The 64,347-nt window shown below is 35.8% G+C and overlaps 1 protein-coding gene across 1 annotated transcript; it reads right to left on the bottom strand.

Annotated features, from left to right (window-relative positions):
• Positions 1-7,503: 7,503 nt before the first annotated feature.
• On the bottom strand, positions 7,504-47,552 carry LOC149785666 (uncharacterized). The gene is made up of 13 exons (XM_089979493.1): positions 47,401-47,552; positions 41,708-41,789; positions 39,634-39,716; positions 32,658-32,786; positions 28,083-28,191; positions 26,460-26,568; positions 25,302-25,379; positions 23,959-24,035; positions 22,869-22,912; positions 21,238-21,283; positions 20,159-20,260; positions 11,128-11,267; positions 7,504-8,845 (listed from the first exon to the last, which is right to left on the bottom strand). The coding sequence occupies exons 2-13, from the start codon at positions 41,787-41,789 to the stop codon at positions 8,714-8,716; spliced, it is 1,131 nt and encodes a 376-aa protein (XP_089835619.1). The 5' UTR covers positions 47,401-47,552; the 3' UTR covers positions 7,504-8,713.
• Between the last annotated feature and the right edge of the window lie 16,795 nt (positions 47,553-64,347).

The raw sequence follows: 64,347 nt of genomic DNA, 5'->3' as shown, positions 1-64,347 counted from the left end.
TGATGCCAGCACCAGTGAAGAAGAGAACAGATTATATGCAGCCATCATCCATGCACACTTTTTGCCAAGCAAACCATGCATCCATCCAAGTGCAACACATTCAGCCAGCGGACCCAACCATCCCAATGTTCAAGGCATATCCTCAAAACAGAGAGCCCATGAACTAGTCAGAGATGAAGGGATATCTCTGCCACCTTGAATGGTCTATCCAGACATGTGGACTGACCTATACCAAGACTTGCAATACAGTGATTACTACTCAAAACCAACCAAACTCTGATTTTACCATGGTTAAGTTTTATTGGGTGTTGCTGTCATCAGAATGCTCCCCATCAACCTACTGTGTGTAAGGTTAAGGCACCGGCAGACTTTGATGATGAGGAAGGAACACCACTTCCTCAATATATTGAATTAGATAAAGCGGATTTATGACCATCTGTCTGGTCAAATTTGTGATCTGGGTAATGTTCAAGGCTTTCATTACAGAAAGCCAAGTTCCTGTGTCATTTTCAAACTGCTGGTACAGGACACATTCAGACACCTTCCGTAAAAATATCCCAGTGTTAGATTAAAAACAGGCAGCACTACAAATGTCCCAGTTACTGCTCTATAAAGTAAACAAAGCAAACAAAAGGTGTTTACTGCCTCTTTCAAACTAGTTAGGAAGGTGTTTGCCACTTGCTCTAGGCTTGACTTGGCATCATTGGCCATTTTTTGACCCGCAGAAAATATAGGTAATGACCATGTGGGGTTGGCAACAATCCATAATGCTCAGATTTTCAGTAGAAAGGTACATAAATCCATGACTAATACGCTGACCACTTCCACCTACTGGACTTGATCAAACATGATCCATGCTCGCATTCTACGTCTGTTAAGCTACACCATAGTCTTGCTTTAAGGACGACCCTGTTTGAGTCACCTTTGCCCTTTGGAGAGAAGATTGAATAAGTTCAGAGGTAGGCAGTTCAGGAACTGCCCCTCCAGACTGCCATCCAACCCACTCCAGCTTTTTGGAATAATCTGTCACAGCCATAGAAGAGGGATGATGGTCAAAATAGGGGCATGGGATCTTTACAATCAAGTACTCCGCACAGATCTTATCTCAATGACAGATAACATCTGTCTTATCAGACGAGGCAGAATTATTTCAATTTATCACCCACCTCCCGCAGAACAATTTGGTGATCCAGGTCATTTTGAAAGGGATTAATGAAATGCAACCTCCTCCCCTTTGCTCTTCACCCGTTCTTATGCAAGTAGCACCGAACCAGGTGAAGATGCCTTTTTACAGCTACAGGAGATACGGTCACTCATTGCCAAATGGGTGGTGGAGACTGTTCTCCAGGATTTTATTCAAGGTTTTCTTTATCGTCCATAAGGCGAACATGATGTTGAGACCGATTGGCCTAAGTCACCTCAACCAGTATCTTCTACTGGCAGAATTCAAGATGGAGACAGAGATCAATTCGTTTCTTCTTTAGAAAGGATGAGTATGTTTATCAGTCTCAATCTGACAGATGCATATTCTCATGTCCCTATTCAAACAGCATCACAAAAATTCCTTTGTTTGGCTTATGGTGACACAGTTTACCAGTACAAAGTCCTACCCTTTGGCCTCAATATCAGTCCTTGGACTTTTACCAAGATTATGGATTACATCGTCACCATGTTCTGTTCAACTTCATCTACAGTGATGTTATCGTGCTTGGACAAATCCTCTCAAAACATACAAGTTCAATTCTACTCCATAGAAGGAATGATCTTTCACTTTTTTACATTGCCTAGGCTCTCTGTGAACTGGGACAAATCTAATCTTTATCATTCCCATGGTTTAGTCCACCTGGGTGTGGAATTTATCACCAAACTTAATCGACTATGAGTTCCCCATGGTCGTGTACCTTGCATAGTTGAATTTGTTGAGTCCATTCTTAACAAAACTTGGATTTCAGCAATTCTTCAGATTATTCAGTGCAGCAGTGGATGTGTTTTAGCTAGGCCATGGTTTTAAGCGCCCACTACAGATGACATTACTAGCTCAGTGACACCACTTTTCCAGTTGTCTTGATCAACAAGTCGTGACTACGCCAGACATACTAACATTCCTGTGTCAGTGGAGCAACCCAGGGGTTTTGTTTTGGAGGGGAGGAGTCGTCCCTCTGGAGAAGAACCAAGTATGGGAAGGAAAGTATGTACCAATGCCAGTAGATGTGGCTGGGGTGCCCACCTGTTGCTGGACTTTACTGCAGACATTGGCATGCAGGGGCTACAGGATCGGCCTCTCCACATCAACCTTCTAGAAATGAAGGCTGTCATCACTGCTTTCCAATTCTGACATATACCTTGCAGACACTCTATCCAGGAGAGATCAGATCATTTCAACAGAATGGTCTCTCCACCCATCATTCTTTCTTTGGATTTGCACACTTTGGGGGCGTGTAATGATGGACCTTTTTGCGGCAAGGTGGAATCACAAGCTACCTACCATCATCTCCCCAGTTCAGGACCCTTTTGCCAAGGACCTACTGTCAAATCAGCTGGGAAGGGTTCTGGGTCTTGTCCTACTTCCCATGGTCTTGGTACCAAAAATAATCCAGAAATATGGGGTCAGGACTGCAAGATGATCTTGATAGCCTCTCTTGGATGAGACAAATCCTGGGTCACAGATCTACTTGATCTAGCAACAGCTCTACCCAGGAAGATTCTGGCCTGGCCAAATCTTCTCAAGCAGCCACGGTTGCAGGAGTTCCATCCCTGACCGGACTATCTTTTTCTTAATGCATTGTTCTTGTCCAGACATCCATTTGGAATAAACAGCTTAAACCTTTTTATCATGAACACAATCTCGCGAGCAAGAAGGCCCTCCACTCTGAAACTTATGTGGGGATAATGGCACATATTCAGGGAATGGTGCCAAATTGATAACATCATCTTTTTGAGTGCCTAAATTCCCCAACTGGCCAACTTTTTCTCTGGCACTTCAAGGAGAAAAAGCAGGTTCCAATTACTATCAAAGGCTACCGCTCACTGATCTCTGACACATTCAGACATCATGGCAGACACAATATTGGTCATGATAAAGACCTATTAGATTTATTAGCTTAAAACATTTCCGGATATCCTTTGCCGCAGGATGAGTGAATTAAAAACCCTTTCAGTTGACCCAAACTATCTTCAAATCAGATGGCTCAGTGGTCCTCCTGGCACAACCATGCTTTGTAGCCACAAAAAAAACAGGCTACTGTCAGTTGGCAATCAAAGAGTTGTCATATGATCTCTCTTCTCCACAGACAACTTGAAAAACAGGCCATGCAAGACAACTGTTCATGCTGTTAAGCACTACTTGAAACACATGGTGACAAGTCATAGCAGTTGCACAGTGACTCTTCTGGCGAAAGCTGGAAGGAGAACATCACTTTAAATGGTTGAGGTGCAGTCTAATGAGATTTGAGCAATCTCTGCTAGCTTCATGTTCCATTTCAATCGGAGACATTGTAGAAGCAGTTGGCTGGCATGCAGTAAACCTTCTCAAGGTTTTATCTCTCAGATTTTTGTTCACATAGACAATCTCTGGATCTGGTGGGTCATATGATAATGTTGGCGATGACCACTAAACAGTGCAGAGTCAACATAGCCTTTTAGCTTAGTAGGATTTGCCAGTTAAGTTTTGTAGGTAACAATATTTTAACATTCATCTTCTTGACCAGATATAGAAGTCACGATCATGTGATCCTAGGCTGTGTTGCTTATGAGGAGAATGGGTTATCCCTCGTATAGGGAATGTAGCCATATTTCCCAAGAAGGATACCCGAGGTAGAGGTCAGATGCTCAGCATTTCCTCCTCCTATTACCTATTCCCTTAATGTGATCAGGGAGCATATTTGAAGGAGAAAGCAAAGTTTTGCAAGTTTCTCAAGGAATAGTTATTCAATCACATTACTTAAAACACCTCCCAACCACCCCACTATGCAAGGATCTTTGTTGACATATCACTCGGCTTAAAAACGTAATACCTGGTTGTGGCAAAGGGAGGTAATTAGCAAGAATGTTTGCCCCGTCTTTATCAAGTAGACTGGAAATGACAAGTTTTTGTCTTTTTAGTAGGGCAGGATTCAGGAGGTAGTAGACTTATGTTGATGTGGTCAAGTAAGTATTCTAGGAGAAACATAATTTACTTAAAAATTTTGCTTTTCAAGATGAGTCTAGAAAGATTTTTCCCCCAAATGTATCCAGAAGGAAAGTTTTCAAATAAGTGTTGAGAAAGAAGGTATTTCCTAGATATGTTGGTTTTAACAGCACTTTTTGACAGAATATTGGCTAGATCACTTTGAGGAAATGGAAGCAAGTACCTTTCCATAACATAGACATCCAACCCAGGCTGGCATGGGTGTGTATCAAACCTGTGACACTTGGATTGCAAGTCTAATACTCAACCAACTGAACAACCATTTTTCCCCTCAGGCTACAGAGAGAGGCGATCAGAATCCAAAGTATGGACTAAGGCAAGTTCTGTATAGATAGGTTCAACAGTGTCAACATGGTGCTTTAAATAATAAATTTCGTCGGTGTAAGGATTAACCTCAATTCAGTCAGCATGGCTGATTAGTGTTATTTTATAATCAGCTCATTTAAGAATTTATTCTGTACCCACCCCACCCCACCCAAGAGTGAACATAGATTATTTTGTTCTCATTTTATTACATAACACAATAACAAAGAGTGTACAGTTCTAAAACAAGCGTGAACTGTAAAAACATTTTATCCTGTGATGATGAAATCTACAATCTAAAAGAGTTTGACCTGAGTGATTTAATAGTTTTCTGGATAACTGCAAGTATGTAATCAAAATATTGATGATACTGACATACACTTAACATAAAAGAGCAGACAGAAATTGAAGAAAGTGATAAATGAAAGAGATATATCTGTGATAAAGGGATGCATCAAGTCTGATGTTTAGCATTTGAATTAAAATTGTGTGGTGTCTTGTGTATCAAAGATGAAAGAAAAATGAGTCTTGTTTTTTTTTTTTAATGTTTGCAGTGCACTTCTCTTAAATACTGGTGTTCAGGCAGTAAGGTTAAAGTTACTGCTTGGATGCATCTTTAAAAGTATAGGAAAAGATTTCATTGGTTTATACATATGTATTTTGAATACAATAGCTGATGGTGTTATATAAAGCTGTCAGAACTTACATCATGGATTGACATGAAGGTTGCTACAACTAGTTTTGACGATGAATAAAGGAGTATAAACTTTTTGGTATTTGTCGATAGGCTATAGTGATAGAAAAAACAGAATTGAAAAAGGAGTTATGGTCAAGACTGGAAAAGTGTCAAATACAGTGTTTTTATATCAATACAATTTGATAATTCTTTTCCAGTATGTTAATTGAGAAAAAAGTGATTCAGACATGTAACAATGAAGGTAAAACATAATATATATGAATATTTGCTTTAATACAACTCACAGTTCAGATGTATCTCAAAACAAAATCTGTAGTTGACTAAAACTTGTACCTAACTGGAATAAAATAAGAAACCCAGAAAGTCCAGTAAATTTTATCTAGCTTGCAAAAGTCATTAAAAGACACAAAAAACCTAACCAGGTCAGCTACATAGACACTTGTCTTCAAAAGATGATATGCCAAGATTGAGCTGTTTTTGCACTAACTTTGCTGACACTGCTTCAGAAAAATCTCCAGGACAAATGTGAAGAAACCCATAGGTAAAAATGTTCCAAAATCATTCCATCAGAACAAAACTCGAATGAGATAACCTGCATGTGAAAAGAAACATGCGTACAAAATTTCATTCATCTATGTGAGATTTCTGTTTGTATTATGATGCTACAAGAGTTGCAATGAAAATCTTTAAGTTCAAAGTTAAAAAATACTTGTATACAAAACCCAAAAATCAGATGGTGCGTTTTCTACATATGAATAGAAACATACCCACCAAATTTCATTAGTCAAGTTGTTTCTGCATAATCATGCTACAAAGATTTGACTTTAAAAACCCCAAAGTGAGTGGGAGAAAACTCCCACCAAGAAATAAGTAATCCAAAACTCATTATAAATGTACAAATGTACTCAACTAAATACGAATACGAACATACCAATTTTAATTTTCTATGTTGAGCTACTTTCATGAGCAAATAATTGTATTTACATGCTTCTCAGGATGGTGATATGATGATAGAACAAGATCCCATCCCTCTCTAAGCAGTGGAGGCATAACAGAGATGTATTATTAAATTGGGTTTGATACCATGTATACTCACTCGTATGATGGATCCAACTGCAATTTGGTTAGACTCAAACCTGCCATTGCTTAGTGTGCTGGCAAATCTGGGTCTCTACAGTTTAAGAAGAATCGGTAGAACAAAAACAGACCCTTCTCAACCAGTGCATTATGTAATGACAGATCAGAGTCCATGTTGTTTGCAGTTGAACTGGACTTCTATGGGAGTGTATGTGGTAATTTTTATATCCTAAATCAATGGTATATCAAACCAGTAATTTTTTCAAGGCAACAGTCCTTGCAAGTGTTTACGATTCACTTACATATCTGCAATTTTAATTATGTCACAGTTTACGTCTTGGGAGAGTACCTGTACAATTTTGAACAGGAACTTTGTGGGGACACGAGTACTTTAGTACCAATATGATTGACAGGTACTTAAAGCAGTTTCTCAGTGTCAAAAACTAAGTACATAACTAGAAACTGTAATTATGTGAAAAAAGCAGCAGAGATGATGCAAAAAACAAAAATAGATGAAGAGAACTTAAATGGACTAAAGTTTTGCATTTATTGTTTTGGCAAAAGAAATGATTTAAGGAATTCATGGTTTTGAAACTAGATTAATTAATTTATTATTAATATCACTGAACCTTCATTGTTTCTGACCATGTATAGGGATGTATAGTTTTATTGAAATATGCAGTGTAACTGTATGGTTTTCTTATTCTTAACAAACATGTTATCTATCCAGACAGGCTGACTAGATTTCGTAACACTGACACTAGGATTCCCGATGAGTTGCCTAGATTCTATAAAACTGACACTATAATTCTTGATAAGCATACTCACACATGGGCTAAATCCGAGTTGATGACTAGTACAAGAATTCAAACACAAAACATTAACAATGCATGCTTTATCTAGTCTACATGCATAATTCTATACTTTCTCATCAGCACTCTAAGTTTTCCTATTTCTGATCTGACATGTTTTATCCCCCTTTTCTAATATTTAATAACAGTTATAAATAGAACACTAAGCATTTTTCCTGGAAAAGTACTTTTTTCTTACATGTGCTATAAATAGAACAATATGCAATTGTGTTGAGGAAACTACACATACAATATTTGTGCTATAAATAAAAAGCCATTGTGTTATGTAAAGTAATCATAGAAGCGCTACAACAGATTCTTCTTTTCTAGCATTATCTCTCACATGAACGTTGCTTGGAAATAATATGGGTTATAAAAAAAAAGACAGATTTTTAAAAAAATTTCTTTATTTTATTTTTATCAATGTACCTAAAAGCATAATCCATATAAAGGTGAGAATAAGAAGTAATTCAGTAAATTCAGTAAAATCATAAAGATCACGCCAAAGTCATAATGGGTGGCATGTATGGACAGAAAAAAAGATGGGATAGATATCAATAATACTGTATGCCCTACCACGTGTGGTGCGACATTAAAAACAAAGATGTAGAGTGTTAGATAATTGTGGATCCATTTTAAATAAGCAATCATTTACCTAAGCACCGATTTCTTCAAAAATTGACAACAGCTTTAATTAGTTATAAGTTATCAAATATACTGCTGGTTCAGAAACTATTGGAACAGTAGATTTATTTAAAAAAATGCAGATCTCTCTTTCTCAGACACACACACATGAAAGAAAAATAAGAACTTATTATCAAAATAAAGTTTTATATCGATTCTAAGTAGCACTAATTGTAACGGTATCCTGCTTTTTCAGGTATTGACTAAGATATTAGCTTCTTAATTCCTATAACCCTAAGCAGCCATTTTATAGTTGTCCCAGGCTTATTATATCATTAAAAATATTTAATGCTTGAATACTGGATGGTGCTTACAGTACCAAAGTAACACATACATCCGACTGACTCCATTTCATGTGGATTTGCAACCTAACTGATGCAATACATGTGCAGGCAATTGAAAACGTGTTTTTACGCCATAATCAGTAGACTGTGATGTCTTGTTCCAAAGAACACTTCTGTGTTCAGATTGTGTTCTCCTCAAACCTACTCACAAAATAACACATCCTTGTATTGCTGAACATGAGTAAACTGATAAACTAATGTTATAATCGGTAAATGTTACATCACTGATAAAAATGAACACAACCTGAAGAAAATTCACCATGAGCTCTTTATAATTCATTTTAAAAATTCAATTAACCTTGACTATCTTCTTCTTGTGTACGGTATGCAATTACAATCCATAATGGCTATCTTTCTGGTGGAAATTCCTGAATCTTCAGCCTCACTGCGGAACATATTCACACTCAGGAGATATTTTTACATATCTATTTAATCAGACGAATGATAACAGGCAATTTTACAAGAAAAACTTCTTCTTCTGAAGCACAGATCATGACATATCTACTAGATGTATAAACCATCTGTCTTTTATGATGGCACGAAATCAAGAAACTGCCATTCTAGCCATATCTCAGCGGGGAAAGTCGCCAGTGTTAATGCGTGGCCTTGGCCTGTCTCCAAAAATATATCGCCCCTCATCTGTAATACTCTGGGCAAGTGCTTGCATGCTAGCAGCAATCTGTTCTGGGTCAGATGGGAGTGCCTAAAATCAAACGTAACAAATTCAAGTCACCTTAAGTAAAGTATATAATCCATCAAAATATAAAATACTGATCCTAAATTCAATACTTTTTTATCAATTTTATGAGTGAGTACAACAGCTGTAAACAATATGGCATGTAAGGCACTCGTTCAACATATATAGCATGGTTTTATTACTTCACCAACCTGGATATCAGTTTTGATACATTTACTGTTAAGACAATGAGTGAACTGGCACTGGTTGCTTATTATATATCAATTGGGTCACCAGAACAAATGGTATGAAAACACAAAAATTACAGTAAGACATTAATATAAATGAATCTTATCTCATGTGCAAAGCTGCCCCTACCTGTGATCTTATCACCAACATCATTACTGTGGCATACTCAATTAGAACTAAACATTATCTCATATTTTTAAATTCTAGGTATTTATCCCTTAAGCCCTTGTATATTCAGTGTTTAATAAAATCAGAAAACAGCTCTGGATTTTGATTCGAATACAGAATTGGGCCATATTATTGAATCTGTTTCCCCTGAGTTTTGAAATTTTATATTCAATGACTTGAAATTTAAGGATAGTACATTATAAATATAGAGATTTACACCACAGCATTTTATCTTTATCAAGCTTGGACTGCCGAACCCTTGTGCCCCTCTTTAGCTACTACTCTCAATTGCACTGGTAGTTGTTGAGGTCTTTTGAAGATGCAGAGATATTGTGAATTTTTCATTTCTTATGAACATACAAACAAAATTAAATGATTCTTTCTGTTTCATTACACCATATGTATACGTGTTGCAGTAGACATATAGCCATTTAGGTATGTCAAATTATTTTTTGTGTTCAGTGTAGCAAACATTTCAGTTTAGATGTTGTTAATACTTGACCAATGTAGAAAAGCAAGGTACCAATGAATGAGATGCACTTAAATTTGATCATTTTTCACATGGTTCACCAGTGGGAACCAACATGATATTCTAATAAAATGTTATTCATGCAAACTATTATATTCTGTAACAAAATGAATTGGTTGCCGCATGTGGACCACCTTAATTTTTAAAAAATGGCTCCAAATCCTGCCATTATTTATACGAATGTGCAATCATGAGCACGTGCCTTTGACAAATTTTGTTTTTAAATAACGGACTGCAATTTTAAGTTTTTAAAATGCTGATAGATTTTTCCCCCATGGTAAAATCAGATTTACAACATATTTGAATTTTCGACCAAAGAGAGGCCTCCTAGCACCTACCCCTTTATCTATGTTACTGGTTAATTGTAAACCAAATTAAATAGTTAGTAACCATGCACATGAAAAATATTATTCTTGACAAGATCATCCATTTTTAGCTAAAGAGAAATTTCCCAGAAACCAAAACATTTATGTCAATGCAAGCAACAGCGACTAAAATGATGGTAATAAAATGTCCCAAATGCATGTTTGTGACCTTTGTTATAAGTATCATTTTGGCAAAACAAACAATGAATGAATTTAGAAATATGCAACGTAAGACGCAGCTGCTCCTCCCAATATGACACAAATGAAAGGCACAGTTATGTCAAACTGGAGACATGGCACATAAAATTTGCCAGAACACTGTCAAAATCAAACATGACCAAGTTCCCCTTCATGTAAAGCCCCTTACCAAATTTAGATTTAATCCATGAAGTCCTTTAAAAACTACTGAGTGGGAACTGATGGGCTAAGATCAAAGTCAAAAACAGGCAAGAACTCTATACATTTTTTCAGAAAATGGTGAAAATCAACCTGATCCAGATCTTTTTAATATAAAGTCTTGTACCAAATTAGTCAGAAGTTACTGGGTAAAAATGGAAGAGCAAAGTTCTAAATTAAACAGGGGCAATAACTCTGTAGACTTTTGCTAAAAAAACAATGAAAGTCAAACCTGAAGTTGGTTTCTTCTTCAAATATGTTACCCATTCATAAAAAATTAAAGAAGTAGGTTAGAGATGGAGGAGTTACATCCCATTAACCTAGGCAAGGCAAATCTCGGGTTGCCTAATGTATAAGCAGCTTCAATATTCCTACAAGATACTGGCGAGAATCAGCATATAGATATGCCTTGTCAGGAAACTTTCCCCAAAGATGCAACTGGCTGAGTGATTAAGGAATTTGAATTTGTATAATATAGGTGAAGAAGCATAATCATATAACCCTGATCCTGATTCTAGTCCATTTCTGGTATTGAAGGTAACATTGCATCTTTCTCCTCATTTTCATTTAATGACGCTTCTTTATATAAAGCAGCTTCATACCTCCTCCTCCTCTAGTGCTTGTTGCCGAGTTTTCCAAGTGGGGACAGATATCGGTACAGAGGATGAGTAAATTGGATGTTTGTGCACTAGCTTCCTTCTGCCATCAGGATGATCTATTCCAATGCTTCCCGTAAAGGTATCTGAAACAAGAAACTAGGCAAGCTGATAAACAGGGACAGCACAGATACTGAAAATTAACATTTCTATCACTGTGAGGATGAAGTTCATTCATGTTCCATGAAGGCCAAATTCTATATAATACAGACTGGGCCTAGCGAAAATAGGTAAATAATCTAGATGGGTAAAATAATAATAATGAGGGCTTTGTATAGCGCCTAATCTTTAGAAGCTCTAAGCACTCTACAATATTAGACAACACCTATAACATAAAAACCCCATACATAATGATATTATTACCACACAAAAAAACAACAAAAAAACAATAAAATTAAAAAACAAAAACATGCTGAAAATATTTAAGGTAGGGAACATTATTAGGTCTTTAAGTTTGTTCTTGCAGTCGAAGTAAGTGAGTTTTAAGAGCATTCATGGATGGGATCACTGTGGCTTTGTGTCTAAGTTTAGTGGGCAATTCATTCCACATTGCTGGACAATGGTATGCAAAAGAACGTTGTCCATATGACTTTGTTTTCATAGTCGGAATAATGAGTATATGACTGTCTGAAGAGGAACGTAAGTATCTTGCTGGTGTGTACACATGGGTGAGGTCAGATAGGTATGTTGGCCTAGAGTCTGTCAGTTAAACGTAGCACAGAGAACAAATTTTGTGTTTGATTCTGGATCGAATGGATAACCAATGTAGGGTACAGAGCAGCGGGGATGTGTGCTCTGATCGTGGTACTCTAAGTATGAACCAAGCAGCTGTGTTTTGAACTTTTTGAAGATTCTGAAGAAGGCACTGAGATGAACCAGACAGAATTGAGTTACAATAGTCCAGTCTTGAAAGTACTAATGAACATACAAGTGTTTTAGTGGCATCAACTGAAAGATATTTGCGAATGGAGCTGATGTGTCCAAGCTCAAGATAAGCAGCCTTGCATATGTTCATGATAGGTTTTGTACTGATTGTGTGAATTTAATGTTGGTGTTACTCACATTTATTGTTTGAGGTAAAGGATGTGACTGAGAAAGTCTTTGTGTTGTGATCAGAATGGCCTCAGTTTTATCATCATTCATCTGCAGCTTGTTATTATGTCATCCATGCTTTCACATCAGAAATGCACACCTCTACATCTTGGATGGTAGCATCAACTTCAGTTGGGTGGCTAGATTTGTATATTTGGATGTCGTCAGCGTACAATTGGTGAGACACCGAATGATGATCTATGACACTTTAGAGCGGCTGAATGCATAGAATGAAGAGAACAGGTCCAAGAACAGACCCCTGTGGAACACCACACCACAGATTAACTGGGCTGGAGTGTATTCCATTTGCAGACACAATTTGTGTCCTGTTCACCAAGTAAGATTTGAACCACAGTAAGGCTGTATCATGAATGCCAAATACATGCTGGTCTATTGTGTCAAATGCTGCAGACAAATCAAGGAGGGTGAGGACTGTAATCTTTCCACTACCCAAAGCAGACAGAATGTCATTAACTACTTTTAGAAGAGTAGTTTCAGTACTGTGGCAAGGGCAATATGCAGATTGTAGATTGCTAAAAAGACTGTTTGAATTCTTATGAGATACAAGCTGGGATAGAACAACCTTTTCTAAGATTTTTGATATGGTATAATATGGAGATTGTTTAGTCCCACCCTGATGCTCTCCTGGATCACACAAGACTTGACTGACATACTGAATTATCCTCAACAGACAAAGTACAACACAAAAATTGTCATTTTGCTACAAATGAATTTTGGGGCCCCGAGTGGCCGAGTGGTCTAAAGCACTCTCCATTACGGATCACTGCCATCTCACCTCTGTCTGTGCCGGTTCGAGTCTTGGATTCAGTTAATGCGGGTATGTGAAAAAACTTGCCAGTAGCTTCTCGTGGGTTGGTAGTTCTTTCCGGGGTTTTCCCGGGTTCTTCCTCCACCATTAACACTGGCCGCCATGTATAGCCTATCGTGTGCTGAAAAGTGGCGTTAAACCCAACAACAACAACAAATGAATTTATCAGGACTGTACATGCAACCGTGTCTATGAATGTGTCTTATATGTAAATGAAAAAGAGATAAAAAATATTCAATGAAATATGAAAAGTACATACGTCACTTTTGCCTATCAGTACCTTCTGCCTGTAGTGCATTCCATTGTTAAGTACACCCATTACCTTTTTCACAGCTCTAAATACTGTAGTGTCTTTAATTGCTATGACCTATTTTTACTAATAGTTATCAGTACCCTCAAAGGAACATGTACCATTTAGAGGTAACTCAATATACCAGTAGGTGGTCACTTAAAACTGTGTACATGCAATATAATGCAATCTGATGTATCATCACATCTGAGTTTCTTATGTAATTTGATAAAGTAATTACATCTGCTGTATAAAACTAAGAACAACATGTTTGTAAACTCTCATTTTGCTCAAACATCTTCCCTAGTTTTAGGTGTTAAGATCAAATTAAAAATGTTCACAAATCTGCTTTGGCTTCGGAGTGCACCCCTCCCCCTCTTATGCTGTCACATGTATATAATGTCCAATGCATTTGTGAAGGCACTACCATTTTAAATCAATGTTGGACTTCAGAAGGATATCCAAGGAACAGATCAGATCAATTATTTCAAGGAAATTATTGTCATTTGTTTTCTTCAGATTATGCATTTTGCATCAACAATTTGCACATCCTTAACTGCGCATGGGGAGAAAGCAGAAGAGTGTACATAATCAATAATTCCAATTTTTATAAATGAAACGGATTTTCTGCAATATGATTGGCTGTAAACAGTCACATGATACTGATCTGGGATTTTTTACACATCGATAAATTCTGGGACTACATTCGGTTTTTGTACTGTTTGCAATATAAATAAACACTGCATACATGTCACTGTGAAACGATTGTTTCATCTTTCAAATTTTTTATTCAGCAAATAAATATTAATTATACCCTTTTTATACTTTTTCAAATATTCTTTGATTGAAATGCATAGTTTACAATTAGGCATTCTTCTGCTACATAGTTGTGCAAAATAGCCAATTACGGTGATTTTTCAATGCAATTTTCTGCAGAGTTTTTTGAACAATTAGATGACAAGGAGTTAAAAGATATAAATGCAACAAATGAAGCAGATGATGATGGATTTGACAATAATGTGATGGATGTTACAAATGCTGAAAATGAAACAGAACAACAGACTGATAAATTCCCTCACACAGCACCACATGACCTCAGTCACCCTAGCCATATACAACAATAACAATAACAGCGTGGGAACTGGGCCAGTCAATTTTGAGGCTGCAGAGGGATATAAACCAAGATTCAAGAAATTATCTGAGGACTTAAAAGCTATTGAAATAAATCAATACTCAGAGGCTACTAAACGAATCACAAAATGGCGTTTTCAATGGTATGTTTTTTTATTTTTTTTTTAAACGTGTGTGGGTGTTGGTGGCATGGTGAATATGAGCACTTACACAAAAATAAAAACAAATATTTATAAGACTATTATTCAAAGACTGAATCAAGTTTTTAAATGGTAAACCAATCATCTCCACTAATGTGATTTAACACCATTGAAAAATGTATATAATAATCCATAACAGTGATTATTTTGCTAACTTAAATTATTTAGGATGTATAGTCATTAATTTCTTCCAGCACTCTACTATGCAACCAAACAAAACATATGGCCGGTTTTGCAAGCAACTCTACATTTAACAGCTGCACATTTAATTTCATATTAGATAACTGAAAGGGTCTTGTTAAGTATTAATGCTAATGAAAAGATATCAAATATTATTCATGTATAGGACATACTAAAATTAAAAAAGAATGTTGTTTTTTTATATGAAAAGAAATGTGCTGACACTACAGGTAGCCATTGCCTAAGATGTAAAGTGTGAAGTTGTCGAATAAATGTAACTGTGACAGTAGTTACATTTCATCTGACATTAATTGGATCACCGAATGGGTCTTCACAAGTATTAACGCTGTTGAGAATGATAAAACTAATAATAGAAATTTTGTATCTAATGCTGACCTAGTTTTGTGACCTTGATTCAGAATCAGTGAGTGAAGTAAACAACTTACTTTTTTTTTTTATTCTTTCTTAGTATAGTTTCATAAAGTGAAATCCAGCTCATACTGGGAGTATGTGATGTTAGGCATGTAAAGCTTCCATGTGGTTCTAGAAACATGATCATGTGACCCACATACAGGAATCTGTTTTGCATCTTAAATTAGGGTATATCTTTTTTCTATAGAGAATTTACCTAGTTGGGCTATAAATCATTGACATTTAAAGGTGTTTTGTTGTGACCAGTTTGAGCTGAAATTCTGTTTTTTGGAATTAGTAACTCTTTTCCCTGGAAATATTTAAGTGCACGTACAGAATTCTTGGACAAAGATATTTCTTGAAATTTTATTTAGAATTCAAAACTGGAATATTATTTTCTGTGGTTCAACAAGGAACTGTTGACACATCATGACAACACTGACTATTGTATATGTCATCGTCCTCCATCATGGACCTTTTATCAGGATTCCAACTCAATTTCATTTTATTACTAGGACTTGTATTATTTAATTCTTGAATTATTCCTGGATTATTTTTGGATTTGATTTGAGGAACTGTTAAGTTCTTTTTCTCATTTTTACCTTGATTATCTAAGGAAATAAATTATTTGTTAAATTTTACAAAGTTTGTTGTCTTCACTTTGTTTTTGTTACTGTTTTAAAGAGCCTAAAACATAACACTAGTCAAATTATTTTTTGGATAAAACTGACACAGTCCAATATTGTTGGGTACATTATTCTATCTATGCATATCAAACATGCTGGGCACTCCATTTTCCTATTACATTCAACCTATCTTGTATGAACCTCTGATAGACAGTTCAAAAAGAAAGTATTCTTTTGCTTCAAGGAATAAAACAGCACCAAAAAAATGTATCTAGTAAATAAAACTGAATAACGAGGACACTGTAACATCCTCCATCATACTCAGGCTAGTGACATTTCACAATCCATGATGGAAACAATGTTTAAATGTGTAGAAATAGTCTATTTTGTAGCAAATTATGTTTTTCTGTAAGAATATATACTCGTTTTCTTTAATAATGGAAATTTATTACAACATCTCTTTAATCCAGCCCTCCCAGAATGACAAATTTCATCTTTTTCGTCAATATGCCATACAGACCAAGGGAAGAACTCACATTAGTTCCCTTTACCATTGTTAGGAGATCTGAGCTGCTTGAATAGGTTGGACCTTAATGAGATTTTCTTGGGAAGGTCTATCACTAGTCTGACCCGAGTATTCACCCAAGCCTTGTCCCAACTGAAATGTACCACCTGAATCTCTGTAGTTCTGTCCCCTCAAATTCTGCATTATTCTCAGCACCGAAACAGAAGGTAGGTAGGCACAGCCATAAAAACCCTCCCAAATGAATGATAGCATGTCTACAGTCTCTGTTTCTGGGTCCAGGACTGGAAATGCAAAGGTGTAAGTTTGTGATCCCACCTTTCCAAACCTGACATATTCCCAGGCACTGCTGTGGAGTTTTTGTGACTCCAAGTGTTTTGAGGTCCCAAGGTGGTCAGTGCACGTGAACAAAAAATGTCATGTTGTCCAACTGAGAATAAGCTATCATTTTATATAAGTGTATAGGAAATGAATGGAAATTCAAACCTGAATAAAAACAATTAACTTGCCTGGTTTTTTTTCTTCTCGAAGTATTTAATACACTTAGAAAGATACAGTTGGTTGACTTGGAAAAAACACACAAACAATCACAACCACATTGGTATTAAATAAAAATATACATCAAGTTTCTGTCTTTAAAATTAAAATCCACTGGATGGCAAATTACGTACTTAATTTAATGCAGTCTTTGCTGCTTTTAATAGATCAATAGGGGTTTTCAAGTTAATGCAAGTATCATTTTTGATCATCTCTGCACTCACAAAAGATTTGGTGGTACTGTTGTCAAACTTCCCTTTTCTATTCTCTGAGCAAATCCTGATCTGAATGGACCATAACATTAGCAGTCAGAGCTGTACCTGATGAAGTATGTTTGTCTCTATAGAAAAATGAATATACATCACATATTGGAGAGCTATTTTATTGGGGATTGGGGAGAACATAATATTTTCAAGTTTAATGTGGGCCTTACAGGTTATACAGCAGTAATGAATGCCTCTGAACAGTATATGTATTAACCCTTTACCTCATACAAGCGTCTTTGGACGCCTCTACTCCATTCGCATGGAAGCGCCTTTTGACGCCTCTACAAGATTCGCACAGAAGTGCCTTTTGACACCTGCGGTAAATATCAGCCATTTTGAGCTAGTTTTCGTAGCACCACCTTCGGGGAAAACCCCCCTATTACATACTACATTCATTTCTGCGAATGACAATTACGTCAGATCACGTGGTCGCTATTCATGCACTGGTCGATATCTGCTATTTAAAGTAACTGGGTTGTAATCTCCACTCTCCAAAATGGCAGCTGCGGATTTCATTCAGTACGTACGAAGTTTTCACGATTAGAATAACAACCACGAAAGATTCAATAAATTAGGTAAAGTCTCTGATATTGATGTAGGCAGCAATTAGTTTTTATAAATTATCAAATTCAGATGACTTTGTGATATAGACGCATACGAAAACCTTGTAAATTTCGAGTATCAGAAATAGCAGCTACGGTTGGTCACGCGGCCTCACGGACATGACGGTGAATGAGTTCTCTCAAGATTTTGAAGCACATAAAAAAATTCTTCTGTGGAAAATAATTACACAGCTATAACAATCGGACATTACTCTTACATTTTTCCACATGTAATATATGTGTACCAAAAATGTAAAATGGTTAAAATTGTTGTTAAATGTAACATACACTAAATTGCTTAACAGTTCACAGGCAGGATTTCATTCAGTACTTACGAAGTTTTCACGAGTAGAATCACAAACATGAAAGATTCAATAACCTTGGTAAAGGCTATGATATTTATGCAAGCAGCAATTAGTTTTTTATTGATTATCAAATTCAGATGACTTAGTCATGTAGACGCAGACGAAAAACGTGTAAATTTCGAGTATGGGAAATGGCAGCTACGGTTGTCCAAGCGGCCTCACTGACATGACAGTGAACGAGTTCTCTCTCGATTTTATAGCACATAAAATATTCTTCTGTGAAAAATAATTAAACAGCTATAACAATCGGACTTTACTCTTCAATTTTTCCACATATAATAAATGTCTGCCTAAAACGTAAAATGGTTAAAACTGCTGTTAAACATAACACCACTACATTGCTTAACAATTCACAGGCATGCCTATGCGGATGCGGTCTGCTAGGTAACAGGTGTTCTATTTATAGCGTGCTGCACTTTGTCACTAAGCTCTATGAGGTAAAGGGTTAATGCTTTATCAACACAAAGCAGCTGTGCAAATACAAATATGTGCTTATTACTATCTTTTCAATCAATCTGTTTCATGACTAAAATCATCCTGAAAAGCATGGATCAATTAATAGTATTTTAACAGAGATAAGACAACATATTAATAAAGAGAACTAGTTTGAATGTTCAATTCAGTATGTGCAAAGAATTAAATGCTCCCCCTTGCTGTTATGCTTGACAAAGTAAAACTCCATCAAACTCAAGCTTTGAAATTTATTTTTGCTGGGCTTTGCTGATAGAATGATACTCTTCAAAAATTAATCATGCATTGAACTCTATTCCGACAACTCAAATAATCACGTTTTGCATTTTATATATGGAGTAAAATTCTGACTTCAAAGTTGTTGTTGTTGTTGTTGTTGTTGTGGGGTTTAATGCCATTTTTCAGCACACGATAGGCTATGCATGGTGGCCAGTATTAATGGTGGAGGAAGAACCCGGGAAAACCCTGAGAAGAACCACCGACCCACGAGAAGCTACTGGCAAGCTTTCTCACATACCCACATTGGCCAAATCCTAGACTCGACCCCACGCAGACAGAGGTGAGATGGCAGTGATCCGTAACGGAGAGCGCTTTAGACCACTCGGGGGTCCCCTGACTTCAAAGAAACGTTGCTGCTAAACACAAACTTTATTAACATTAGCTTCAACATTCTCATTCAATGCAGTGATGTGTAATAATATGTTTTTTCAGGTCATCTCTTTTGAAGTATATAACTTCTGACAAATTGGGTTGTTCTACTTTGCTTACTTCACAAATGTAAATTTGCTAAATGGACTCACCAACAGCAGAATTTGACACAACACATCACCCTCGGTATTGTTAGCTAATTAAGTAATCTTTGAAAGGTGGCTGTATATTTTTAACTGCCTTAACTTGTAATTGCATTATATCAGCTGTATGCCCTGAGCTTAGGGTTAGCTGAGCTTTGAGCAGGACTGTTTACTATTCATATACATACTACAGTTTAAATGCATATACTGTGGTGGTCCAGAAATATAGTTTTTTTGTTGTTGAAAAAACTTTGGGGAGAAGATTCCTGAATTATTTTTCTTCAAAACATGACTTTGTCAGGGTGGGGGTGGGATTGGTGTCCCAAATCGTGTTTTTCATGTGACATAGTGTGTATGACAGATATGCTTTCTATTTGTTTATATGATACATAGATAGTAGGAAAGACAAAATGTTTGTCTTTTTTGGAGGGCTGTATTCATGAGGTAGAGGAGTAAAAAATATCCTATGTAAACTTGAGTGGGGAATGTATTAATGAAAGGGAGAGAAAGAGCGACTTAGTAATCCATATGTGGCCCTATCTGGTTTTAACTTCAATTACAAACCGAGTTTGGTACATACACTATACCTGTAAATCTGGAATATTTTATCTCATGTTCAAAAATCAACTTGGTAGTTGAATCTAATATTAACCTCTTTACATACCTTCAATTTCGTCAATTTCCCCCTCCTCTTCTTCCTCTTCACTAAAAACTCCAGTCTGGCAGGTGCCTCCAGAGTCTTCAAAGTCATCTAATGTGAACATAGCTAAAACAACAACAAAATACACTGTTTATCCACATATTTGTACAGTCAATCATTCCATGTATTTGTTACTTAAACATCAGTAAGTAATTTGCAATGATATTATTGCTCCAATTCCTTAAGACTCTTGTAAACAAGATAAAGAACCGTTCCCATATAATCTATTCTACTTCACAGTTTTTATAGCATGACTCTAAAGAAAATGAAAATACTACTGGAAATCTGAAGTCACCTGCTTCTCAATTCTGGGAATTCCTCAAATTAGAATATATCTACATCATATCATTTTAAGGAAATTAAAAGGCATTTACAAATCAAAGTATGAATAGCTATTTTTTTTTAACCTATGATCACTAGAATCTTTAGGTTAATTCAAAAAACAACAATTCACTTCAAAATGATGGTTAATTTACTTTATTGCAATATGATATTCATCTTGTACAGAATATTTCTGTAATTATTTCCATACATTAAATGGAAAAAATGGAACATTATGCTCCACATTAAAGGCAGTAAAAAAGGCATTCTGCCTTTGCAACAGTCTCAACATGTAATAATGTCTTGCTACTATCTAGGAAGCATATCAGTGTTTATTGTTTTGGTAGAAGCTGTTGTTTCTTAGTGTGCTTTCATGACTTGATGCATGTTCACACACTATATTTGCAGATGTGACTGGTGTTAATGTCAAGTCACATCATGCAATATCAATGAATCACCTCTTGGTGATACTATAATATATGGCCACCTTTTGGGTGTGCCTGGTTCTGAAGTTTTTAAGGGCTTGTTTTGCCAGAGTTTGACAACTCCTACACAACTTGGCGACTCACTATGTTCATCTCTTCTATGATTGGATTTTTCAAAGAACCATAATAAATGTTGCAGGTAATGAAATATAACTGATGAACAGAGGCAACCTATAGCAAAGAAGGTTCAATAATATAAAAGTCCAGTCGCATGCCTGATTATCATGTTGTCCTCACCTTCCGATTCTTGTGGCAGAGACTTCACCCTGGACACAGTCATTTTCTGCAGTAAAATATATGCATATGATACATTTTTTCATGAATGGATAAAACACTGTGTATCCAACTAAATACGTCTCTAGTTGAAACTATAAATGTATCCAAATATCAAATGTTTATGCCACTGTGTTGCATTTAAAAGCCATGTCCGAACCAACTTGGGGCCACAAGTCAATAAAATTTGGACAAACATAAAAAAAAATAAAACATAATGTGTTATTAATATAGAACCTCAGACCAAATTTGCTTTTACTCCATCAAAAGTCACTGAAAGAAAAGAGAAAGGTAGAACAGGGGGACATAACTCTGTAAATGTTTCTTGAGGAAGCCGAAATTGAACCTAACTGCTGTTTTTTTAAACAAGTCTCATACCAAATTTTATTTCAAATCAACCAAGTCCTCCAAGCATTTTTTAAACAGAAACAAAATTGAAAGGCCAAGTTCAATGTCAAACAGGGGACATAACTCCATTAAATTCTGACATAAAATGAGAAAAGATGAATTTTACTTTGTCTTCTAAATGTAAAGCCTCAAAACAAATTTTATTTAAATTCATCAAGTCCTTAAAAAAGGTTCTTGAATGGAAACAAAATTGAAGGCTAAATTGCAAGTCAAACTGGAGCCATTAACTCCATTAAATGTGCTAGAAAACAGAGGCAATAAACCTGACCTAGAGCTTCTTAATATAACGCCTTGAAGCAAATTTAATTCTCATCCATTAGGTCATTAAAAAATTATTTAGCAGACACATAATTTCTGATGGACATGATGGGATAGGACAGGATGTTTGGGTACACGAAACACACAGAAGGGTAACACAAAATGCTCCCTACATAAACATGACAGGGGACGGGGAAAAGAGCTTTAAAAAGGTGACTTGTTCAAAACATAATTTGTAAGTATAAAGCAAATGCAATTCTAATCTTGCATAGTACCAGTTAGGTAATGCTTGTTATAGTGTGCTTGATAGTCCCAGTAAAACTGCACAGGGGAAAATCTAAACATGATTTCTATTTACTTATATTTATCAAACTGTACATTTTTTATAATTCTTTGGTATTGAAGAAGAATCCATATGTGAAAGCTGTTTTAAGCCTTATACAAGATTGTGTCATTAGAATGACCAGTTAAATTTTGGGTTAGTATATGATAAGTGGGTGCATTACCCTTCATATTATTGGGCTGGCCTATGGATTTTAAAATCCGTGTTATCCCAAGCTAAAAATAAACAAGTGATACTGAACTAAACAAAGAGCAAAACCATGTGTTTCCACAATTTAACACACATTAACAGTAAAGGATTTTGCTACCCTTGTGAAATAAATCAGGATGAACAAATGCAATCTGAAGCACAAAATTTTTACATTTGACTTAGCATCTAATTTTCAAAACACTCAAACGTTTTTATTTTGCTCCAAAGTAAGCTGAGATGTAGCTGGTGACCATGGCTACCAGATATTTGTCAAGTGTGAGATACAATGCAACAGTTTATTGTAAGAATGAAGGTCTGAGGAAAGTACTAGATTTAAAAAAAAATGTCCAATGTATTGCAGATATACTGTAAAAACTGCTATAACAAGGTTCATTACCTTTTTCAATGTGACTGTTTTATCTGAGGTCTTCTTGTCAACATCTGTAAGACATTAAATTTCCAAATTAACAAAGAATTCCAACATCAATCAGACTCAAAAAGTGGAAATACCTGTTACTGTGTAAGGGCCTGGAATATAAGAACAATGTTAAACAGTTTTCATTTTTTTTATATGATTTCAGTTATCTATTTGCATTATTTATTAAAAATATATGCATGAAGAACATCCTAATACTGAAACAGAAAAATGAAGATATGGTCTCTTGTTCTTGCAAAAAATTTAATTTACTGCCATATAACTCTACAAATAAGTTGTATTTGGTTTGATAGCTTTCATGATGATTCAGTATTTGGTGGAGGATGTAGAAAAGGTCCAGTGCACCTTCAAGCTGAGACAACTCAAACCTTTTTTCCCTCAGATGCATCTTGTCATGATGTTCCTGCTGTGAATACATCCTTAATTAATGAAAAGATTGTAGTTTATACCTAAAATGAGCTTTGTATTTTCAAAGAGTTTACTGTTTTGGCTTTGGGGCCATCTTTGTGTTTTGTACCCCTTTTATGGGATGACACTTTCAAAGCACTGTTTGGCTATGATCGTTCCAATGTGCCTTTGAATTCTATAAATCGTGTATTCAATAAGAATAGATAAATCCCCAGATGGGACACAGGATTTCAACTGCATGTATTTACTAATGGGTCCAATCAAACAATGAGTCAGTGGGTCTGTTAACAAGCTGCTTTCCAAAGAAACTGATGAAGAACCACACTGACAGTCTTAAATACTTTAAAATGAATTTTAAAATGAATTTAACAACATTCACATTTAAAACATGCTGAGAAATGACTTAAAAACTGCACAATATAAATGGAAATGCACTAAAAGTGCACTGATGGTGTAACTACCCTATAGAGTGACATAATTTAATATAAAATGGCCAGTCAGGTCTATAGATAAGGGGTGGATAGGAACAAAAGTCTGAAAACAATTCTATTAATTCACATGATACACATATACAATCAAACACGAATCTGATGCTGCTGCTGAGCAAATCTAGGAAGAAGGCTTAAAAAGAAGAAATGCCAACCTTTGTGACGAGTCACAACTGTAACCTCATTGTCACTGGATTCTGCATTTGTCATTGGTGTTGTTGACAGCAGTAAACTGCAAGAAAGAACCAAACCAATTATCAGTGGAAAGAAAGCTAAAACAAAGTTACTGTCTGCTCTTTACATTTTCCTGATGGCTATCAGGATGTAAACCAAGTGAAATAGTGTTCATGTCAACAGTACTGAGTGTCTCTTAAAGGAGAGTATGAAGTAGTATTTTATGGCACAAATGAAGCTATGTAATGCCAACAAAGTTAATTTTGAAAATCATACAATTTAACTGCACAAATTTTTTTTTAAAATTAAGCATTTTCAACAAATGTATTTTTAAATACATCAAGATAAAATATAAAACATAAAGGCCTTAAAATTCTGTAAAACATATACAAAATAAAAGATAAATTTGCATATGGAACTGCCGATCTCGGGTTTTGGAGATAAGTGATGGCTCATTTCACCCAACATAGAGGGAATTTGAAGAGGAAGTTCTAAATTCAGCCAAACAAAGTCTAGGACCCAAACTGTGTATTGAATCAAGCATCTGCAGGTAAGATTTCCAAACTGATCCATACACAACTGAGCCATAGTCAAGTTTTGATCATACTGTCATTCAACCTGTATAATAGAAACAACACATTCTGATCTGATCCCCAATCTGTTTTTGCCATAACTTGTATTAGATCCAATCTTACTTAGGTATTTAATATGAGGAACAAATGTTACTTTACCTTCTCCTCCACAATACAATTAAGACATGCATCAAGACACAGTTTTGGGTCATCATGAATATGATGTAACTTGCCAAAATGCAAATTTAGTTTTTGATTTTTGAAAATTTGAGCCCATTTTTTTGCTGCCAATTTCTGAACATTGTTCATGCTCATCTGAAGTTGACATTCAACAAAATGCCTACTCTTTTTTAAAACAAATCATAAAGTTGTGAACATACAATGCACGGTCATTTCCTGGATTAAGGCATTTCACTATGCTGTTCATTTTGATACTGAGTAGGGTGACTGAAGCACACCCATCTCCTGAGGATAGCTTTCAAAAATGATGATGCCTACCTAACTCTAAGTTACTATCTTTTAAAAAATTTAAATAAAGGTAGGTATGCAGTCCCTTAGTAGAAGACTAATTTAGGCACACAGCTATTGGATTATGCTCTTCAAGCAGAGGACTAATTTCATCAATATTTGCCTTTAATCCAAAGGAACTCCATTGTACTATGTGTCATACATATTTATTAAGGTAATGGAAGTAAGAAATTTCTGGAATATTTAAAAAGCAACCGAGAAAGACACAATAACACGAATTGTACCTGATCATTTTCTTTTTCTCTTCCCTCACTTTGGCTTGAAGGTCAGAAAAAGATCCACGCTCACTTTCTTCAAAACTTCTGCAATGATAAATTTATAAATGTAGTCATGAATCTTGAATGTCCTGTGATAAGGACCTTAATGTAAAACTTAACAAGGGTGTGACAAATGAATGGATGAATGGGTGGGTGGACTGAATGGAACAGACAAGGGTAACACTGTATTCCACTTTCACATTCCTAGCCATTCACAGAATGCCTGATGGTAACTGATAAGAGATGGATATAAAATGTTGACCTGGGGATGCAGAGAAACTAAAGTAATGCCAATAATGTTTAACATGCTCTGCTCTGATGGCTTGTTATCATCCATCACTTTAAATCTCCAATTTGTAACAACCACAAAATCCATAAAACTTTTCAACCCATGTAAAACAGTGCATTCACTGTATAAAGTTTCATCCCAAAATATTCTTTAAAAATGGAAATATAACTGTATTTGGGAGTGCATTTTAGTTTTTCACTCATTTCCAGAAGCCCCAGGTAAAGGATTGAACCCCAACAAAACTCTTCTACGTGTTGCCACATGGACAAATAATGTACCAGGTAAAGTGTAATTCTTAGAGTAGTTCAGGAGGTGACAATTACTGAGACATGATCAAACATGACTGAGGGCATAAGGTATCACAAGTGTTTTTTATTTTTAAAGCATGGGCAAGTCAAACAGTCTATTTAGGCATATTGCTGGTCCTGATCTCCCCGTACGACAAAGTGTATCAGTGTGTTAAGTTAAGATCTCAGCACAGGTGTAATGAAATGAAATGTTGAGTAGTATCAATTTACACAAACCTGTAATCTGGGCCCCGAGTGACCGAGTGGTCTAAAGTCCTCTCCATTACGGATCACTTCCATCTCACCTCTGTCTGCGTGGGGTCGAGTCTAGGATTCAGCTAACATGGGTATGTGAGAAAGCTTGCCAGTAGATTCTCTTGGGTCGGTGGTCCTTCCCGGAGTTTTCCCGGGTTCTTCCTCCACCATTAATACTGGCCGCCATGCATAGCCTATCATATGCTGAGGGATGGCGTTAAACCCCACAACAACAACAAACAACAAACCTGTAATAAATCAATAAGATACAATATAATCAAATTGCTTCTGTACCTGAGTTTATCCTCCAACTTTGCCTCCTCAGACATAAGGAAAGCCGTCACCATTTGCTGAATACTATTCAAGCTGGACTGCAGAGATTCATAGCTTGGAGCACGAGGATCTGCAGGACAAGATTGAGCATTTCTTGTAAACTTATCTAAATAAACTTAAAAATGAATCAATCCACCATGGCTAGATTAAACTTTGTTTTTGGGTTCACTATTAAAGTAAATAGTTAAAGTGTTTCCATGCTTGGAGCGAGTGTAAGCCTTCAAAGTCAGCATGACTAGATCATGTGACTTACAATCATCTATAAATAGAAACTGGCAAAGTTCCCAACTCAAATGGTACCCACTTCACCTCGAACAAAAGATGTAGTTATTAATTTGTTTTGAACAAGAATAAATAAATGCAAAAATGGTATTTTGTTTAAAAATCACAGCGCCCAGTATTTTTTAAATAATGAAGTTGTCCATTGCGGTGCCATGATTATAGATTCTTTAGCGCAAATGGAAAGAAGCAGAAAGTGACTGATACGAGTTCCGTCTATGAAAAAGAAACCAGATTGCTATCATTTGCATTATTGTATCCTGAATCAAATATCAAAATCTTGCATCCACCAAAGTGATATGCTGACACTCCTTTTGGCACTATGTTGTTGCCGACGGTCACTGATCAAAGTCGAGAGGGATGTGGGACTACAACTGTATGAATAGAATAAGTCGGCTTCTTACATGATTTAATGTTGAGATGGTTAACTTTAAAGACTTTAAACACATTTTACAGTTTGTCGGTATATGACTACTGGCAACCTCATCTTTTTTTTCTCAGAACAGAGGCAAATTTTATCGGTAAAAGTCAGCACACTGGTGTAAAAGAACAAAAGCAACTGATTTTCACGCAGTTTTGGTCAGTTACATTTTGCTATAGTTAAAGTCAACACTAACAAATAAAAAAACTTTTTTTTTAAAAAGTAGTCCTACATGTACATGTACTTAAATTGGCCTAGATTTTGGTCAGCATGGGAAAACAATTGCCTTCCTGAGGCCAACAAAGGGATGAGGCTATTCACAGGGAAATAAAAAGCTTTAAACCACTGACATTCTTACAGTAACTTAAGTGCTGTAAAAATGTGTGACTTGTTACTTAATCTCATTTAAAAGACCTCCAATCTTTTTCTTCTCTGCAACATGGTAAGACCAACTTCTTGTTTTTACTGTACATAAGAAATGCCATTTGTTTTTAGAAACAAAACTCCTAATTTTTGGTGCTTCATATGCATAATCATTGTTATGCACTCAATCTAATTAAAATCAGTTCTCCACTAAACCCTGATATCTTGGGACCTGGTTATGTCGACGATTTTGTTTTACACCCCCCCCCCCCAATGTAATCAAGATAACCGGGTTTGACTGTAATATGTTAGCCTGGTTCCATAACTGCAGATGACAATTATGTATGATACAATGCAAAACTTCACACATTAATAAGTGTATGTGTTACACTGTAAGGGGGAGGGTGGGAAAAACATTACCTTATTTGTTTATATAAAATACATCTTTATTTTTCTGACCAAATACTATGTTTTTGTATTAAGATCTGCAAAACATGCTTACATCCTATGACAGGACAAACCTGGCATTTTGCTGGTGAACAACATCTCCTGCCCTCCTCGCAGAATAATTCTAAATGTGGCAGAATAGTCTGCTGACATGGCAAGCCTCTCGATTACATGAGGATTGTACTGAAAAGAAAGTATGAACATCACAATTGACCAAAAATAACTAATAACTACTTGTGTAACTGTGACAATAATTGTAGATAATAATTCCATCTCCCATGCTGTACAGAACGTGCCGCAAGATACTAATGTCATTAGTGAAACACGAAAAGTTGATCACAGTGACATATTTGTGATCTTTAGGAGTGTTAATACATATTACCATTGATACAAAAAAATCACTACGTCTGGGGTTTTGGTGAACTGCTGCTAAATTTAACATAAACATAGGAAATATCACTCATAAAATTGACCATTCTTGCCCCCATGTCCTTCAAGTGTATCTATTTCATCTTTGATATTTATTTTTCTGTTGCTCAATAATAAAGATACTGATTTTTTTAATTTGCTCCCTAGAGTAATTTGAGCACAGCAAATCTCACACCCTGTCCTAGCCTAGTACATGAAAATCTGACATGCATGAACATCACGACTAAAGTCAAGTATCAAAGATCAATGTCACCTAATGATAAAGTGAGTAGCAGAATGGGAGTAGGGGAGTGGCAATTCCTTACTACAACCTTAATCCTGCTTTCACTCCAACATCTAATAGTGTACAATGAGTACAACTAAATGCTCAAAGCCAGTGCTGACAATAACAGTCTGGCAAACAGTACAATCTCAGTGCCGACAATAACAGTCTGGCAAACAGCACAATCTCAGTGCTGACAATAACAGTCTGGCAAACAGCACAATCTCAGTGCCGACAATAACAGTCTGGCAAACAGCATATGTCTCTTGCAGCCACTTTACAGATGTGACAACAAAATCAAAGCATTCAGAATACTGATGGCTTAAGGATCATGATACATTACACAGGATCAAATGGATGAACATAAACTGCAAGATACTGAATTATATCTTCCCCTTTTATGATCCATGGAATAAAGCAATATCCCTCTAAATGCGTCTAATGTAAAATATGTTGCAAGTCTTCCCCCTCTTAATTTTTTAGCAAAGAATTAATTAACATATTCATACTTTGATTGAAAATATTATGCAATACATTATGAGCATTTTCTAATGAAATGATTCTGCATTAAGTACTACACAGAAGCAGACAAAGCTATATAGAGTGAGGTAACTGCTCAGAGCTACTCACTTTTAAGTTATGTCTCTTCAAACAGTTTGCCTGGCTTTTGATGGCCATTTGGTAAATACAACTAATATAAAAAGTGTTTTACTATTTGAAACACAAACTATTGTAATAGCCTACATTTATTATTGCAAGAAATGCATGCGTTTATTTACGCAAGCCTCAAACCCAGTCTCAATACTTTTTCTGTTGAAATCAAGGCAATATTAATAAATTTCTTACATTATTGTCATTAATTTTCATTCCATGGTGGGGGGAAAGGAGGTTCTTCAAGTTATTGTTGGTTGGTATGGTCCACTGGGATTTTTACTGCAATCAAATACAGTGAATATACAAGGTGGTGGTTGCCATGCTCTCCCTCATATACGGCCACCATTTCTGCACAGAGAAAGTGGCCTTATAAGACGGGTGGCCTTTCCAGAGGGGGACTATATTTGTGAGATGTGTTATGTATATATGTATATAGTAGGAAAGCTACATATAACTTAAAGCAGCTATTATCTTCATTTAAAAGTAGCATTACTTATTAAAATGATCTTGTCTTAAAAACATATATTTCAAGGTAACATAATAGTTCATATTCTTAGGCATGAAATGTGAGTGAGGTATTGTTGTCATGTGTATTACAAAACCATTCAAAAACATTGAGTCATGGTACATATGCTGTTTGATATTTAAAGTAATTCTCCTTCCATTACTCCATTTTCCCACTGCTACAGAATGTTCTCCTTATTTTTTATGCTCTTGTTTATTTGAGTCTTCCCAACATACATTTTTCGACATGTGAACTCTCCCCATTGTCATCAAGTCGAATAACTTTTATTTTTCTTCTAAAGTATTATTTCTTTCTTTACGTGATGACATGTTAAAGTTCTGTAATGGTTTATTCGCATGTGGCTAATCATACAATACTGCAATTTAATTTTGCAGACGAAACATTTGTAAACAAAAGTGATACATGAACTGTCACGTGATTTTTCGGCCTTTGTCTGGTAACACTGTTTATTTAATGTTAATTGTGTGTGTGTGTGTTAATCAACAAAATCTATTTTTAGCCTATCTGACCATGCTATGTTTTGACAATTATGTCGGTCGTAATCATATTTTTTTTTTAAAAATCCGCTTTGTGAATCCCAAAACTCTATCAAAACACAGCTGACCCCATTTCTATCTGACCATGTTACGATCTTGACAATTAAAAATGTCCGGTCGTATTCGTCAATTAAAAAGAAAAAAATCTGCTGTGTGAAGCACAAAGTTTTATCAATACACTGCTGACTCCATTTCTATCTGACCATGTTATGTTCTTGACAATTAAAAACATCCGGTTGTAATCATCAATTTAGAAAAAAATCCGTTCTGTGAAGCCCAATGCTCTATCAAAACAGTGCTGACCCCATTTCCTGCAAATGCTGGCATTCATGATATAATAATAACCTTAGTGGTACATGTGCTTTAGCGAACACTTCTTTCAGTAACAAAAACCTGACATCTGCAAACATACATCAGGAAATATAATTGGATTACTTAACTCACCATAATTAAATACTGGTTCTGGACAAATTAATAATAAAATGTGGCCGCTTGTGAGGGGTAAATTTTACATTTGTGCACTAATATGGTGGCCGCGTTAGCAGGATGACCTTTCTTGAGGGCTACTTTTGAACACAAACTCGTCAGTGCCAAGGAATTTCTAGCCATAAAGAGTGGGTGGCCGCTGGTCAGGGGTCCATTCATGAAGAGGACCACTGTATATCCATTTTGGGCTGCATGATAACTCATCAATGTGTTAATATCAATAATTCGTAATTCACTTTTTCTTCAAGTTATTGACCTGCTTCGAACACATGTTCAATTCCCTTGTCAAGGTGTCTACTTCGTCAATGATGAAAGACTGCTTGACTTAACATATGTTTTGAACACTTGCTATTAACAAAATTGGTAAACACTGTGTGACAGTATTTGATGTAAAAGACATAGTCTTTTTATATTTTTTCCCGGGATATAATTTTAAGGTAGTAATGTATAAAATATCCATTCTGTAATTTCTTTAGAAATTCACTGAAGTTACTGTTTGTTGCCTTACTAGCTCATGCTTCTTGGAAGTTGCTAACCAACTTTGTGGGTTATGGGCTGTGTGGGTTGCATGTGAATTCTGTGGTTAACTGTTAACTTTGTTGGTTGCGGGTTTCATTGGAAATATAAAAGTTGTGAACTTCTTGTAGGGATTAAACTGTTTCATTCAAAACCTAATAAAAATAGATACAGAAGTTTCAAAAGAAGCTAGATGCCCACATCATAGTGAGTGTTATACTGGCTGTCAGAAAATGGTCAATTCAACTCAATAACTGCCTAGTAAAAGTAGATCAAGAATTTTCTAAAGAAGCTAGAATGTCAAAGTCATTGCGAGAAGAATATTGGCACTCCTCGACTTGACAGGCTCAATTCAATTCTGCTTAATAACAGCTTATTCCAACAATTTATTAACATAATTTATCAAGCATGCAATTGTTTTTCAGATACTGTGAACTTGTCTTTATATAAAGTCAGGGAAAAAAAAAAAAGAGTCCACAAACTTAATAAAATTGAGAAAGATGTTGACAGAAATCCAAGCAAAAATTACCAATTCCCCGCAGACACCTTGATAAATCACCACACTTATCTACAGCTGGATGGTTAGAAATCATAAAGATATTGCAGGATTCAACGATGCCATGCTAGATAATGTTACTAATATTGCAGCAAAAACTTAAAACTGGTTTACTACTTGTGCTACCTGGTGGTGGTAATGGGAGATAATAGGCAAGAGTTTCCTTTCTTTGTCTATATTTATAACAATACAAATGATAAAATTTTCATCTTTCTGGAATTTCAGGATTTGTAAGGTAGTGAAACTTATATTTCCTAATGCTAGTAAGATTAGGTTATGTTTTCAAAGGAAAACCCAATGGATCTGGACTCTTACATTAATGCTGGTATGGTTCATTTTTCATTTCAACAGCCCACATTCAAAACAACCTTCAGACCCTTTCCTATTTAATTCAAGCATCAGTTTAGTGCACTGTACATACTGTTTAACTGTGTCACAGTTGTAAAATTAATATAAACATGTGAGGATAACATATGTATTCAGTAGAACAAGTGTCCACAAAGCAGCAGGAATTTTTGTAACCAGGTGATTAAAATATATACACTATGAATGTTCAGAGAAGGTTGAGGTTTGGTTTTGTGGATTTAATGCCATTTTTCAGCACATTATCAGCTAAACATCAAGCAAAACAATGCACACACACACACACACATATAAAAGCTGCAGTTAGATATGTGACTATACCTCCAGAGAACTGCTGATGGTAACCTTGCTACTTTTACTACTTGTCGCATGGGAATCCAACCTACAGTTCAGACACCGATACAGTGTGTAGTCTCCAATTTTTCTTTTATGAACAAGAAAACTGTGTTCCTAAAAGAGCAATAAAGAAAAAAATAATAATTGCATATATTTTGTGTGCCTGAGATCCTGAAATGGGTAAATGAACATATGTCCTTTTTGAGGTATTTATACTGGATTTCCTTTACATCTACATTTCAGGTATCATCCCATTGTTTTTCATTTACAATCTCAGAAAAGCATTCTGATTTTGTGTTTATCACGTCCACTCATCATTTTTATTCATTTCCTTTCAACTGGATATCATTTAATATATTTGAGATTTCCATTTTCAATAGTATTAAATGGCTAGAAATTACGTACCTTTTCTTATTATAAGTGGAGTTCAATAAAACCAAACAAAATACATAAAATTCAAAGAGTGCATTGAATTTACAATTGTTGTGTATATTTGATTTAATTTAATTGTTTGTCTGTTAGTTTTATTTTTTTATATTCCATTACATGCTATTATAATGTAATTTTATTTACTGAAAGGACTATACTGAATAAGGGCCATTTTCTGCCTCCGTTTTTATTGGGGATAAAAATTCTTGTAAATATCACAACTCTGTGCCTTATTGTATTATTCGATGTATAAATCACCCTATTCTGCATTAAATATGCACATAAATTTCTTTTTCATACCAAAACACAACCTTTGAACAATGGTCTGGTATGGGAATTTAAGAGAAAATGTTACATTTGAGCAACTTGAAACTAGAAATAAGATGTAAGTGCAGGCTTGATCAGACAAGGTATTTACACTGATTGAATAATTTTTATTAAAATTTTTAGGTTCTCATATTAACTCGTGTGTTCATGTTTGCGTTAATCACTAAAAATTTTAAAATTCTTGAATTTTGCTGTCTATGTGTCAATGTCATCGTTTTCCCTGTTGCAGCATACCTGCCAAAGTATTGCTACGCGTGAGCAATTAGACCCGCATTTCTAGAGTGCACTATATTATTTCCTTCATTATTATATTAGAAAAATTCCGGGAATAATAACGATTCAGATATTTTAAAAAATAATGTTATCCATTCTTTCTCTCTTTTTTCATTCTATCTAAATTGCATTGGGAACAAGATTTTTTCGAAGAGGCGCTGAAGGGACATTTGGAACTATATATAAACAAAGACTAAGACTAAGTGGATTAAACATTAAATGAAATTGTATTTTTACGTTGCCAATTTTTGGCAAAAGGATGCTTTAAATAATAGGGAAAGTATATATATATTATTTATTTTATACATTAATAACAAGGATTTTTTTCAGTTCCATCACGATACCATTTGCTATGTTTAATTCACTATTACAGCGCAATTCCGTACATGTCATCTATAGTCTGGCTCTACATCCCCGTTTGTTTGTACCCCCCCTACCGATTTTCAAAAAGGGAACATTTAATGTGATATTGCAAATTTGAAACTGAGTGAATAGCTCATGGAAAAGCAGTATCGATGAGAAGTAAATGGAAAAGATGACTGCTTTTCATGTATTTTCTGATAGTGTTTTGACACCCTGTAACCATGGCAACGGACACATGAACACAAAACTGATGTCAGAAATAACTGTTAACCACCTCATATGTACATTATACATAATATAAGGACATTTGGAGAGGGGGCAGAAAATGGCCCTTATTCAATATAGTCCTTTGACATTTTCCAGAAATTAGTTTTACACGTTTTTTGTAAACACCTAATTTTAGAACTTTTTATCTTAATGCTGACCTAGTTCCTGATCTTGATTCAGAATCAGTAACAACTTTTTTTTCTCTCCTTTTTTTAAATTCCTTCTTAGTGTGGAATTTATAGAGCGAAATCGAGGTTATACTGGGAGTATATGACTTTAGACATGTAAATAGCTTCTATCTTGTTCTAGAAAGTGATCATGTGACCCTCATACGGGAATCTGTTTTGTGTCTTAAATTAGTGTATAACCTTTTTCTATATAGAATTCAGTCAGCCTGGCTTTTAAACACTTAGATGTCAAGGTGTTAATTCTGCCGTGACCAGTTTGAGTTAAATTTTAATTTTTCTTCAAATTATTTGGATTCAAAGAGATTAATTCTCTTCCTTGGGAATATGTAAGTGCCCATACTGAATTCTTGGACAAAGACATTTACAGAAATTTTATTCGGAATTCAAAATCGGAATATTATTTTCTGTAGTTGTAGACACATCAGTACTACACTGACTATAGCATACAACATCGCCTTCCATTTTCGATTTCGTTGAGACTCAAACTTAGATTCATTTGAACATTTTATTACTGCGACTTCTAATTTTTAATTCTTGGATTCTTCTTAGATTATTTTTGGATTTAATTCTTAAAACCTTAAGTTCTTTTACTCATTTTTGCCTTGTTTTTCTAGGGAAATAAATTATTTGTTAAATTTTACAAAGCTTGTCATCTTCAATTTTTTTGTTACTGTTTATGTGTTTATGACAGCCTAAACATGGAACACAGTAAATAAAAATAGAACTTCAAATAGAATAAACGTTAAAATAAAGTGGAGTATTTGTCATCAATATTTCTTATTATCATTTCATACAAATACTGTTTTTACAGACACCTGTGATGAGTTGTCAAAACAATCCCATGTTTGAACAATCATCAGTGTATGAATCAGATCCCATATTATCATATATAAGCGCTGTCAGTTTTACTTCCACATATCAATCATCTTTCTGCCAAATAACTCAATGACCAATATCATTCTATGTTTCAGTTACATTTATTCTGCAACTTGTTTGCATTCATATAAAAATTCCAGTCAAGCCATCAAATCTAAATACACCACTCCCTCAATAACTCATGAACCCGCTTATAACACGGGGTCAGGTGTGAATCCCATTTTTTTAAACCAGAAAATACCCCAAAAACTGATCCCTATTTGTTGAACTTGAAGAAAATCACAATCAAAACTGATAACAGAAACTTTGATATATCACTCGTTTTATTGTCGAAAACGGTAGATAGGACCTGGAAAGTTTAATCAACATTATGAAATATCAAATTTAAAAATAACTGATGAAGTTCTTTTACATTTTCTTTCCAAACAACATTCCTAGTACACCACAATTAACAACGTGTAAGGAAATTTTCAATCAATGAAAATGTCACTTACGCCAAGTGAAGGCAGTACTTTAATAAATAAATACAAATTAAATAATTTGTTTATGAATTGAAATTTGTATTCTAGTTCTATCTTTAAGTTCCTTTTAAGTATAATCATCAAAAATGCAATGTGTCCTCTTGTAATTAAACGTAAAATGTATCAATCTAATGGAACAGCCATGTCCGCGAGCGTTTCTCTGAGAATCTAATAAGGTGCCGACTGTGTTTTGATAACTGACTTGCACAAGTATTTGTATATTCTTGCATTGAATTAAAAGCTGGCCTCCTTTGTATTATCATGTTAATTATGTCTTTTGAATCAAATAAAGGAAGTGGAATAAAAGAAAAGTTAAAAGGCACGAAAATCCTACAAACTTATCAATCAAACACTGTTATAAATGTTATTGTGTATGTAACATAAACTACCTTAAGTTAATTGACTCACTGGTAACTGTGATCAAAGATAGCAAGACAACAAAGCGAAATGAATACTTCATAAAATAAAGAGTTTGATTTCACAGATATGGACCATTGTGAGCAAGCAAGTTTCCGAGAATTCTTGAACTGGTATTTAGAGATATCCTGAAGGATGATAATAAGTTTCATTATTACTTCCAATGAAATCAAAACATCAATACAAAAATTGAGATTCGACGTAGATGATTATCTCACTAAATAAATTTCGCTTATTTTTGAAAAAAGGAATCTTCTTTGGTGGGGTATCAACAACACTGGACAACAAATTTTTACAAAAGTCATGTTACTGAAATAAAATTAGTCAATTCTTATCAATTTTTATGTGCTGAACACGAATATGACAGTCAAATTGCAAAATTGGCTCTAGTTTTTTTGTAATCTGCAAGAAATTAATGTTTACATAACGAAATGCATTCCAATAGTAAAAGGTCAACTGTAATAGCCTACCTATAAAAAATCAAGTCATTGACTACATCTTAGATTTCTTCGCCTGTCTCTTGTACAGCTGTTCGGGAGCATCTCTGAAGAGTGTCCAGCAGTAGTCAGCCAGCATTGTAGTGGACCATTTTCCCTGGTATCTTTGTTCCATTGTTGCGATATCTTGATGAAAACGTTCGCCGTGTTCATCACTAACAATACCACAGTTGCTAGGAAAGAAATCCAAATGGGAATGAAGGAAGTGAATCTTTAGAGACATATTGCAGCCAAGTTTCTTATACTTCATCAACATGTCTTCTACTAGTTCCTTATAGTTTTCTGCCCTAACATTTCCGAGGAAGTTTGTAGAAACTAGGCGAAAAGCATTCCATGCTTGTTTCGCGTCACCTTCCAGCAAGTTGTTGAACCGGTCATCTTTGAAAAGCTCTGAGGACCCACAAAAACTCCCTCTTTAATCTTTGCTTCGCTGAGTCGAGGGAATTTTTCATGCAGGTATCGGAATGCTGGCAAAGTCCGGTCAATGGCTTTCACGAAGTTCTTCATCAAACCTAGTTTGATGTGAAGGGGTGGTAGCAAGATTTTCTGAGCCTCAACCAGAGCTGGGTGTTGGATATTCTTCTCTCCAATGGCTACATTCTGCCTGTGAGTCCATTCCTTCCTCATGTAGTGCATTTCCCTTGCTCGGCTATCCCACTCGCATAAGAAACACATGTATTTTGTATATCCTTGCTGCAGTCCCATTAAAAGGGCAACTACCTTCAAATCACCACAGAGGTGCCAGCTGTACTTGTTATACTCAATGGAATTCAGTAGCTGCCTTAAGTTATCGTATGTCTCTTTCATGTGGACAGCATACGCTACTGGAATAGATGGAAGAATGTTTCCATTGTGCAAAAGCACAGCCTTGAGACTCAGTTTCGAAGAGTCCACAAATAGTCTCCATTCTTGTGGGTCATGAGTGATTTTTAAAGCCTTCATGAGGCCCTCAATATCGGAACAGAATATCAGATTACTTTCCTTTCTGAAGAAAGGCTCCAATTGCTGGTGGCGCTTTCGATATGCAGTAATTGTGACATCTTCTTCTAGAAGATTCCATTGTTGGAGTCTTGATCCTAGCAATTCTGCCTTGTTCTTTGATAAGTCCAAATCACGAATCAGGTCATTTAGTTCTTCCTGTGTTATTCTGTGTGGGGTTGATGATGCACCACAGTGAAAATCTGGATCACTGCATGCTGATGGACCAGGAGAAGAACAGGTCGACTCACCTTTGTCTTCGTCAGATGAATCAAGAGAATATTCTGCTGGAGGTTCTGGAATAGGAAGTCCCTCACCATGTGGAACTGGTCTCAATGCAGACGGAATGTTTGGGTAGACTATTCTCGACTTCTTTCGCTTCGTTATTCCGCCGGAAAGAGGAGGAACCAAGCAGAAGTAACAGTCATTTAGGTGGTTGCTTGGCTCTCTCCACACCATTGGGACTGCAAACGGCATTGATGACCTTTTGCAATTCAACCACTGTGAAAGCTGTGTTGTACATGTAGCACAGCATATATGCGGAGCCCAAGGCTTGTCTTGGTCACCAACCTTGCATCCGAAGTAAAGATGATATGCCTTCTTCACTTGAGAATTGATACTTTTCTTCTGGTTGGCAAATGTCACTTCCCCACAAATATAGCAAAAATTGTCCGCGGTATTAACACACTTTCGAGGCATTACTGTTCTTTATTGTACGTAAATGGATAAAATAATAAGTTTTATGTAACAGTAGCTTGAACTGTCTCGCACAACGTCTAAAATATTTTAAATGCTGAACCTATCTGATTGGGCTTTATATAGTACACTGCTTACGTCAGCTTCAGCAGCCGCCTGGTATTAGTATAATAGGCCTACACATGTATAGTACACTGCTGACGTCAACTTACTTCAGCAGCCGCATGGCATTAGTATTGCATTGCATCAGAAAATGATGCAATCAACTGTGGATGATGTGAGCATGATGGTATTATGCAATGTTACATCATTATTCCGGATGTTGCTGCAGTCCTACTGGAGAAATTTACACAGTGAAACATAGAAAATGAGGTATATGAATATCTTCAAAACGAGAGCCAATACAAATTTTTCACGGTTATATTCGTGTTCGGCACACCAAAATACTACAGATTAGGGCCTTTTCAAGTCAGTAATGATTTCACTGTTGACCAGTGCAATTAGTCTAGTTCCCTGCTCTTTTGACTCCCGATTTTTAAAGATACTGTTAAATACCTCTCCAAGAACCAGACTCATCAAGAAAACAAAAAGCAGTGATGTAATACACAGATGTTTTCGTGTACACGTGATATTTGTTGAAAATAGTTTGAACAATCTTTCAGATGTTGGACATTTTGAAAATAAATGTTATTTAAACAGAATAATGAACAACTTCATTAGAGAAAGCACGTTATTAAAAATTATTATCAACGTGATTGTAAAATGAGGATTCAGTCATTAAACAGCTCAGTTCCCTAACCCCCCCTCCAGTTTTCTCTATGTCCCTCTGCAAATTGCACCCTTGCTTATAGTGTGGTCTATGTTTGTGGATCCCATTGTGCGCGAGTTATCCAGGGAGAAGTACACTAGGTTTTTAATGAGATACTGTATTTATTCTATGAAAAAAACATTGTTTTATGATAATGACCCACCAAATTTTGACTATCTTTGAAAAAGAGCTCACCTCAAATTTTGAAGGAATTTATTAGGTTTGTCTCCTGGTCTTATCATGGGAAATATATTGTAGTTGGTCTCATGGTAATAAGATAGTTAACACAATGAATGCAATAACTGCTATCCCTATACTGACCACTGTGACTCCCTGTGTATCCAGATCCACCTCCGCTGCTGCATTAGGGAAGAATCCAGCCGGAAAATTCTCAATGGGTGGACCTGAAATGGAAAAGATCACAGTGCTATGCTGCTGTTTAAGCTACTTAAAAGTATTGTGCTAATTATTTTGGTGCCAGCAGGGTTATATCTAAATAAAGTAAGTTAGCATTGCATTCATATGTGTGCTGTCTGAATCTGCAAAAAAAGCAATATTTAAAAGTACAAATGACTACAGGACTCCATGATTATCCCTGGGTAACCAGAGTTGAAAATCTGGTTGTCATGCAAAACTGTCTGGCTGACTGGCAAATTACTACCTTTTCCACCAGGATTGATGTAATCAACACTTTTCACCAATGTTTATCCTTTATATTGTCAGCCAAAACAACACACCAATACTAATAATTCACCAGAAGCCCACCTAATAGAAAGTGTCCAAAAAGATTATAAACATATTGAATCTATTTGAGATCAACAAATAAGCAAAAGTAAACTAATTTCCTTTCTTAGATGGTGTCTTGTTGTCCATAAGCTTTCTACCAACTTTTTGATGTGCCGTCCGGGGAGGGGGGGAGTGATATGTTTTACTGGAACAGCCCTCATAACTTCTTACACCTTGTTCCCTTGATCTAAATATATATAAACTTAATCTTCTCGATGTATCATAATTTCTCACCTTCAAAACATGAAACAAATGAACCCCGATTTACTTTTCAAGGTAGAAAGATGATCAAAGTTACCTGTTTTTATACACATCCAGCAATATGTCTGCATTATATACCCTGCAGAAACAGTTGCAAAGCTATCAAAATCAGCAATAATATATATCAGTAATAAAGAATCAATATTCAGTGTTGCTACAATGCATAACTTTCATGCAACTGATTTGAAAGCATTACAATTTTAATGCTGACATTGCACTTTTAGCTTGCAAATTACAGTTCATATTAACTTAGCTTCCTTCTTTGGGAAATACCATGATTCTAAAGAGCTTCAGCTCACCTTCCTCCAAACTTCATCACAACACAAGAACTGGTCATCAGATGGGATTTGACAACAGGAATCCCAGCAGCACCAGGTAGCTAATCTTTTCTTTTGCTAAAATCTGCTGAGAGGCACATAAGAATCCTCTCATTATGTGGTTAGCAAAATGAACAGTTTTAAAATGTTGCCATATTTTCTTTTTAAAGTAGGGATAGTAGGCTAGTAGGCCTGGACCATTTTGAAAAAAAAGGAGTCTAACAAAAAGTAGGAAAATCAAGGGCTGCTGGAAAGACTGGGACTAGTAAAATCGTTTAGAGATACTACTCAAAATTATGCATTGACAGTGTTTACATGCAGCTTCTGTAGAGCATGTCATTTTCAAAGGCTGGTCAATGTTAACTGCAGTACAAACATGCTGACCCCACTGCCATTAACACCCATACCAAAAGGCATGTTGATTGCAGCAAATAAAACCTGAACTTTCCTGAAAGGAATACAAGCATCGACCACCAAAAGACTAAAGGCCATTACCAAGAAAAATTAGATTCTCAGAAGTAATTAGTATGCTGTACATTTTTATCATTTCATTATCTTATCAGTATTAAGGTGCATGCTGAATTAAGCTGAAATCCAATAATCCAATAATTCTTATGAATGTTATGCTGCAAAAACCAAAGTTACAAGAACTGTCAATTCTGGACCATAATGTCTGTAAAAAAAAAAAAAAGTTGTCTAGTGCTGGAAATAATAAAAATCATTTAAGATCTAATGAGTTTAATCAATTTAAAGTTGCGTGTCAAATCTGGTTTAAGTCCAAAAATGCATGATGAAAATTATGATGTGAAAGCAAACATTGTATGGAAAAATGTTGCGGAATGCAGGGGGAAAAAGCTGCATATAAATCCAAACATCCCTGTTAACATTACGCTGCAGAAACCAAATCGTTAACGGGCAGATGACAGATGAATGGGCATTAATACTGTGGAGCTAGGCCCAAATTCATTAAACGTGTCCCTAGAATAGTAATAAAGGTCTCTGAAAGGAAATTTCTGTGATCATGAACTTACTGTTCTCTAAGATTAAAGATTGGTAAGAGTCTCCTTTGCAGTAGATCTTTATGTTCAGACAGCCACATGTCAGAAGAAGCATCTGGAAAACAACAATAATAATAATAATAATAATAATAATGATAATAATAATAATAATAATGATGATGATGATGTGGATTTAGTATAGTGCCTGATCTTCTAAATGCTTTACAATATGATACTGATAATGCATAAAAACATGCACACCAATCACCATGAAATTACAAAAAACATGGTGACAATAATTAATGAAGTAAACATTATTAAGTCTTTTAGTATGTTCTTGTAGTTGAAATAGGTGACTTTTAAGAGCAATCTTGAATGAGATCAAATTGTACTTGTGTTTAAAACCTATGGGTAATTCATTCCATGCTGGCTGGCCCTGACTGTCCATATGACTTCATTTTAACAATGGCAAGAATGAGAATGTGAGTGTCTGAAGAGAGCATAAATTTCTAGATGGAGAGTACATATGGTTGAGGTCAATTAGGTATACTGGACTGATGCAGACAGAGAAGTAATACATCATTGTCTATTGTGTCAAATGCTGCAGATTAGACAAGGAAATGAGGACTGTAATCTTTCCAAAGCAGAGAGAATGTGTTCTACCATCTGAACAGCAGTTTGAGTACTACAGAGAGGGCGATAAACAGACTGTACATAGCTAAAAAGACTATTTGAATTAAGATGAAATACAAGTTGGGACAGAACAACTTTTTCTATGACTTTTTGAATGAATGAGAGGTTAGAAATAGGGTGGTAGTTCTTTCAATTTTAAGGTCAAGAATCAGTTTCTTCAACATGGACTTTACAATGTCAGTTCTGAAAATGATGGGAATTCCCTGGATGAGTCAAAAATATTGACAACATTGGTTAGCGAGGGCAAAATTGAATCTGTGAAAGTGTAACTTGAAATATCAGTATTATTTCTTAAATAGGTCTTGCAAGAAGCATGCTTCCTTGAAGCAACAATACAATCCAGTGATTCAGTTGTCAATCTGATTAACATAAACAAACTTTTAAACAGCTCTATCAAAAATCAATAATTATATTTGTATAAATTCATAAATCTGCTGACAACTACCTACAAGGGGGTGCAAAGTATGAAAAATCCTTTGTAAACTGCTGGATATAAGCATAAATACATGGTTTTTAAAAAAACTGGAATATTTTCTCAATTCTGCTGCACCATTCTTTTTTTAAACATAAAATGGAAATCCTCGATACTAGGACAGAGCTGAAAGTCAGCAACATCTTCCACAGCAGGAGTCCTCTTTCCTTCACGAAATACTGAAAGAATTAATAATTTGGTTTGTAATGGATCAGGATATTTTAATTACAATATGCATCTGATTGGGCCGTGAATATTCCACAGATAGCACTGTGATTTCAGTATTTTGACCAACAAATCAGCACCAAGTTGACTACAGAACACAGTACTTCCTCTATCTTTTCACCTTCCTCTTGAATGAAGTCTGATTAATACTCCACTGAACTGAAATAAATTTGTGTAGGGTTAATGTCACAAAATAATGATATAAATTTATCATCTGAGGCCAATTTAAGAAAAATGATAGACTCTGAGGTGATTATTTCACCTCTCCCTCAATAACTTGTGTATACCGAGTTCCATAAACATACACTGCAGCATTAGTAAGGTGTGAGTATTCAAGATACCTCTGAAAAAATTAATAACTGGATAGAAATAAACAGTAAGAAAGAGACAGCAGGGGTTGGGGGAGATGTTAAATGGTTAAATACCCGTTTTAAAATTACACTGGGAATAATTCTCAATAAACAGCCTTTTCTAATGAACTTATTCATTTTTCCATATAAAGTAACTTACTTTCAAAGGCAATAAATCTTTGAAAGATACTGGATGTACTTGTTTATAAGACAAGTCCAACTGCAAACTGCTTAGACCCAGATCTGCCATCGCATAATGCACCAGAAGATCTGGGTCAGTGAAGTTCATTAGAAGTAATCAGTAGAACAAAATCACACACCCTGATCTGCTTGTTCTGTTATAGTAAAAAAATGACTTGTACTAAGGTAGGCATCATTAGATATAATCACTGGTAGATGAAGGCAAACTATTTGAAATGGCTAAGGGTCAGCCAATTAAGATGTTGGTGTTAGGGGTCCTCTAGCTAGAAATTATAAATTAATGACCCAAAGTACTATGTTTAGTGCATTATATTTTATCCTCAAAATGATTTGGAGTTATTTTTAATCACTGGTTGGGGGAAGCTGCCAGGAGGCTGGCAAATATACCCTTTTTTGGCAGTGAAGCATCTCGACTTATCTAAATGTCAGTCGAGGCCATGAAATCGTAAATAAGTAAGGTAGGTAACGGTATTTGGGGTCTTGTTGTTCTTGTTTGTTTTTTTTATACAGAAAAACAAAATAGGCAAATTGTAATACTCAGTTCTGCTGAAAAACACCACAAATGTCATCACTTCAATTAGTCCTACATGCAAGACCAGACCGCAACGCTGATATTTATGTTGTGTGCGTCAGGGACATAGCACTAAAACAAAAATAACGTGCTATGTCTTACATTGTAGGAAAGACGGCTCTAGTGGCCTGGTCGTTAGAGCATCTGCCTAGGATGTGGAAGGTCATGGGTTCGATCCCCCGCCAAGTCGTACCAAAGACTTACAAAAATGGTACTAACAGCTTCCTTGCTTGGCACTCAGCATTAAGAGGTTAGTGTTAGGACTCATTGGCCTGTAGTCCTACATGTAAAACCTCAATGCTGATATTTATGTTGGTGGCATCAAGGTCTTACAGCCTAACTAATGGTGCAGTGTTGCTTGTTTTGATGTTGACTAACATCATTACAAAAGTCAAATTTTCAGGAATATTTCACACAACTAACGATGCCTTTCTACAAAGTCAAGTCATAATGTTTTAGTCAGACTTCACTTACTCTGATGACTTTTCTCTAATAAATTCAAATTCTCCCAAAAGAAATGGACCTGTCTAATGTCATTTGTTTAGGCTCAAATAAACATTAACACAAGAAAGAGTGAAAACAACAAGCTTTGAAAAATACAATAATTTATTTCCCTGGAAAAATTCTGTAAAAATGAAAAAAAAATATGAACTTACGGTTTTATAGAATCAAATCCAAAAATAATCAGAGAATACAATTTTAGCAGTCCTAATAACAAAATGTTCAACTAATTTCATGTTCGAATCCTGAGGAGGAATCCAAGATGGAAGACGATGACGTATACTACACTCTGTAGTGTTGAAGTCTACAGTTCCTTGTAGAAATAAGAATTATCACTCCGGTTTCTGATAGCTGAATAAATTTTTATTAAAAAAACTGTCCTTGTTCCACAACATTACATCAGCACAGGTATTTTCCAGAAATATAAAAGAATTAATCATCTTGAATCCAAGTAATTTGAAATAACTCCAAACCAAGTAATTTGAAATAATTTCAAACATCACAACATACAACTAGCAATTTAACAGCCCAACTTCTACTGATTAATTCTCCAAAACATGGGTTGTATGGGCTTTCCAAAACGTAAACAATGGTCACATGATCAGCTTCTAGAAGTTTACAGAAGCAAGTACTTGTTAGAGCTCACATTTACCCAGGGTAACCATGACAAAAACCAATCATTTTAACTGTAAGAAATAAAAATTTCAAAAAATTGTTTATATGTTAAAGACAAGGTCCCATCATTAGCATGGAAACAAACCAATCATTTTAAAATAAAACAACTTGTTTAAGAAGGTTGCTACAAATTCTAAAACAAGGTCAGGATTTAAATCAACACCTGGTGTTTATAAACTAACAGTCAAGGTCAAACTATTTTCTAACAAAAGTATCATCTGTAGTGAATACATTTACATTACAATATCATGTAATGAAAAATTAAAAAAATTAAACTGACGAACAATGAAATTTAAATAAATCTATATTAAATCAGATATAATTAAATCAATTAAACATTAACACCTGTTTTCAAGCTTTGTTAGTCTACATTTCAGTTGGCTGGAAATCAGTGAAAGCCGGGAATGCTAAAATCAGGTTAACCCTTTACCTCATAGAGCATAGTTACAAAGTAAAGCGTGCTATAAATAGAACACCTGTTACCTATTCGACTCCATATGCACAGGCCTGCCTGTTAACTGTTAAGCAATGTAGTGTATGTTACGTTTAACAGCAATTTTAACCATTTTACACTTTTGGTACACATTTATTATGTGTGGAAAAATTTAAGAGTAAAGTCCTATTGTTATAGCTGTGTAATTATTTGTCATGGAATAATTTATGTGCTTTAAAATCCTGATAGAACTCGTTTACCGTCAAGTCAGTGAGACTGTGTGACCAACCATAGCTGCCATTTCTCATACTCGAAATTTACAGGTTTTTTGCCTGCGTCTACATCACTAAGTCATCTGAATTTGATAATTTATCAAAACTAATTGCTGCCTATATCAATATCAGAGCCTTCACCTAAGTTAGTGAAGCTTTCACAGTTGTGATTCTAATCGTTAAAACCTCATAAGTACTGAATGAAATCCTCAACCTCCATTTTGGAGAGTGTAGATTACAAACCAATTACTTTAAATAGCAGATATCGACCAGAGCATAAACAGTGACCATGTGATCTGACGTAATTGTCATTCGCAGAAATGAATGTAGTACTTAATAGGGGGTTTTCCCCGAAGGTGGCGCTACGAAAACCGGCTTAAAATGGCTGATGTTTACAGCAGACATCAAAAGGCACTTCCATACGAATAGAGTAGAGGTGTCCAAAGGCACTTGCATAAGGTAAAGGGTTAAGTTGAGATATTATTCTTGAACGAAACAAATAAAAATATATTATGCCTATTGTAACTGTAAGCAAAGGTTCATTTCGTTCAAAAAACATCATCAACATGACCTACTTAAACTTAGCTTGGCATACCTCGACTACTGTTGTATTGCAATAAATTCAAATGTATGTCAATGGAACGTGAAAATGCATCCATTTGCTAGTATCATATTTTCATTCTGCCAGGATAAAGACAGCAAAGTAAGTATATTAACTACACATAAATTAGTGGAAGAGTGTCAATATAGACTATCGAGTGTGTGAGATGTTCCTGAAACTTTGATTACTCATTCCAATCTCAACGACATTGGAACACGCTATACATGGCCATTATTTGGATAGTAAGACATAGCACTAAAACAAAAAACATGTGCTATGTCTTACATTGTAGGACTAGTCGGTCTGGTGTCAGGATAATGTAACTGTGTGGTACATCATGCTATATGTCTGCGGCATGATGCCTCGATTCAAGACATCACTATAAACTGCCACAATGCAGCCATCGTAGCGATATGACTGATAAATTGTTAAAGCTACGTTAAAAATCAAAATCACACACACAAAAAAAAATTTGTAGGACTACACTTCAATCTGTTAGGCAGAGTCATCTATAGTCCAAGTTTCCTCTGACCCAAACAGCCCAGTTTAGATATTCTGACGGAGGTGGGGAGAGCCACGGGAAACTCGGACTAGGGGTCATCGAGGTACAGAATGTCAAAAACCTAGCGCTATCTTTGTTTTCGACAACGTTATAGAATATAATACATGTAGTTTATACACAAAGATTGCATCAGAAAACAGCGCAACCAGCTGCAGGGAACCCATACTTACAACTAAACTTAATAATACTGCTGACTTGACTGCAAGGAAAACAAATACAGCTGAAAAGGACAACTTCGACGTCTTTAGCTGCAGAAAAAGATGTCAATAGTCCCCGTTAGCTCTCCAGCTGATCATATGACCGCTAACCTGTCGTAGCTTGAATAGAGCTAGAAATCGTATAAGCTTTCGTATTGAGGATTTCCTAAATTTTTGATAATATTATAATTAAATCACAATGTATGTATAAAAAATCAATTAATATTGTAATAAGATGTAAGAAAAGTAGTAATATTACAAAAATGAGATTTGCGAAACTCAGACCAAGTTAAACAAGAATAAATAGGTCACGAACAGACTAACTCTGCGAAATACGGTGAAGGTAGCATATCCTTGGCATTTATTAATATCTTCAGGTCAACCAGTCTGGTGATGTCATCGCTTTGCTGTCCAATAAAACTGTCTGCCCTGACAATGTTTGATATTTTTTTGTCGCTACTAGTCAAGGTCACATCACAAAGCACATAACTTTAAATATAATTTAAGCAAAGCATTTTAAAAAGCCAGTTTTTGAAAGTAAATTTAGTTTATGCTATCTAGGTTCCTGAAAAATGGAGGGGAAAAAATACACACAACAACCATGGGTATAAAGGCTGCAAAATAAATAAATAAATGTAAAAAAAATAAAATAATAAGTCTAGGCAAAAGTTAAATTCTAAATTAAATTAAATCGAAAGGAAATCATCAGCTAAGGACTTAAAGAAAGCTGAGGTCCAAATTATGCCTTAATAAACTAAATATATGAAATAAGTTTTAAATAAGGGAGGTAACAGTAGGCAGTAGACGATAACAGTTTTCAGTTGATCCACGGGGCAGGAGAGTGTTGGGGGTGGGGCGAGTTATTATTTCCAGACATTACATTTAGTCTTTACTATTCCATGACAAAATTAATCATCTGACCAAATTAAAATTTTATTCCTGTCGTAAGTGATTTGTTAGCACAGTCCATACAATAGCAGCTGCAGTCCTAACAGACCTTTTGCCACATGCTGAGGTTTAAGTTTTTTGAGACACCAAAAACATTGTGAGTATGTGTGCATTAAACTTATATGCAGTATTATGACGTATGTTTCACGTACAGAGCCTGTATGTTTGTAACATATTGCTTCTATTTTGGAGGGAATTGTGAGTATATGTGCATTCTAAATGATATGCCATTTTATGATGCATGTTTCACACGAGGAGCCTATCTGTTTGTAACATGTTGCTTCTATTGTTAAGAGCAGCGCGTTTTATAATTTTGATTGTGGCCACATTAGGTGTAGCCGGTCAATGTGTACTTTAATATTTAGTTTTCTGTCTATATGTAAACGTGCAGAGTGGTTCTGTTCAAGTTTGAAAAATGTCCGACTGAAAAGTATATCGAAGTGATGCAGCCTAACGTGGATGTGTGCCTGAGAGAGAGAGAGAGAGAGAGAGAGAGAGAGATTACACTGATGAGAGGTGGGATATATAATATTTTCTTCCTTTGAAAATATTAAAACTCAGATAAACTTACTTTATTGAACATTTTCCCTGTGAAATTTCAAGAACGAACATCTAAACAAACAAAAAATCACATCCCTAGGAAAAATCCATTTTCTTCCCCTCTAAATTTCCACATTTGATCTGCATGATTTGCTTTGAATTTCCTTACAGTAAATGGTTCTTCTTATTTTATTTTTTTCTTCATCTGAAATTTCCTGAGTGGCCGAGTATTCTAAAGCGCTCACCGTTAGTAGTTAAGTGGGGCGATTTGGCGACAATGGGAATTAGCATTACAAGACCCCTTGGGCCTGTATAGCGACAATGGAAAATTAACATGGAGAAAAATCGTGGGCCTGTATAGCGACAAGGGGAATTAACATGGGAATAAATTGTGGGCCTGTATAGCGACAAGGGGAATTAACATGGGAATAAATTGTGGGCCTGTATAGGGACAATGGAAATAAATCGTGGGCCTGTATAGGGACAAGGTGAAATTAACATGGGATGTTTAAAAAAAATATAAAAAAAATAAAAAAAAATAAAAATAAAAAAGGGGTGGGCAATGGAAAGTCATTCTCTTTTCGAGACCTATGAGTGGCCCTGAAAAGGGCCTTTGGGTTTATGTTAATGTATCCATTAACATAAAGGGCAGCGCATTGGTCTTCTTCTTGTCCTTAGGCTGCGTCTCACTGTAGGACCGTAAATCAGGACTCTTTTGAGGCATCCTTGTCTTTCTACGTAGATCCTACGTATCCACAGACTGGTGTCTGTCATGTGGACAACTGTCCACTTGGATCGGACATACATGGGTATGTCCGTCCGGAACATCATTGAAGACACAAGCGTAGAAGATTGCACATCGGTCCACATCTTGAGGCGCCGAGAACAGGTGAATCAATGCAGTGAACTGCGCTTATTTATAGGTAGAGGTAGGTTTGAAACCGATTGAGTTTGTTGACCAATCCAAACACGCGTTACAAAATTCAGTCAGCCCGCATCCAATCCGAAGAGAGCAGTCTGTGACGTCACGTGGTCTATATAGATTTGCTAGCGCCTGTGTGCAGTCAATCTATGCGACAGTGATTCAACATGACGGAAACTCAGAAAACGATCCATTGGGGTGCACCAGCAGTGGAGACCGCCCAAGGGAACCCGGACTTACTTTCAGAAGAGGTAAATTGGGATTTTGTGAATTTTCTTACCTCGCAAGAATTTGTTCCGGAACCTTCATCACCCTCTTCATTACCGCAAGTGGAGAATTTTAGACAGAGACAGAAAGAAGAATTGGAGAAATTTATACAAGTAGTGAAGGGGGGCACTTTACCGTCAATGGGAATTAGCATTAAAAACACCCCTGGGCAAGATTACCGTCAAGGGAAATTTAACATGGAGAAAAAAAAAATCGTGGGGCAGTTTAGCGTCAAAGGAAATTAAACAGGATGGGCCTTTATAGCGTCAAGGGAAATTGAACATGGGATTTTTTTATATTTTTTTTTTTAAAAAAATTAAAAAATAAAAAAGGGGTAGGCAATGGAAAGGCTATCTCTTTTCGAGAAATATGGGGCCCTGAAAAGGGCCTTTGGGTTTTTTTCTTCTTCTTTTAACTTCTTAACTTCTTCCACCATCCTCTTATTTTGTCCATCAACCCCTTCTTCTTTTCTGTTTCCGGCAGCCAGTCCGGGTGGCCCATGGCCCGGAACTTCTCTTGGATTTTCATCCAGTTTGTGTTCAGTTTTTCGAATTCATCCTTTTTTTTCTATTTTCTTCTTCTTTTCTTTCCTTTGACCACTTTTCTTTGATCTTCTTGACCTCTTCGGTCAGCACATTCCTCATTAGTTCTTCCGCTTTCTTAAGTTTTTCTAACCCCCACTTCGCGAAACACCAATCTGTCCATTCTACAATGTCTTCTAGAAAGCACCTTGCACTCGTCACATGATCTATTGCTTCTTTTAACTTACCCACTTTCACATACGGTGGGTTAATTAAACCTCTGATTCTCTTCTCCTCATCCTCTATTATTTCTTTTACAATATTTACGGATAAGTGGAGGCTGGTTACTTGTCTTGAGACGAAGTCTTTTGTCACTGCATACCTCCATTCCTGTTCAACCCTTTCTACTACACTCAATCCATCCACCATCCAATACCAACTTCCCATAAGATCGTTGTATAAAGCTGAAGCTGCTGGCATCTTCTTGTTCGCTTATTCCGTAGAATGGGCTCCAATGACCAACACTGTTAGTTTTATAGTGAAAGCGCGTACGTGAAGGAAAACATCCCCTGAAAACATAAAATTGATCTTACCTCGATCATGACCAAGCAACGCGCGGACGTGAAGGAAAACATCCCCCTACCTTTCTCATTTCATATAATAAAACCCTAACTATACTCTCCAGCAGCAGAGAGGGTGAACAGACCATAGAATTCCGACAAAACAAATAAAACAAACAAATAAAACATCTCGTAGAAAGGTCAAGATTTTACAAATGAACTTTTCCTTGAGATGTTTTATTTCTGTAATGGACGATTGTACTAATGAAACCTCAGTTCGAAATAGTATCTGAAAAAATAAAGTACTCTACGTGTTTATTTATTTCTTGTTTATTTTTTTGACGACCAACGTTGGTAGGCACCCTCTCTGCTGCTATTAATTTACCACCATACCAAGTTTGATGAATATTTTTCAACGCGTTCTCGCTGTCGTTTTTCCTCATCTGTTTCATCTTCATCTGAATCTTCGGAATTTGTTCTATGTTTCAAGTAATATTCAAGTTATGATGGTGGTTTTTCTATTTTGGGATTTATGTTCTTTCTTTTTCTGTAATAGTTCATCAAACTTCGATATCGATCTCCACCGCAATTTTTGCAAATCTGATATAATCCTCTAACACCGTTGTTACAACCAACACAACTTCGTGGACCAGCATGAAGGTTTTTCTTTATAAGATAATTATGTTTCTTGCAATATTCTCCACGGCACCTTTTGTTGCATTTATCTGTTGTTCCTTGACGCAGCCACGCACACTTGTTCATTATATTAATGATATCTGTTTAATTAAATTTAATTTTATCATCACCCCTGTTACCCAAATATTTTATCAATACCCACACGATATCTTGTTCTTGGATCATGTAAATTTATTGTTATAAATCCATGCGGAGTAGCTTGCGCTCGTGAGAAGAAATTTTTGAATTTAATTATATCCATGTCACCACCACACCAAGTTTGATGAATATTTCGCAACGTGTGTGTGTCTACGCCATTAAACACAACTAAAATGTTGCAGTTGTCTCTGATCACCTTCGGAATTTGTGTATATCTTTGAGTAACATAGATCACGTCTGTATTTTTGTGTCTACCTCGGGAAAATATTCTGGCTGGATTTGATTGTTTATCTAGCATCACATCGTCGTATACAACTAAAATATTAATAAATCCGTCTATGGAATCTACGGATGGTGCTTCATCAATATCGGTTATAAACTCTATAACATCATTATCTTCATCCAGTAATCGCGCGTTTTCATTGAAATCTTTAAGTACATCATAACATCGTTGATCATCAACGGATGGTGCTACTAAATATAATTTATCCCATTTCAACCATCTCATTATCAGATTAAGTAATAATTGCGTCTTACCCGATCCAGATGGTCCTATGATAATCATTCTGATGGAGTTCGGTAGCGCAGGATGGTGTTTAACTGGCTCTCGTTGCCGAGTTGCTGAGAAATCAATTATATCCATATATATTATAACATGAATTTATATTGTTTACGCTGTAGAGTTAAAACTCCAACTACTGATTTAGCCACGGTTATAACAAAAAACAAAAAAATAGCGTACGGTGGAAAATGTTCTATATGTGGTAGAAAGAAATTTTCGTTTTTACCTAATAGGCGCGGTAGTGATATTGCTAATTTGATGTCAAAGTTTCCAGGTGCTCCATGGGCTAAATATAGTGGAGAAAAACATCTACCAGGATATAATTATTGCGGTCCTGGTACTCGACTCGATATCAGGCTCGATAATCAGGATCAACCAAAACCAGGCGAGGAACCAATAAACGCTATTGATCGAGCTTGTCATGCTCATGATGTAGCTTATAAAAGTCAAAATCTACAAGATAGGCATATTGCAGATGTAAAATTAATTCATTCATTAAATTCTATAAAAAATAAAAATATTAGAGAATCATTAGCTAATTGGTTAGTAAGATCCTCGATGAAAGGTAAATTAGCGATTGGGGCTGGTAATTAATAATGGAATCAATTTATTATTCACCGAGAGGATACTGGAGAGGCAAAGCAGCAATTGGTAAACTCGCTGATGCAGCGGCGGTTAAACATTCTACTGCTAAAGCGTGGTTGTCCAGGCAGGCAATATGGCAAATTTATCTACCACGTCCTAAACAAATTCAGTATGCGTATTTCGATGTCAGTGTTCCTAATGAAGTTCATCAAGCTGATATTCTGTTTTACCGCATGATACTGTGCGTGGAAAAACGTACAAGTACGCGCTAACCGTAGTTGATGTTGCAAGTAGATATAAAGAAGCAGAGCCGCTATCAGCGAAAACATCATCTGAAGTAGCCGATGCGTTTGAACGAATTTATCAACGAGGTGGTGGACCACGAGGTGGTCTGCGATGGCCACAGCTACTACAGGTTGATCCTGGCAAGGAATTTCTTGGTCCAGTATCATCGCTGATGAAACGACATAATACCAAAATACGACGAGGTCATACTGCAATTCACCGTGATCAAGCAATTGTTGAGCGATTTAATCGAACACTTGCTGAGCGGTTATTTGGATATCAATACGCGAAGGAATTTATTCAAGATAAAAGATCTCGTGAATGGGTTGCAAGATTACCAGGCGTGATAGCTGCATTAAATAATGAGATCACACGAACAACCAACATGAAACCCATTAGCGCGGTCACAAAAATAAATATACCAACACAACGAAAAGATGTTGGAAAACAAAAAATATTAGGTGATGTCACAGTCAGATATTTATATGAGCCTGGTGAACTTGAAGGTGGTAAAGCGAGAGCAACTGATCCTATTTGGAGTGTTACCACACACAAAATATCTACCGTGACAAGATCCACTGGAAGAAATGTAGGCGTTTCCAGACCTGCAATCTACAGATTAGATTCGGCCGCTCCTCAACGTGGATTTACATGTGAACAACTACAAATAATTTCCGCGGATACACAACTACCACCAAAATCACTCCGGTGATTTCGATCACTTAACTAGCACTAGCGCCAAGGGTGCCAGCGCCAAGGGTGCCTGCACTCAAGGCGCTAGCGCCTCTACGTCGATTACACTCAAGACAGGTTAACATGGTATTTTCTCGTGTATGACCGCGACTATTATCTTTTCTATCTACGGTAAATTGTCTTGAATCATTACTCGAATACCGCCATAACATTATACAATTACAACTGGTGCAATGATTATTCTGTTGCTGTTTTAACTCAATAATAAATTCAACATCAAGATCAAAGTCGCGTTTATTTTTTTTATCAGATTGTTTGTATCCGATTAATTTTTTTCTTATTATATCATCATCTATGATGTTAAATTTATCAACGATTTCAGGAATTATAATTCTACGTAATTGAGATATATTTCTGACCCTCGATACCGCCAAATAAACTAAATTTGACCACTCGATGCGATCGTCTACAATCCAGACTCGTGTGTCAGAAATAGTTAATCCCTGAGACGAGTGGATTGTCATGGCGTATCCCAACACCCATGGAGATTTGTCAGCGTGTATTGCATCTTCGACCACACTGATATCAACGGCGACAATATCATTTAATACGAGATTTTGATTCTCAGTCTGTCCTGGAATATCAACATTAATATTCTGTTTTCGTGTATCTGATGGTCTATAACACAACGGTACGGGTAGTTCTGAATATTTTTCTTTATGTAGTTGAAATAACTGTTGTTGTAAAGCGTCTCTGATTATTTTTCTGCTTGCTACGATCAAATCGGTGGGTCTCCATAATTTCAAAAAATCACTCATTGAGGTCTCTGAGATCACTCCACGTATTATTTCACACTGAATTTTGTTTGATTGTAATCTGATTAATTTTTTAAACTCCTTCAAATTTGCATCAAGAGCTCTATGATCATCATCTATTTCTTCGTAATAATCAACGAAATTTTTTAACCAATCATGTGGAGATGGTCCAACAAAGGGCGGCGGTTGACCATGATCGCCACACATTATTATGGCGGTATTTTTCGTCAACAACCAATCAAGAAACGTTTTTAATGTATCCAATGACACCGTACATATCTCGTCCCAAATAATTATTTTAGGTATATATTTTTCTCCCATCCGTTCAGGAGTCCATGTATCTCCGCGCCACCGAAAGAAACTATGATACGTACACGATTGTACTTGCCGCTGTTTCATCTCACGTGCGAGTCTATGTGTGGGTGTCAGCACGATTATATCTGAATTTCTAAAAACATTAATCGTTCGAGTTGTTTTGCCGCATCCACCAGGTCCATTGAGATATACTGTCTTATATCTGGTTATTGGATCACTCAACGATGGTGCCTTCGACATTTCTGATATTTTATTACCCTCACGATAAAAATCTCTCATTGGAACATCTGCTGATTCTGTATAATTGTGTAATAGTTCCTTTTTTATTCTCCACGAACCCCATCGTTCATCATTACTTGTAAATTTCTTAACAGGTTCTAAATATTTACTTGAAATATAAAACGAATCTGTTGCGACTCTGACTGCGGTCTCAGGAAATCTATTAATCATCGATAATAAATTTATAGAAACATAAGCCAACATGGAAGATCTTAGATGAGTATATTGCGGGGATACGTCATTTATGTAACTAACGATCGTACCCAATTTTGTCCCGTCGGATAAATAAACACTCTCTCGATTTACAAATGTATTTTTCGCCGTTATATCAGCGAATATAAAATCGTACTCGGCATCATCTAGAATTAATCGTGCGTGATGTCTTTTATAATCATATGCACCACCTTGAGTAAATTTACCTATAATTTTTCTACCGAGATCTTTTGCGGTTTTGAGTTTATTAGGAATATCATCTTCGGAAACATCAGGACATTTTTCCTTAAACTCGCTAATAACTTCAGAATCTGACATGGGCAACCAAACTTTGGTCTGTGCATGATATGATATAATTGCCTCACTGACCACCAACGATGTCAGTATCATACAATCTAGCATATATCGCAACAAAACTATAGGTGCCCAACGTTTTTCACAAAAATGTCTACCAAACCAAACATAACAAATCTTGTGAAGATTTTCGTTAAACTCGAACGACTCAATACAGGCGAATCCAGTCAGATCAAAATCAGGTAATGGTCCATTAATTGCCACTCGCGTCATCTCGTTTGTAGGGTGACCAAATCTTTCAAAGTACACAGAACAATCTCCGTATCCCAGAAAACTTCCTGGATAACATGCAACCATATCAACCGAAATAACATCATTGTAATTGTATTTGGTATTCCATAATCCGCCATGTCCATATTCGACGCAACTTGCGCGTACGTCCTCGAGTAAATCAAATCGTGTTGGTTTCCATGAATTTCTCTCTCTGGCGAAATGAGCCGCAACAGATGGAACGGTAAAACAATTAGTTAGTAATTTGTCAGTATTTTCCGCGTGCTTGCACTGTAAAAACGTCGCAAGATTTTTCATCTCGTCATGGAGGGATTCTGTGCGATATATTTCACCGTTCGGTTTGACAAACTGATCAAATTCACCCTCCTCATTACTTTTAAATAACCATACCGATACAGGATCGGTTTTACTTATTTCGTTGATAAAATCAAACATATCTGCCCCAGAATTATCTGGGGAGTAAAATCTAGCAGTTCGATCACGTGGAAATATTGTTACTGCGTTAGTCCATGCGTGCGCGTTATGATCGATAATATTTATTGGAGCTCCTTCCGATTTATATTTCGACTGGTACAGTACTTCTCCCGTTATTGTCGCCACAGTTATTGGAAATTTTAATATTTTTCCTAACTCAGCAACATCTTTTATTGTAGCACCGGTATCCTTAACCGAATCAGCCCACGAGTTTATTTTTTCACGCCTTAAATCAGTTAATCCATTTCCACGCATCGCGTTTGTAAAGTGTTCTATTACTCGTTCAGCCACACAATTTAACCTTGAAAATTTCATCGGCGCTAGTTTATCAACGTTGGGTTTTTTATTTATCTCATAGATTCCATAAATAACCGCCGTTACAGGATATGCTCGCTCATAATACGGTCTGTCAATACCTGTCAGTAGACCCGGTCTGGAATTTTTACTTAATATGATAGTTTTATTATTACCAAGGACAGGATCATATTTGTCACGGATAATCCAACTATCTGTTTCTGTTAATACAATAAATTTTACTCTGAAGAAATATTTTTGATTGCCCTCGTATTCAGCGATGTAGTTAATGATAGTTGCCGCTCGTTTGTCATTCATTGTAGCGTCCTTGACAGCGTCCTTGACTCCGTCAGGGCGTATAATCTTGAACGTTGACCATGTATGAGATGCACCATCCGTGTAAAATTCTTTCTTGGCGTCGTGAATTTTCGAGATCAAACTTTTATTTTTCGGATCAACCAGATCTCGTACTGGCAAGTCAGACGATAATCTGTCAAGGTTGAATTTATATTTAACAGGCCTAGTTTGGGATAATCTCTCAAACTCGTTCATATAATTAAAACAAATATTTAAATAAAGAAAATTATATATATATATACAATGTCCCAATGCAGATGGTTGATGATCGGCTCAGTAAATCGATGCAACAAATCCTGCAGAAAGGAATTTTGTTGGATGCACTCACAAAACATACGACGAGGAAGTCTAGGACCAATACCATGTCTACGGTGTGGTATTGGAGTGCGAGGAAAAACAGAATTATGTGGAAAGTGCGGCGGGAAACGGTTCAGAGAACTTAAAAGATATTATGACAAAAAAAATAATAGCGGTGAAAACGCTATAAAATCCGTGAGGGATTATATATCAAGATTTCAGACAAACAATGATTTAAACGCATAATATTATTATAATGGAGCAAAATATATTTGTCCCACATCCTGTCATAACAAAGTATGAATCAAATATTAATGGTATCATCAGACACTGCAAGTTGAAGAGACAAGTTGGTTGTATTAATAATCATGGTTATCTAAGGTTCACATGCGAGGGGGGAAAGAAACATTATCTATGTCATAGATTTACATACGAGTGTCACAAGGGTTTGATCAAAGACGGTCTTGTTATTGATCATATTGACGGGGATACTCAAAACAATAATTTATCCAATTTACAAGCTATCTCTCACAGCGAGAATAATACACGTGGAAATACAGGAAGATATAAGACAATCGGAAAGAGGGCGGTAATTTCCACAAACATAGAAACCGGCAAAGAAATTATGTTTCAGTCTATGAACGCGGCTGCGACATATTTTGATATTAACTCGCGTGTGGTAAAATACGTCGCAGAAAATATAACCAGATCTACTTTCTCGAAAAAATATAAGCAGAAAATCATCTTTCAGTATCAATAACTATCATCACCACATTATTAACTATCATCACCACATAGAATTAATTTTTTTAATTTATGTCACAGTAGGTCCTCCATACACTACTGAATTTTGATTATATAAAAGGGAGATTACTTTGTAATATATAGTTTTCTTCGTAGATTTTTGATTTTTATGATCGTAATTAGTCAGTTTAACTAATTACATCGTAATTAATTACATCGTAATTAATTACTCGTAGAAGTATTATTTATGTTTTTTAAATATTTCCCCATCATACAACATTACGAGAGATCATGACAATGTTATTGATCTGTAGGAAGCTGTGTGTAGAACAGAAACCGTTGTCATGGTAATCGACCTGCGGGTGTGTTCATGCCACTGTTATTATTGATTCTCAGTCTGCTTAGGAAAACCGCTGTTATAAATACAGAAACTGTTGTTATTGATTCTCAGTCTGCTTAGGACAAACGCTGTTATAAATACAGAAACTGTTATTATTCAGAAACTGTTATTATTCAGAAACTGTTATTATTCAGAAACTGTTAAATACAGAAACTGTTATTATTCAGAAACTGCTGTTTAGTGTAAATATTGGTTCCTTAGCTATATAGCTAACTATATATTAACTTCCGAAACATATCTTCGTAACAAGGTTTGATAGCTCAATCAGTATGGTATTGGACTGTGACGCTCGCGGTCCAGGATCAAACCCCCATGGCTGACGATTTGTCGGTGGTGTACGCATAATTGCGATTTTTATAATAGTGGGGGGAACCGCAAAACCCCCCCCCCCGCTCAGCAAAATCCCAACCACAATATTGACTTGTGGTTGATACATATTTTCGTATCACCCACTGGATTAACTAAGGACAGTACAAACATGTACGCTCAGCAAAATCCCAACCACAATATTGACTTGTGGTTGATACATATTTTCGTATCACCCACTGGATTAATTATTGTGGGTGGGATTTTGCTGAGCGTACATGTTTGTATTGTCCTTAGTTAAGTTATATGTTTGTGCTGTCCTTGAAACATGCCGACGAACTCGCTAAACACTCGATAGGTGTTCTAGGGATATTTTTTTTTTATTTTAAAGATTCATATATTATAAAATGAACCATGAAAATATCAATGATGTAATTGTTGCTATTAAAAAATTGAAAAAAGATGGAATTAATATATCTGATGAACTTAATCCTGAAAAAATAGTTTCTGACTTTGAGATTTTACAAGAACGTAAAACCCAGGGGACACACACACTATCATCTGAATACAGGCTCATGAAACGGATTCAGGCGGCAATGTTTCAGTCGCTAGCTACCGTAGAAGATGATCATGTGAAGGAGTTCGTTCCTCTCTCTGCCGCCGTAGAAAGAATTAAATCGTTATTATCCCACGAGTATGAGGCAAAGAAAACGATTAGTACCCGTATAAGACTATTAAGAAAAATTATGTTAGATCGTGAAACGATCCAAAGTAACTTCGTTACTGGTGAAACGATCCAAAGTAACTTCGTTACTGGTGAAACGGTCCAGAGTAACCTCGTTACTGGTAAAACGATCCATGGTAACTTTGTTACTGGTGATAATGAAAATGAAAGTTTTGGTAACTGGGGTCCATGTCAACGCTGACCACGTGTATTGGTAGTCAAAATCAAGAAAGTTCTAACTTTGTCAAATTGTTCCTAATAAATTTTATTTATTATAAATTTTATTTATTATAAATTGATTTTATTTATTTACTGAATTAATTTGTTTTTTTTACTGAAATTTAACAAAATTGCACAAATTTCTTAATTTTGACTACCATTTACCCCATCAAAAACATAAAATTGTACAAATTTCTTAATTTGACTACCATTTACCCCATCAAAAACATAAAATTGTACAAATTTCTTAATTTTGACTACCATTTACCCCATCAAAAACATAAAATTGTACAAATTTCTTAATTTTACAAATTATTTATTTCTGAATTATTATTTTATTTTTGAATTATTATTTATTTATTTCTGAATTAATTTATTTATTTTTACTGAAATTTAACAAAATTGTACAAATTTCTTAATTTTGACTACCATTTACCCCATCAAAAGCATAAAATTGTACAAATTTCTTAATTTGACTACCATTTACCCCATCAAATTTACAAAATTGTACAAATTTCTAATTTTGACTACCATTTACCCCATCAAAAACATAAAATTGTACAAATTTCTTAATTTTACAAATTATTTATTTCTGAATTATTATTTTATTTCTGAATTATTATTTACTTATTTATAACTCTGATGGGTGAGTTGGTAAACCCTCCATTACATAAAGATCTACGACAAAAGTCTTACGACAAAAGTCTTACGACAAAAGTCTTACGACTTTACATACAGATTTATTACAAGCTCTTCTTCACGTATGTCAATTAAGCGATTAAGGTGGTCTGTGAGTTTAAAATTGATTCGTGTTAACATATTATTGTGACACCGCAAATACACGGGATTAGTTGGTTCTTGCACGATTAAACTTCCAGGGGGGACTTGTGGTGTGAACGTGTACAGGATGTATCCTTGTTGAGCTTGATTTGATCTTCCGAGATCTATTTGATAGCTGCCATCGATTACGTCACAAACCAGATTGACCGCGACCGTCGGTGTTATATTAACGATTCCGGGAGATACGTGTTTTCCGCCTCCGTGTGGATCATTATCATGTCTAAGAACAGCTGCTGGTGGAATTAATTTTCTCCATGCATCGAGTATTTTAGGAAAAAACTCATCAATGACATCACTGACAGATTTTCTTAACTCGGTTACACTATACCCGGGAAATTTAAAATTTGGTACATCGGCTTCTGTTAATTTATATTTTTCTAACCATCTTTTTGCATGAGTTCCTTCAGAAAATTTTAAACTAACCATAGCTTGAACTATTCGGTTATTAATATATTCCATATCTGATATAAGCTGATTTAATATTTCCACACGCGTGATGATTTTTTCACGCGATGACGCTGATATGTCAAAAATATGTTCGTTAAAATATTGATTTAGTTGATCTAGTTGTTTTTTACATTCTTGATTGATTTCCTGAAAATATTTAATAATATCACTCCGATGAAAACCACTAGCAGTTCTTTCCTCGCGAGTGTTTTTAAAAGTCCATGCCTCATCACTATCGAAAAGTAGAAAAAAGCTAAACATTGATTTACTTTTTACATCACGTAGTTTTCCCCCGTATGATGGATTAATTTCATGATATGATTGTCTATCCGTGACATAATCAGACTTTTTCGGTTCTGGTGGTATCGGTGTTATCGGTGGTGATATTTCAGGCCATCCTAGCACGGATCTTATCGTGGATTGATAAATATCAACGGCATAATCAGGCGAGTTTATTTCAATCGTCGAGGACAGGGTGGGTTCATGAACATTAATTGATATTTTTGCTTCTTTTCCCGTAATTGATTTTATTCTACGCGCAAATTCCTCACTGATCTCTTCAATCTCGTAACTGCCAGTTGGTATTCCAACAACAACCCAGTCAGGTGTTTCATCGGGTTTGTTGTTAGCAAATACGAGCGAATTATTTGCTGGTGTACCATTAAATGATTTTGATCTGATATTTGGCCAGCTGTAATATACTCGTAATTGTGCTAGTGCTATTTCTTTTACTGGAATTGCAGTAGGAAAGTTAACACTAAATTCAGGATTAATTGAACTTACCGAGATCATCGTTATCTTTGGCGGAGTTGTGTTGGTCACGATCTGCTGGAGTAATTCTGTCATTATTGATACTTGTATCTTTAATACCTTCGTCGTATATTTTGGTTATCATTGAAAATTCGAAATCAGATATAATTCCATCACTGAGACTCGCTGATAACAACGAGGATAATTTCGAGTATGCTACCGTCGCTGTATGTAATTTTATTTTGTAATCGGATAACTTTTCGTTCGTACAAGTACATATTTTTTTTGTGATGATATTAAGCACACCTGCAATAGTTGTTGCTGCTGAAATACAAATAGTTACAGCTACTGGTGCCATCGTTGTCAACGCTGATAATATTACACCGGTTCCAGCAACAACAGCGGATACTGAATAAACAATCACATCAACGATAACCAATCGTCGTCGATATTTTTTTACTTTTACTGTATATTGATCGACTTGATCTTTTAGCGCCGCCTGCCATTCACGTGCTTGATTGTATCTGTATTGTGCACCGTCCATATATATTTTTATGCAGTAACCAATTGAGGTGTTTCAGCTGCAAATTCCAAACACCACCAGAAGGATGTTGCGGTTAATTTCTTATCATCTGCTTCCAGAATAAATATTTCTTCGGTTCCGCTATTTAATACAACAGATACAACCCCGGAAAACCTGTCTGTGGAATGACGCCATGGAAACGTTGTAAATATTTCAAATTTTGCAGCACTAAACACAGACAGCCTGTACACGCCAGTGACTGTTGCGGTATATTTGATAGTATTATTTTGCTGTGACCATGTTGCAAATCCCGATGATACCGTGCATACGATGTTTGTGATATGCCCGTTAGTTATTCCAGCTGGAATTTTAATCAAATTTGTTTTGTTGATAATCTCAGGAATTCCCGCTACGACGTCTTGCTGTCTTTGTTTGATCGTGTCTAGGTCAGTTTTGATATCAGAAAGTTTCATGTCAATGGTGCGTGGAGTACCGAAGAATTTATCTATGGCATCATCGATTTTTTGAAAATTTCTTCGAAATCTTCCAAAAGCTCCTGCGTGAACATCATACTCAGCCCGTAACGTGGATAATTTACCGTCTACGGTGCCATAGTTGACGTCGACGTATTTTTTTGTTGCTGCGTCTTCGTCAGATGTTGGATCTCTTAAAACTACTATTTTGTTCCCGTTCATGCTAAGTTCACCCATCATTGTGTCACCGGTGTTTCTCACGCGATTAGCAACACTTTTTGCAATTTCATCTCTGATGGTTTTAAGTGACATACTTGAATCTCTGATTCTACCACCGTCAGTAAACACGGGAATATTATCCGTAACTGCACCGAGTACTCGCCGGACTATATCATTCCATTTGATATTGCTGGTTTTTAGTTTACCATATCGATCTTGAAAAATAACAACTTCATCTGGGTCAACTCCAGCCAGGTTCATGATATCAGCGAGGTCATCCTTAGTCACATACTTCGACAGATCAACGTCGCCGAGCTTTTTCTTAACGCGTGAAGAAGATCTTCCGTAAATATCAACCATTATATAAGATCCTTCGGATCTAAGATCTGTTTAAAACGCCTTACGCGCAACATATCGGTTGCTTGTATAATCGTGCACGACTTTATGTGGCGGCCTGGATGATTTTGATATAGCGTCGAGTACATTAATTACTTCACGGCCGCATATTGGCGGATCTGTCATTGTTTGTGTGGGTAGCGTTGAATACCAAACTTTGGAACCTCTGGTTGTTGCGTGGAGTGGTGCGACATACTTGATAAATTCAACAGGTGGAGCTAACCCGTACGAATCAAAATAAACAATTCCACGCGGATCAACCGCGTATGATACCCAATGAGTACCAGGTCCGGAACGTTCATCGAGATTAATAATACCTGTTTCAAGTTTGTTTGGTTGTTTCGGTAATTGATCTCGCATAAAAACACCTCTAAAGGCAGATATTTTTAATTTTTTAGCGGCATTAAGTAAATCAAAGTTTGATGCTGGAACGTCTAACGAAATGACCCTGGAAGCCTTAGGCCTCTCCCCCAACGAGATCCTGGCAATCTTAAGCCGCGTCCCTTTTTTTTGTATCCTTGCCCTGTTGCTTT

The sequence above is a fragment of the Sinohyriopsis cumingii genome, chromosome 13 (genome assembly GCF_028554795.1).
Source record: "Sinohyriopsis cumingii isolate HCF-2022 chromosome 13, ASM2855479v2, whole genome shotgun sequence".
Lineage (NCBI taxonomy): Eukaryota > Metazoa > Mollusca > Bivalvia > Unionida > Unionidae > Sinohyriopsis > Sinohyriopsis cumingii.
Note: the sequence above shows the minus strand (reverse complement) of the source record. Positions and strands in the feature narration are given on the sequence as shown.

Coding starts and splice junctions, on each gene's coding strand:
- LOC149785666 (XM_089979493.1), bottom strand. CDS start 41,789: ATGCTTCTTCTGACATGTGGCTGTCTGAACATAAAGATCTACTGCAAA. Junction 39,717..41,707: donor ATCTTTAATCTTAGAGAACA/GTAAGTTCATGA, acceptor TTTCCATTTCAG/GTCCACCCATTGAGAATTTT. Junction 25,380..26,459: donor AAGTTGGAGGATAAACTCAG/GTACAGAAGCAA, acceptor TTATCATTGCAG/AAGTTTTGAAGAAAGTGAGC.